General features: G+C 39.2%; 1 protein-coding gene across 1 annotated transcript; it reads right to left on the reverse strand.

The window, feature by feature from the left end:
* Window positions 1–1,127: 1,127 nt before the first annotated feature.
* KBTBD8 (kelch repeat and BTB domain containing 8) lies at window positions 1,128–10,788 on the reverse strand. The gene is made up of 4 exons (XM_021695122.1): window positions 10,709–10,788; window positions 9,913–10,123; window positions 4,663–5,777; window positions 1,128–2,052 (listed from the first exon to the last, which is right to left on the reverse strand). Exons 1-4 carry the CDS (start codon window positions 10,722–10,724, stop codon window positions 1,589–1,591), a joined length of 1,806 nt encoding a protein of 601 aa, XP_021550797.1. The 5' UTR covers window positions 10,725–10,788; the 3' UTR covers window positions 1,128–1,588.
* Window positions 10,789–72,089: the final 61,301 nt, after the last annotated feature.

The raw sequence follows: 72,089 nt of genomic DNA on the forward strand, positions 1-72,089 counted from the left end.
CGAGGTATGTGATGCAAAGAGGCAATGTTTTAAATTTGTTTCACAGTATCACATTACAATTTGTGCAAGAGTTTTTAATACAAACCATGCCAGTTTGTTTTCTTTAAGAGAATCAAAATGTTCTACTTGAGGACAGACTCTGGGCTATCCCTATATCCTTTATCAATTATTCTAGGCATAGTAAAAAACAAGTTACTGATCCAAATATCCACCTTAGATTATTACAAATGAGTTGGTTTGTCCTTTATAGTACTATTACCTTTATATTACTATTATTGATTGTTAGAAATTCATCCACTCAATATGAAAAGTGATTTAGTATCTACAATGCTATGGTTCTACTCACTCACCCTTTCCTTCTCAAACACCTTCAGCTAGAACAAGGTTTTCAATGTAAAAATATACATTACTATTAAGTGCAAAAACGAGAAAAAAAAAAAAAAAAAAGTGAGGTTTTAATGGTCATATGTAACTTAAAAGCCATTAAATTAGACCACTGCAGGAGTTTTAGGTTTTTAGAAAACAAAACTGTAAAAGCAGGTATAAAACTTCACATTATGCTCTGTGCAGAAGAGAAATAAGTTACCTTTCACTGTACCGATAATGAGGGGATGGGGGGGAAGATGGGAAAGGAGGTAGGGCAACAAAATGGCCCGTGTTAGTGCAAACTGAGTGTCATGTTCTCATTATTCTAAAACTGAGTCCAGTTAGAGATCTTGCTATCATGTAAGCAGAGAATCTTGTGAAATCACAGGAGTTCAACAGGTAAAGTACTATGCCACGAAACCAGCATACCAACTTGAAAGGTAAGCACAGGCTCAGACAATTTAAACCTATCTAGAAAGACACATGAATTCACTTATACTAGCACCAGCCACCTGTGAATGTAAGCCCTTTTCGGGATTTGTAAATAATGAGACAGTGTGAGCACTTGAAAAAGTTATCAACAACAACAACAAAAAACTGCTACCCTAAAACTTTAGCTTAACTTAAAGTTACATGGGAAATATGAAACAATCAGACTAAAAGCTCTTTCTCAGACATATTTGTTTTCCTTCAACCTACGCTAAAAACACATTTAAATCTCAGTACGCTTGAAAACAGTACACAAATATATATATAGAATGAGGATCTAAGTTAGTGCTTCTCTGTGTTGGAGAGGTCACAGCTAAAGGCCTAGTGATATTGCCTCAAATTTTTACCCGTATTTAAAATAAAAAGTCACATCAGACTAGTTTGGATGTCTCTAACCATAATACCCTAACTGCTCTTATAAGAGTGCATAGTTGTTGATTCATCTGGTATCTCAGTGATGAATTATCACAAAATTCTAGAATGAAAATGATTACTTTTATACCAGAAAAAAAAAAAAGGCTGATAATTGCACTTTGTTACCTTTTGCTTAATGAAATGAAAACATCACAAGGATGAAAAGAAATCACTCCCTACACCGTAATCTTTAAGAGCACCCATTGCCATGTACAAACTCTCTCAGCTTCTTAAATACTGACAGCACTTCTTGGATCATGAAAGACTTAAGTTTCCCCAAGCACAAGATGCCAGTGAGCTCACTAAGGCCTGCTACTCATTAAAGTACTTTCTGAAGACACTGAGGATAGAGTTTAGCAACAGCACATTCAAAATGCCGGCCAAGGTCCCAGAGCCTGTCTGGGGTCTCGTATACTTTCATCCATTGGTCAGTGATGTCATCATATTGGTAAAGGGAATTTTTCCTGCTGGTTCTGAAGACATGTTCTTCAACGGTCACTTGAGTAGCTCGAACAAATAAATGCAGTTTATTCTGGAAAAGTACCAGTTTAAGGTACGGATTTATGGACTCATCACATGGAAAGTCCTTCTTCCGAGTCCATTTATTTAGCTCAATATCATAGGCTTCTACAGTAAACATACGTTGATGATTTCCACAGGTTCCAGCTATGTAGTAGATAGAGTCCTTGTATACAGCTGCTAAGCCCTGGATTCTAGGCACAGTCATGGGGGTTAAAAAACCCCAGTAGTCTTTTTGAGGCTCATAGAAGAGGAAGAATTCTCCTAGGAAAAAAAAAAAAGAAAAAAGAAAGGAAAACAAGAATATGTACATTTACATGTTTCTTTTTGGTTATATGTTGAAAAGTGTAATTTTCCAAATATTTCACTTTCTAAAATATTTCTTGTATAATCTCCAGAGATACATTATATAGTATAAAATAGCCTAAAATTTCTTAATTCCATGGCAGAACATAACATAATAGTCAACCTGAATTAGAGGGTTCGTAATAGGGAGGTATAAGGAGTTACTTTGGCTTGAAGGCAGAATAATAGTTGAGCGCTTGGCTCCATTTATTCTATACACTTGTATATTTCAGAAAAATATATTTTAAGCCAGCTCTAAAAAAGCACTATCACTAATGGTTAGCTGGTAGGATCAAAGTATGCATACAGCTTCATCATGAATAGGCCACTACACATTTATGTGCTAATTATTTAGTTAGAAAATAGCACATGGAATTGTTCAGATTTATGTCTATGGGCCACTAATATGTTTACTTTAGTGCTGCTATAATGCAAAGATAAATACTTAAGAGGAGAAAGCATGGCTTTAATATGATAGAAAACACACAGTTCATGGAGTTGACTTTGGGTCACTTTCAATTCTATTTTGATGATAAAAGGGCGTGCTGAGTCAGACTGCCTATATAAAAATGTCCAAAATAATTAAATTAGTGAAGATTTACAAGAATTTCGTTAGTTGTAACATTTGTATAAAATCCTTGATTTAAAAATCTGGATCTTTTAGGAACAGATTAAATGATACTCCAATAGCCACACATAGTACAGCATAAGCCTCTAACTATTTATGTCAACTTTATTTATATAAAGAGGCTTTGTTTAGATTAGAAATACCTACTTCTAAATTGAGCTTCCCCTTCAAAACTGTTTTGAACTAGATTTACTCTTATCTACAAATTTAACTGCCTACTTAATAATAGTGACACTATAATTTGAATTTTTCTTAGAAGAGCTTGTTAAACCACCAGGTTTTGGTTGTGCATTACCTTCTCTCATTGACTTTTAACAGGATTCTTAAAAAGACAATAGAAAATAAAAGTTTCTAACATGTACTACCTCTCTACAAATTTCTTATAAAAAGATGACTCACAAAAAAAGCTAATTTTTAAAATCTAAAGTCCTCTTAATAACTTAAACCAGATAGGCAATTAAGAAAACTTTTAGAGCCTCAGATTCCTCTTATATAAAATATAACCTTGGATTAAGCAATGTTCATTCTAGCCCTGAAATTCTATTAATTTGTTGTTACTTTGCTTTATTATTTACATTAATACATAACCTTTACCTTCCAATTGGAAGTCTTTTAATTGATTCTCTCTATCAACTGGTTAGCCAGCAAGACCAAAATATATGTAGCAAAGCATCATCATACTGAATGATATAACCTATCCAACCATACTGGACAGATTATACATCCAGTCTTATATTCCATTATTCCGCAAGACCAACAAACCTAATCATGCCCGTGCTTCTATTTAACTAAAATAAAGTATCACTACCTAGTGATACTCCTTTTGGAGAATTAACTTGATATTGAAGTTTAAACAAATGCGTTCAGGCATTTCTAGTCAAATAAAAGATGAGAGCAAAGAACATATTCCTCTAAATGGTATTAGAGCTAAAAAAAAAATCATGTGTATTTACACAGGAATCGTCCCTTTTTTCTTGTTTTATTAAAGTAATAGTGTGAGGAAAACATATATAAGCAATTAAGAAACCCAAAAGAGGAATAAGGATGTTGGTATTATCATCACTGTTTTCAACATTCAAGCAATTAAAATGTTTAAGAAACCAAACACAGGGAAAACATTAGTTATCACTAATTAGAACCATGGATCAAGTATCTTATTTATACTTACTTGGTCCTTCTTTCTACTCCTACTACATGGTCTTTGCCAGAATACTAGCCTTCAACAGTTTAAACAAAAAACTTTTTAAAGCTAAGTATATTAGATAGTCCCTTTTATAATAGCAAATGTAAAGAAAAAGGTAACATCTCAAATCTTTTCAGTGAAAAAACTTGAAAACATATTATGGAAGGTATCATATGCTGCAGTGAAATTAAAATCTAAAGACTGTAATTTCAAACTCTTTATAATTAAGTTTCATAACCTTTGCAATCATAAGGCTTTTCACAAAATTCTTTGTCCTTTTTTCTCTTTTAAACTAATCCCGTAAGTTCCATAAAAAGTAGCTGCTACAACATCTCTTGATTATGTATTACTGAAGAGTAAAACAGTCTTGTATCAAGCTTAGAGTCTTAAAAATGGCTCTGAATGTCCTCCCAAAATGCTGAACTAGGATTCACTAAATTATGTTTTCAAAAATACTTATCCTCCATGATGTCAAAACACAGTAAGAACATAAAAAACTTACAGGATCATTTTAGTAACTTAAAGATGCCTGCCTTTTTTGATTCAAAAGTTTATTGCCTTTATACATCCTTTAAAGAACAGACTGTTGCAACAAACAGTTTATGATAAGAAAGCCAGAGGAGTCTCAATTAAGAACAAACATCTGTTTTAGTATAAGTAAGGAAACCACGTTTGACCTGCTCCCCTCTCCTGGAGAATAAACCAGTCAGGCACCTACCCTGTAAAACATAGATCTTCTCTTTGTACTCCACAGCGTTATGAAACTCCATTGCAACAGGCATTGCACAAACGCTGGTCCAGCAATTCTCTCTGCTGTCATAGCACTCCACGGATTTCAGTGAGTTTCTCCCATCACCTTCATAAACACGACCTCCAATTGCATACATCTTACCACAGCAATACACCAGTTTGCAGCCTATTCTGGCTCGCAGCAAGGGGGGTTTGGAAAGCCACCTATTGGTGGAATGGTCATACATCCAGAAATCATTTTCTGCCTTATGGTCGATGGAGACCTCGCTGCTGCTGGGCCGGTACCCTCCTGCAATGTAAATGTCATTATCTGGTGATACAAGAATCCCAACTTCTCTTAGATCATTTGGTGGTTTGCATAGCTTAAACACTCTTCCTGTGACTATATCTAGACAAGGCACTGTTTGCTTCTTTCCTGAGTGTTTGTGGGCAGCATCAAAACATATGATCATTTCAGATGCAGTCATTCCAAGTCTCTGTGTGCAGCCATTGGTATTGGATGGGCCCTTTTCTACATAGCTTTTGGCTATAGCCTGTGCAAACTGAGGTGGAATTTTCTCTATAAAGGCATCTTCCATCAGAGGAAAACGTATGCATTTGGCAAAAATTTCTGGAAGATGCGCTTCTCTTTCATTCTGTTCATGTTCAAACCACCTTACGATGCTTTCATAAACATGCTCTTCTCGGGCTACATTTAAATCATCACTGTCTAGGATACTTATCAGTTGATCTTTTGTCAACTGGAGAAACTCTTGTTCTTTGGTGACACACAGGAACTTTTTACGAATGTATTCTTTTGATCGATCTCCGAGTTCCTGATGACCATAATGATCAGCAAAGATGAAGACCCCAATAGAATTCTGTGGGTCTAAATGACTGATCATGTACTTAGCACATTGGTCTTGGATGGAAGGAATCTGGAAGATGCTAGCTGCAGTGAACAAGGCTTGAACATTGGCCTCTGTCAGAACCACTCTGGAGGTGTAGGCATAGTTCAACACTAAATCCATTGATTCAGCTTCAACACCAACTATTCGAACTTCTTTTTGAGTACTTTCTGTAAGGCCGCTAGTGAACATGGATCTAGGAAGGAAACAGTGGTTAATAGTATATGTGCACTCCAAATAAAAATTATTGTGACAAGTTTTTTAAAGTATACAGTTACCACAAAGATAACCTTGGAGACTGAAAAATCCTTCCTAATGTGTTTCCTGATATTCTGAATGGGGGTAAAAGCTGATCATCTAGCATAAGAATTCAATCTAGCTAATCTCAAAAATTCTATTCTCAGGGCCAGTCCGCTTTTTTTCTTTTTCATTTTTTTTAAATTTAAATTCAATTAGCCAACATATAGTATATCATTAGTTTCAGACATAGAGTTCAAAAATTCAACAGTTGCATATAACACCCAGTGCTCATCATATCACATCCGCTTTATGCCAACACTGTAAAAAAGAGAGTATACCTAATTAAAGCACACTGAAAGATGGCATGGAATATTCCAGGACACCTTATTTTCCTTGGAGCCCCTATCCAGGCTTCTGGTCAAGTTGCCTTATGGACTTGAGATCTTAACTCACCAGACTAATCAGAAAATTTAATACCTATAGGTGTCAATGTGACACATTAGCATATATAGACTGTCTGATTAAACTTTTCATGTCCCAGTGGAAATGTACAAGGCAACTTCTCCCTGAAATATATCTTTAAAAATTTGATCTCAGAAAGACAAGATGTTCTTCAGAAGTTCATATTCTCTACCTACTTCCTTTTAAAACTATGATCTTTTGAATGCTTCCTTAATCATTATAAGGAATATAAAGAACATCACTTCAGGGGTGCCTGGGTGGCTCAGTCGTTAAGTGTCTGCCCTCGGCTTAGGTCATGATCCTGGGGTCCTGAGATCGAGCCCCGTGTCAAGGGCTCCCTGCTCCGCAGGAAGCCTGCTTCTCCCTCCCACTCCCCCTGCTTATGTTCCCTCTCTCACTCTCTCTCTCTCTCTCAAATAAAATCTTTAAAAAAAAAAGAGCCACTTCACTTTCTCTTGGACATTTTGAAAACCTTTACGTAAAGAAATATACTCAATTTTCTCAAAGCTACCATATTTTACCTATGTATATCTGAATATAAATAAAGATTATAGTAGGGTTAATAGAATGCATACTTCTAAAGAGAGTTTAAGAATTAATTGTTGCTGGGCGCCTGGGTGGCTCAGATGGTTAAGCGTCTGCCTTCGGCTCAGGTCATGATCCCAGGGTCCTGGGATCGAGTCCCACATCGGGCTCCCGGCTCAGCGGGGAGCCTGCTTCTCCCTCTGACCCTCTCCCCTCTCATGCTGTTTCTCTCTCACTCGCTCTCTAAAAAAATAAATAAAATCTTTAAAAAAAAAAAAAAAAAGAATTAATTGTTGCTTTGGAGATAATGGTTTTGAAAATCCCAAGCTTTTGCCTTTGAAAGCAAATTTATTTATTTATACACTTACTTAATTCTAATTTAAAATACCTGTGCATTTATGGGACTTTCTTGGGCAAAACATTAAGTAGCCAAAAGCCTGGCTCTGTATTTTACTATTAGTCCTTTATATATATCATTTGCCTCCCCCCCCCCCTTTAAGGTTTCTTTCTAGGCTGTTCTTAAAATTAAATATAAAAATCAAATCAAAGTTCTTTTAAAAAGCCTTTTGGGAAAAGGGTTGTGTGCCCTAGGGTGCTTACTAAATGTCTGTTGAAGAAACTGACCTGACATTGGTGATAAAGTTCTTTATACAGATCCAGACCCCTCTCATTTTGAAGTGCTAGGTTATAAAAAAAAATATATCCTTAAACAGTTAATTTTAAAATACAATGAGAAACATGGGGATATACATGGGTACAAGGATCCAGCTTGCCACCTGGATGAACCATCTCTGAGTCCTACTTTGACTTCTACAACATAAATTTTAAGCTTAATATCACACAGGCTTTTTTTCATGATTGAAAACTAGATCTCCCAATGTATGAGCTGGTTTTGCATTTCAGGTGCTGAAAAACACAGCTATACATACATCTACCAATTAAAAAGAAAAATAAAGCCCTTCATTAGGCAAAGATTAACTCCCAAAGGAGAACATTACCACATACCCCTTTATCATAGGAACTCTACTGACTTGAATAGGCTGGCCTCACACACAGGAGCAGTGTGACACTTTATGAGCTCTCCTCTGTTCTAACAGGATCCTTCTGTAAATGCCACATAAAGATGGATCATTTCCTCGCACAAAATCCTGAGCAGTAGAAAGTTTCCAATAATCATGCAAATTTTAATTCTGACAAGTCACTGGGATCATGAAACAGCCATGCCAGATTTCAAGCTATTTTTATTTTTTTCCACCAGTGATGCAAGACTTAGAAACTATTAAGTACGTCTTCCTAGATCTCACATAAGGAGCAGCATCAGTGCCAACAAACTTCTGTACAAAAACCTCTAGCAAGAGATAAGAACCTAATCCTTGAGTTTTTTAGGCAAATACCTTCATCTGAATTCATGTATCTTATGCTTAGGAAGTTTTCTAACCATTTCCTTAATTTCTTGTAATTAAGAAAATCTACTGTAGCATACTTCTTTTAAAGTGATTTGTCTAAGTCTTCAAACTAATTTTAATTACAAGCCAGAGTATAAAATTTCAGTAAAATACAGGCATTTTTACTTTCAAGTTTCAATTTTTTTTAAACTATTCAAATCTAATATACAATAGAAACTTCTCAAAGGCAACTTTAAAGGGACCTACTCTTGTGCATTAAAAGTCCTAACAGTGACTAAGAAGCCTGACTTGGAATCAAATCCAGCCTCTGCCACTTAGTAGTTAGATGATTTAGGTAGGTCATTTAACTTGCCCAAACCTCAGTTTTTCACATGTAAAATGGGAATAACTGTGCAGAGACAGAATGGTAAAGATATATAAAGCAATATATGTAAAGTAAGCTTAGCCCAGAACTTGGTAAGTAGTAATTATGACATATATTTAAATGCACAGATGAACTAACCATATCTAATGAATAGTCTGGATAAGCGAATCCCACCAGTAGTTTCCATTACCAGGCCAAACTTCATACCTTCTGTGTATATGAGTTTCTTCTTTTTTTCCTTCCAGCTCACTCCCTTGTGATGGTTAATACTTAACAGTCCAATGACCTATCCCTAGGCAAGTCTAAATGGTTACATCATAAGCATCAGACTGAAGTGACTATATTTAACCCAGTATTCTGAGAAAGAGGAACCAGAAACTACTGTCTGGAACATTATACTGCTATATGCCCTATAAAGGTAAGCACCTTCAAAAGAAAAAACAAAAACAAAAAAACACCTTTAGAGTGTAGTTGAGATGATCTCACTGTCATTCAGGCACCATTTTTGAACACCGAAAGGCTTAAAAAAGTGAGCACTTGAAACAAAAGAAGTTAAATTCAAGCAGGAAATTGTCTTTATCAGTGATCTCTTCTCAAAGTATGAAATTCTTTGTTAAACCCCAGTTTTGAAATTTTACTGTTCCAACGTTTTGATACACAAAGAAGAATTTAATGAAAATGAAAGCTTAAAAACACTTCTGGAAATCATGGAAATAATCATTAATCTGAAGCCCAAGATACATTCATTCATTTTTATTTCATTGCTTTAACCCCCATGGCATTAAAACAATCTACTGAATGGTAATTTGTTTTCAAAAGAATGCACTATTATGTTTTAAATTCTAAGAGTTACAGTCACCAGAGAACTACGCCTCATGGATAAATTTTTGGAACAAATTCGATATCAGCACCGTCCACTAAAACTTTCAGTGATGGAAATGCTCTATAACTGGGCTGTACAACTGGCAGCTACTACCTACATGTGGCTACTGGGCACTTTAAATGTCGTTAGTTTGCCTGAGGAACTGAATTTTTAATTTTATTTAATTTAAAACAATGACTGAGCAGCACAAGTCTAGATTTTGTAGTTTTATACCTGAAACAAACAAAAATATACTCACTAACTTAAAAATCAACGACCTGAATTCTATAAGAATCTGTCAAGTCAAAAACCAGGGCTCAATAAATAGGGCCTGTTATTCATTTTCAGGAAACAAACTCATTGGTTTCATTTAATTGTCTCATTTCCGTTTTATAATCAAGTGGGCAACCCTGAGGGATAAAGAAAGGGAACTCGATGAAGATATCAACAGAAATTTCTACCATCACCATACCTGAAGTAAGGGCTGATTGCAGCAAGAACGTTTCTATGACAGGAAAATGTTTTCCCGTGATCCACTTCCACTACAATGTCTGTCAACTGTCCTTCATCGTACATTGTTTTGAGTTGCTTAAGAATACTGCACGCATGCAAGGGGTCCATGGCATCGTTGGCTGTGTCTGAAGATGGAATCCCATTCGGTGTTGGGGAAGACTTACTTAAATCTAGGAGAAAAATCGTACAACCACAAGAAGTTCGGAGCCAGTTACGGCGTTCACGCTTCCCCCTACCCGCCGTACTCCCCGCCTACAAAAATACATACATGTATATATACACCACCAAATGGGGCCGCGGGGTGAGAGCTGGGAGAGAGAAAGAGCTGCGATGCAAGTTCAAACCCCAGCTTGCTCCTCCGGAGCCCGGCGAGCCCGATGCCCCGTGCTCGCGGAGGGACTGTGCAGGCAGAACAGGCGCGGTGTCTGCGGCGACTCCGCCGAGAGCCAGAACGTCCCAGCCGAGAGCGGAGGGCAGAAGCCTCACGAGGGAAGTTCGATGGATGGCGGCCGCCAGTGCCCCCCTCAACCGCCTGCTGAACTGGTCAAAGTGGCGGCGGGTACCCGGCCTCCCCATCGCTGCCCGGCCGGACCGCCCACCGCCCTCCACGCCATCCATCCTCCCTCCCCTCATCCCTCTCCACCTCCCCATCCTTCTCTCCGGCTCTTCATCGCCACCTCCTCAGCTCGCAACCTGAGCCTGGACCCCGGCCCACCTCCCCCGCAACACACCTCCCTAGCCACCACTAGACCCACCTGCCGACGCGGCCATTTCTCCACGGGGCCCCGGCTCCAGCTATTTAAAGAGGAAATGTCATTTCGCTTCTCTCGCTCCCGGGTTCCGGCTCTTCTAAGCTTCACCTGGCCAATGGGGTGGCCTATGCATCCGGCTCCGCCCCTAGCCTCCGAGTTCCGTGTTCCTATTGGCCATGGTGTGCGCAAGGCCTTTCGGGAAGTGTAGTTTTATTGCCCCCGCTCCCGCGTGGTCCGAGTAGGGCGGAGGCCTACGCAGGTGATTCTTATTGGCTGGTTGTGGCGGAGGTGGAGAGCTGGGAACTCGCCAGCCTGTGTCTGTGGGGCGCGCAGTGCCTGCCGGGAGAGGTAGTCTTCTGGCTGAGGAGAGCTGTCATTCTGAGGGGCTAGGGTAGGGAAAGCTCTTGAAGTGCAAATTTCCCCATTTTCGGCCTCTCTCCAGGGCGCCGGCTCTTTATTTATTTTTTTTTTTTTTACCTTGTTCTTCATTCTCTAACCCTCTCGCCAGTGACTAGTTTCTGGTATGAAAACGGACTCTGCGTGAGGGCTGTGAAACCAGAAAAATTTGGAAATGGACAAGAGGGCTGTTGTCCAAAAATGCGAAGGAAATCTGACACTCCACCCTGAAGTAAAATATGAGGAGGCCCAAAAGCAAGCCATCTCTGATGAGTCACCTGTGACACCCAAATGAAATAGCATCGCCTTGGCCGAGAGCTCTGGTTTCTACAGATTAATTTGGTCTGGTTACAACGGCTGCTCAGGATCTTTAACTCCCACTCATGCCTTGCTTTTCTCCAACACCCAGAGAACACCTGTTCCACTTTTAAGAGCGCGTGAACAGTATAGAAGGATTCAAGATGCTTTCCTTTTTTGCTCCTGGGAACTGGATACTAAATAGTCTGAGATTTCCTTTGAAGAAATATTGGAGGGTGCCCTGAGCCTGAACCAGGCATCCTTACTGAAGCCCTGGTTCTTTCCTTACTAAATATGTGAACTTAGATAAGACCTTTTAATTCTTGAGCACTTAGGTCCTTCACCTGTACCGTGTGAATAATGATTACTATTCCATCTGCCTCATAGGCTGCAAGCTTTTTGAAAGAAAGCAGAAATTTTACTGTTGGCATGTTTTGATTTACTTGTGTTGTATTTCTAGCATGTAACAGGGTGCCTGGCACATTATAGATACTTAATATTTTATAATAAATGTAAGGCACAGATGAGCTAACATTGGAAATGCTGTTTGTAGACCACTGAAATGTAAGTATCAGTGAATTGGAAGGAATTTTTAGTAAAGATATAGTCTGTGTGCATAGCTTTTCTAACTCTGAAAAGATCAAACAGTTGAGCTTCTTGATAAAGGATTTGGAATTTAAGTTGTGATTGAAAAAGACAGAGAATGATGAAAAACAATCCAGCTCTCCTAGCTCCGCTGAAAACTTTAGCACTCAGAATACTGTAATTCCAGTCAAGTTAACAAGAATTGGTGTTTCCTTGGGGCTGGGATATACGAACACCGATATACACTGTGTCTACACCCGGACTGTACCCTGTAAACCCTGTCTGCACAGCTCTGCATGGATAAAATTGATTTAACTTCTGTTACTCAGAACTTTAGATTTCCATTTTTTATGATCTCAATGCTATTGCTTTCTAAGTTATGAAAACGGTGGAGGTTTCTTCACTCACCATGTTGAAGATATTAAGACAAAAAGGGCATCAATCCTTAGAGATTTAGCAAATAAAAATACAGGACATGCAATATTTAGGACATAAGTGAAGTAAAATATTTGTTATCCAAAATTCAAATTCATTTGGGTGTTCTGTATTTTATCTGGCAACCTTTTCAAACCTGTTAAAATATAGATTTTGTTTGCAATTTGTTTTTGTCCTCATCATGTATCTAAGCCTTAAGAAATTTGGCCAGTTTTCTTTTTCATTTAATTCTCATCTAATGAACAAACAGACTTGACAATATTGCTTAATTGATTAAAAGGAAGTTTTCTGATTCTTTGACCCACAAAAATTTCTGAATTTGGGGGTGGCAGAATACAAAGAACAAAGGCCAATCTAAATATAAATAGGGGGAAAAGTGAACATTTATAATTACAAGGTTGCCATTTATATGACACTGTAAATAGACTCCATTCTACTGGGCAGATGGTATTACAGAGTAAAGATTTCATCATCATTAGAAATGCATTAAAAAAAAGGATAAGGAGGAGGATGTAAAAATTGAGCCAATAGTCCCACACTATTCATTCTCAATGATCTTTAAGAATACAAAGGAGATTTTGTTTCAGGGTTGATACTAAATAGCCAAAGGCTACAGCTTTGTTTTCAAATAGCTCTAATTTGTAATTTTATAAGAACCTACTGCCAATCTAGAAAGGCAGCAGCAAAAGTACACCAGTTTTCTTAATGCATTAAGTACTATATTGTCCTATGGAGCAATTTCTCATATATTTACAATTTAAAGTAAAATTTAGTAAGGATGAAAATTGAAAAAGCAAACCAGATATTTGAGTGACCTGTATTTAGTTCAAATTAGATACTTAGAGCTTTATTATTTTAATATTTATTACCTAGGAACTAAAAGGAAAGATGTTTGTTGAGAGTAGAAAAGTCTTTACATTAAAATTCTAGCAGAAATGAAGGATTGTGAAAACAGCAAATTTGGAAAATGAAAAAATCGCATAGTCACCTTGCTTCATTTTGGGGTTTTTTTATGCTTCTACTTTAAGAGAATGACTTTTAGCAATTATCAGCTATGCCTAGGCTACTGTTGATATTAATACCACACAACACAAAAACAATAGCAACCCTGATGAAGAAGGTATAAAGGAAAGAGGACATCACTCTGCAAATCGATTCTGCCGTTTTCCAATTTCCCTGTTCAGTACCGGCTGAGGTTGTGAAATTGACCAGAGCAATATAAAATGAAAGTAAAGAGAAAAATACCTATGACTGTTACCTTTTAACAAATGACATCCTTCTATATATATCTTTCTCAGGCTATAGCTACAGCAAAATGTGATGTTTTTCCCTGCTAAAGACTTTTATGTTGGCTGACTTAATGCTTTAAATGAAGCAACAGAAGTTATTATTTGATTATAAATTTCATATAATATCACATACTGAAAAAGTGGGTTTTTTGTAATGTCTAGAACCTTATATATTTCATAAGATTTTGTTTCTTTTAAATACAAAACTCTAAATAGATAGTAACATCAGGTTTCTTGATTGTACATTACTGGCCTCTGTTTTATTTTAATTTTTGAAAATTTATTTTTAAGTAATCTCTACACCCAATGTGGGGCTCAGACTTATGACTCCAAGATCAAAAAGATCAAAAGTCACATGCTCTTCCACCTGAGACAGCCAGGTGCCCCCGTATGTTAATTTTAATTCCCTTGAGGTGATGTGAGGCTTCAACATGGTAGGAACTAGAAGACTGCCTTTTGTGAGTCACTGAATTTGATCCTACTGAGGGTTATTAAAACACATTAATTTGCTTCTTAAGTGTTTGAAATTTAGCATATATATGAAAAACAAGAGACTGTCAAACTAGTGGCAGGGATATTCAATTCTTCAAAAATATTTATTATCACCTCCTAGTCTGCATTCTGGGCAGGCAGTGTATAAACTAATGTTCCTGAAATCAAAAACAATAGTTACCAATTATATGGAGAGATAGAGATAGGATAAAGACTGAATGTTTATGTTCCTTCAAAATTCATGTTGAACCCTGATCCCCAGTGGGATGGTATTTGATGGGAGAGCCCTTGGGAGGTGATTAGGTTATGAGGGTGGAGCCTTTATGAATGGGATTAGTGCCCTTATAAAAGACACCCAGAGAGTTTCCACCATATGAGGACACAGAGAGAAGACAGCCATTCGTGAAACAGGATAGGAACCTCACTAGAAACAAAATCGGCCAGAGCCTTGATCTTAGATTTCCCAGACTCCAGAACTGTGAGAAATTTCTATTGCTTGTAAACCAACTAATCTATGGATTCTATATAGCAGCCTGACTAGACTAAGGTGTGTGTGTGTGATATAAGGTATATAGGAATCATATGTGTGTGATTCCTAAGCTCAAAGACCTTATGATTTATCCATTGAGATAAAACATGAAAATTCACATTTTCACATGAAAATCAATATTCACATGAAAAATCAACCAAAAAGTGAGGACAGAGGGTATCCCGTAGTTAGAATAAAGTAAGTATTTCACAAAATTAAAATTAAGGATTTCAGAAGAGATACGAGAATTTGTCCAGCTGGTGTGGGATTTCAGCTGGGCATCAATGGAGGATACACCACAGAAATATTCACAAAAGGAATAGTGTATGTTCTTACCCATTTGCTGTATCTTGGCTTGACCTACAAGATAAAGCATTAATTCGTTCCTACTTTAAGACTGATAGGGCTTAATTCAGGGCTTGAACAAAGAAAAGGTAACACTTGGCTATGGCTATGTGTTACCTAGATTATTTCACTTAATATCATGTTTTAATTAAATTTTATAAGAACAGTGTTAGAAATGAAGAGACTTAATCCTAAAGAATTTAAATAACGTGTCCACAGTCATATAGAGATCTTTGGCTCCAAAGGCAACTCTCTGTTGATTACAGTATATAAAGGTCCCTAGGTATAAGACATAGCATTGAAAATAAGATGTTGTAGAATTTTTTTCTCCATTAAACAATCTAGTTCTGTATCAAACTATGGTCAATTAGTATTAGTTTGAGATACTTTTATGCCCCAAGAAATGGGAAAACAAAATCTAAGTCAGAGGGGAAATAGTTACACTGTTAAAGTAATTTGACTTTGTCAGACTAAACTGATAGATTTGGAGGTATAGTAATGTAGTATTTTTATCTTTCCACTACATAATTAAAGTGTTTAAATATGCATATATATGATTAATCATTAATATTTATTAAGCTGACTATGCTTCCCTATTTTACTGCAAGACTGAATTATTGTACAAGACTAGAGACTGAATGGAATTACCCTATTGGACCCTTAAGTTATTTGACAATATTTAAGCTTACAATCACTGTGAGAGCCAAGGCCACTGTCAAATGTGAGACATCAACACCCTTCCCTGTTTGAAGATTAGCTTATAATCCAAATGGAATGAAATGCATTAAACAATGATTGTTGATTCTTTCTAACCTCAATCATGATCTGAATTTTTTTTTAAGCTCATGAAATCACTAAAAAACCAAATGGGAAAGAATATCAGTGGGCAGCAGTCTTCAGCGTATAGACACAGGAAATGAAATTCTTGTGGAATAGGCATCAGAATAGGAAAGGAGTACATTAAACATAGCAGAGAAAACACAGAGGATAAGGAGTTAATTGTACTTTAATCCCCCAAATAATCAAATATTTATAAAGCAAATTTGTTGGTGTACCACAATAATTGCAGGGTATTTAATTTTTATTTCTGGTTGTTTTACCATAGGGCTTCTGAATCTCAGCACTACTGACAATTGCTGCCAGATTACTCTTTGTGCTGGGGGGGAGGGGGGGGGGGGAGTGGCTGTCCTGTACATTATTATGTACTTAGCAGCATCCCTGGTCTCTACCCACCAGATGTCAGTAGCACCTCCCACAAAGATGTGACAACTAAAAATGTCCCCAAAGATTCTCAAATATCCCCTATGGGGAAAATTGTCCCAAGTTGAGAACCACTAAATCATTAAATAAAATGGTTAAATATATATATATATATATATATATTTAATGATTGCAAATAATAACTGCAATTAATTTTTTTTAATTTTTCATGACATATTAACCTATTTGCAGCTTATTCATAGTTAAACCTGAGCAGGAACGTGTGATACAGCTATTTTCCCACTTCAATACTGTGGCATAGACTCATCATCAGTGATCTCTAGCCTTGCTAACAGTAAGAGAAGAAGAATCAAACCACCCTCATAGGTGTTGTGAATGCAAATGTCTGTGACATTAAAACCCTCATGTATATGTAAGGACAGACTAAAGTATGGGATTGATAACGAACAACCCCATACTTCTAGTAGCTTAAATCACCAAAATTTCATTTTTCACTCTTGCTAATGCTCAACATAGGCAAGCAGGGATTCTGTTCACTGCACTCACTCAGAGACCCAGACTGATGGAGCAGCCACCATGCAAATGTTCTTGGTCACTACACCAGAAAGAAAATAAAGGTGCCAAGAGCAGGCTGCCCCAAGATGGGCCACTCTTGCATGGACGTTATTTTGAGTTAAAAGAAATCAAAACCCAGCAGATTCAGGAAAAGCTCTTTACCTCCCATTCAATTGCCTGCTATTGACAAAGAACTTTTAACAAAGATTCCTCTTTACCGAAGAAATTTAGCTACATAACAGGGAAAACTTTGTTTTCTGAACATCTCCTCCCACCTTACTGCTAATGGTCTTTGTCTCCTTTGTATTCTCAAACATCTACCCCTCTCTTAGCTCATATAAGTATCCTGTTGCCTCACTGTCTTTGGAATTTCATATTTGTGTGGATTCTCCATACTTATGCTATTAAATTTGATGTTCTCCTGTTTATCTATTTCACATCAATTTGATTCTTACTCCAGCTGAAAGGACATTGAAGGGCAGAGGAAATTCTCCCTCTTTAACAAGAGCCTATGGTAAACCGTGCCCTGGGTTTTAAAGTTTTCATCTGAAAAGACATGCATCATTTCCCTTCCCATTTCATTTGCCAAGAAAGTCATGTGGCCACACTTAACTGCTCCTACAAATAGGATAGGAAGTCCAATTCTACCGTTCTCAGAAGGAGGAAAGCCAGAAACCAGCATCAATGAGGAACATACCATGCAAGGACTGTGCTAGACACTTTTAGTGACACAAGAATAGATAATGCCTAGTACCCACTCTCAGGAACCTGGCAGTTAAGAAGGGAATCTGCAGCGTACACACATAGGACTTTAAAGCAAGCCAGCAGCGGCTAAGATCACTTTCCCCCATCACATGGAACCAAAGCCATCTATCACAGGGGTTCTCCACCAGGGTGAATTTGTCCCCCAGAGGATATTTTTGGTTGGCACATTTTGGAGTGTTGCATGGGAGCCAGGGAGTTTGCTAAATATCCTACAATTCACAGCACAACTCCCCCAAAAAAGAATTATCTGGTCCCAAATATCTATAGTGCTGATGTTGAAAAACTCTGGGTTACGGTAATTTCCAAACTTTCTCACACACACTCCTAAATCCACTGAAATGAAAATCATGCCTTTCAAATGTCTGTAGTTGAGATTATATACACCAGTGCCCAGAAGCCCAAGTGTCCTCTCCCATCATACATTTCATGTTCAAGCATGGTACTTTTATTCAAAAGTGCCCATCTTGTACATCTGTTTTGCGATCCACATGAGAGAGTTGACTGTATTTTCAATTCTTTTTTCAAAAAGGCTTTGAAATTCAAATTTAAAGCATTGCTTTTCAAAACAGTACCATAAATATATCTGCCAACTTAATGGAGCAAGGTTTAGTCCCAATGGAAAAAAAAAAAAGTGGCATGAGATAATTAGATGCTGACCATGGATAGTAAGCTTTATATCAGGGCTATGGCAAGACCTTGACAGGGTCACCTTTTTCTAAGAACAGTCCACCACGATAGGAGTAGTCAGGAAATGATGGACCACCAGTGACCAAGGAAAGGGGGTGTCTTGAAGCTCTGGGATACTAAAGGAGTTTGTCAGACAACTTTTTACAGACACAAATGAATGCAGAAGCAAGAGAGGCATGTGAAATGAATTCTTTATACTTGAAGATTGAGAGCTGTAAGTAAACTACACTGAGGGAATTTTGACCTTCCAACCTCAACTTGTGTTTGAATTTGGGTTTAAAGTTAGTTCCCAGACAGCAAGTTTTGTTTCCTGGTCTGAGCTGGAGGCTTGCAAAATGACTGACTCCAGAAGGATGATGTGATGCCTGGCAAAAGGATATTTGTGAGTTGTTAATCTGTGAATCAAAAGGCAAACCCTGGCCCAGCAGTATGTTAATCCTGATGGCTGAGAGGGAGCCAGTACAATCATTTACAAGAATGTACCCAGTTTGGGGTCTCCAAACTATGTTTGGAATGTACCAAATCAATAAATTGCTAATTTTTCCACCTGTGTTAGCTCACCGGCTCCTCAGGGGGTTGAAGCTTGTAGTGTAAATACAATCCAAACAGTTTCTTAATTACTCAGACTACAACAGGTCAGAGGAGCATGCCTAAACCCAGTTTGGAATTCTTTTATTTACTAGGTTGCTGCAGTCACAAGGGAAATTTAATTGCTATGCAAATTCTTCATTAAAAAAATGGCCCCTTTCACACCTGTCCTTGGTGAATACCAACGATTTTTTTTTTCTTTTATTCTCTGGGTTCTGTTTACTAAGTAATTATCTTTGTTCAAAGAGAATGTAGGCTCAAGTCTTTAGGAGTGATGGGTCATAATTCCTGCAACTTATTTTCAGAGTTTGGCACAGATAATAAGTATAAAAGTATACACAGACACAGGAATATAGCAAAAGTGGCAAAATGTTATCCTTTAGGTTTAAAATTTCCAAATAAAAAAAGTAAAAATAAATGACCAAACAACCCAGATTCGTGAGGTAGTAGAAAGAAGGAAGTTCTATGATCTAAGCTTGAAATCTTAAAATGAGACAGTATTAAAATTGTCTTAGTTTTTTTTTCTTAGAGAAAATGTGGTAGAAATAAAAGCATTTGGATATGATGGAACACAGAATTCAAATCTTTGTTAAATGATACTGATGATGCCTCTCTTCCCAGGGTGTGTTTTCAGCAGTGATAGGGGATGATTCCAGACTTAGCCACACAATGTCAACTGGTTCCTTTCCTTACCAACAAAAAGGCATATTCAGAAGGATAAAAATAAAGGTATGCTTTTTTTTTTTTTTAAGGATGACTCAGTCTGAGTTCACTTCGATTCACAGCACTGGGCTCTGAGCTGCTTGGCTAACTAGCCACAGATTGTGTTGAGAGAAAAAGTGCTTAATTAGCACTCAGTGCTTGCAAGACCTAACAATTTATTGTAGTGGTTTGTACCCCATCAACCTCCTTGTTGAATGATGCTGTGGACCGAATTGTGTCCCTCCAAAATTCATATGTTAAAGTCCTAACCCCTGTTAAATAACAAAAATTCAACTGAGTAAATTTTAAATCTAATTGGCTTTAATGAATGATTCATGTAATCAGCATCCCATCTAGCAAAAAGAAAGGAGCTCCAAAGAGCTACAGAAGAGAGACGGTTTTTAAAGGCAAAAAGTGTTTAAGACAGGAACTCATAGGGGCACCTGGGTGGCTCAGTCGGTTAAGCATCTGGTCATGATCCCAGAGTCCTGGGATCGAGCCCTGCGTCAGGCTCCCTGCTCAGTAGAGAGCTTGCTTTTCCCTCTCCCTCTGCCTGCTACTCTGCCACTTGTGCTCTCTTTCTCTGTCAAATAAATAAATAAATAAAATCTTAAAAAAAAGAAAAGACAAGGAACTCATAAACAACAACAAAAAGATTATTTCGGGCAAGGTCTCCTTTCTTTTCTTCTGGGGGACAAAAGGAGTCTATCAGAAGATGACCTCCCTCCTGCTAACCAGGAAATTCCAGACTGACCAGCTAAGATTATATTCCTGGATAGGGTTGAAAGTGCAATCTGGTTATGTGTAGTTTCAGTCTGCAGACATGGGCATGGCATAAGTGATTCCATTTTGGTCCTGTCGTCTCTTTTTTTTTTAAGTAAACTCTACCCCCAGCGTGAGGCTCAAACTCCTGACGCAGAGATCAAGAGTCACATGCTCTATTGACTGAGCCATTTGGGTGCCACCCTGTTGTCTGTCTCTGTCTCTCTTTTTTTTAAGATTTAATTAATCAATTAATTTATTTCTTTTACAGAGAGAGAGTGTGAGCAAGGAGACAGACACAGCAGGAGGGAGAAAGACAAGCAGACTCCACGCTGAGTGTGGAGCCTGACATAGGGCTCCATCACATGACCCGGAGATCATGACCTGAGCTGAAATCAATAGTCAGATACTCAATGGACAGAGCCACCCAGGTGCCCCCTATCTCCTTTTTAACACCCCCAACTGTGAAGGTATTTGGAGACAGGGCTTTTGGAAGATAATTAGTTTTAGGTGAGGTCATGGGTGGGTGGGGCCATGATGGGCTTGAAACCCTCTAAGCAGAGACACAGAGAGTTTGTGCTCTCTCTCTCTCCCTGCCATGGGAAGACACAGTGAAAAACCAAATAAATTTTTGTTAAAGTATAAGGGATAACATAAAGCTATAATTATTCAAAACATAACATGTTGTCAATGTGAATTAATGTTCTACAGGCTTCAATAATTAAAACTATCATATTAATTGGAGTGAGGTACTTGCATTGACTATTACACATATACACATATGTTTGTACATTACTACAAGAAGGTGAAACAGCTTTAGTTTTTAAGTCTTTTGCTATATTACTGAGATGACTGGTGATTAATGAAATTACAATATAAACTAATATCAAACCATAGTATGTTTTAACATTTTTACTCTAGAAAAACAACAGTCTGATCATATAGAAAGAATAATATTATATGCCAATCTCATAATCTCAGTATCTTCAGGTTATTTTAAGAGTTGCCAAGTCTAGGGCGCCTGGGTGGCTCAGTTGGTTGGGCGACTGCCTTTGGCTCGGGTGGTGATCCTGGAGTCCCGGGATCGAGTCCTGCATCGGGCTCCCTGCTCAGCGGGAGTCTGCTTCTCCCTCTGACCCTCCTCCCTCTCATGCTCTCTACCATTCTCTCTCTCAATAAATAAATAAAAATTAAAAAAAAAAAGAGTTGCCAAGTCTATGCCTATTTCTTATTCTGAGGCAAAAATCTTAAAGCTCCTATTTTGGCATACTTTGTCACCAAATAGTCTCCATGTTTTGCCCTGTAGAAATATATACATTAGTTATATGGAGAAATGGTGGGCATATATTATGTATATGAAAGCTTGAATAGATTTATGACTTAAATACATTTAAATAAATTTGATATGTCTTTTGGCCATATTTTGGGGTACATACTAATTAAGAATTATTTTCTCTTTCTAGAAAATTCAACCTTTTTCATTACAAAGTGACACTCCTAAGTAATGCCTTTCATCTTAAAGTCTATTTTTTCTGATATTAATACAGCCACACAGTTTTTTTTAATTGGTATATACATGGTCTAACTTTTTTCTCCTTTTACTTTCAACCTTACTGTATCCTTGCATTTAAGTTGGCATGTACTTTTAATATGAATAGCACATATTTTATAGTCAAATCTGAAAATTTTGAAATAGAATGGTTAGTTCTAGATTCAGTGTAAATGCTGTGCATTTAATTTAAATATTAACATCACCGTATGTGCATCAGATTTTTTCCCCACCCTATTTGTTCTGTTCCTTTTTTTAATTGATAAAGTATTTTTTTATCATTCCATTTTCTTTCCTTTGTTAGGAAGTTATAAGTACTTTTCCTTTTCTTTAGTAAATAATCTTAGTCATTATAATGCATATAAGATACATTGTTGATTTATAAAGGTCTACTGTTAATCTCTACTTGTTTCCTTTTTCCAGAAAATGTAAGGTCCTTAAAAACATTTTAATTCCATGTATCTCCCTATTGATATAAATGGCATGATTGCAGGAATTTTATCTGGCATAATTTAAACCCTACGTTACCATTATTGCTTTATATGATCAATGTTTGCTTACATTTCTACATATTTATCATATTCTTTGATGCTTTTTTCCTTCATACAGCTGTTTTCCCATTCTAGATTTTTTCCTTACGTCTAAGACAGGAAGAAAGCTCTCACAAAAAAAAAAAAAAAAAACCATCCATACTTTCCTCTTGGTCTTGGACTTACCAGCCTCCAGAACTGAGAGAAAATAAATTTCTGTTGTTCAAGCCACCCAGTTATGGCCTCTTACTATGGCAGTCCATGCTGACAATTGCAAATATTTTGTTATGAAAGCTGATAGGAATTTCAGAAAAGAGAGGATGCTGTAAGCTATATAGTTAGTACTTTGTAAACACTAAAGCTAGTCTGTGTAAGCTTTTCACATGGTGAATGGCTCTATTTTAACTTAAGGTATATTATACTAGGTAGACACATTCATGTGAATGATGACTAGATTGTTTTTTTAAATGTTCTTTAGCCTATTCTTATTCCTGGCCCATGTTCATTTGTATTAAATAAACTATACTAACTGTTCTTTTTGTACACCTTTGTATAGCAAACATTTAGAGATTCTAATATTTCTGCATGTAGAACATTGCCACAATTGTATTATCATAAATTCCTGGGAAAGCTGATATCTAAGCCAAGACCCAGAACAGAGGATTCAGTATTGTGGTACTGTCCTATTTCTTTTAAGGCTTTCCTGACATCTCCTCTCAGTTGGTTTTCACACAAAAGAGAGTTAAAATAGAAGCCTTCTTACTTGAATAAAAAGTCTATTAAAAGAGAGTCATACCAACATGATACAGAGTTTAAACTTCTAATTTGAATTCAAAGCATAAACATTCTCTTCACCAGTCTTTTAGTGTAAAACCAGAGTCTCATCTTGGACTAACTCTGTCATTTGGAGTCTGCTCTATTTTTCTTCCTTATACAGTATCTGTATTGCAAAGTCTATGGTTTCCATTTTCAGTTTCTTTAAAGTAGAATGAGAATTTAAAGAGATCTGAAACAACTACATGCAGAATCATTCTAGGCTTTTATGGTCCCCTGTAATATTTTACAGTTGTTTTAGCCATACCTAATTTGACAGGATTTTTTTTTTAAGTGTCTTTATAGAAAGAAGTACTGCACCATTACGTCCTAAGGCAGGGGTTGACAAATTACTGCCCGTAAGCCAAATCCAGCTCCTGGTTTGTTTTGTATTGTCTATAAGCTAAGAACAGTTTCTACATTTTTAAAGGATTGGGTTTTGTTTTGTTTTTGTTTTTGTTTTTAGAAAAAGAAAAAAATATATGAATCTGAAAATGTTTACAATCTGGCCTTTTACAGAAAAAGTTTGCCAGCCTCCACCTTAGGACATCAGAGACCTCTTCTGGATTCTTTGCAGGTACAAGTGAGAGCAAGGGGAGTTTTAAGTGCCAGACAAAGAAATGGTGTTCATGTTTTTTGCCAACGTTCTACTTACCCAAACTTAATCATATTGATTCCCCCTAACTGTGGGGGAGGCTGGGAATTGTTGCTTTTTTGTTTATCCTGGAGACAGGAGATGTGGTAAAGAAATATCATTTGTTTCCGTCATATGGAGTCTTTTCTAATCATCAACTTAGAATAGAAATAAAAGTTCTCTTATTTTGCTCTCATATCTCATTGAATTATGTGTTATTTATGTGACATACAAATCACAAGAGTGCAGCCGACATAAAATATTTGAAATATATAAATGACACTTGATAAGTCTACAGCTCAACTAATGGGATAAGGAGGACATGGGCATCTTGGAGGGGAATCTTCTAACCTGGAGGTTTCCGCGGGCCCAGATTATCAAGCATTCTGTGTAGTTGATGGTTTAGAGCAGTGCTTCTTGACAAGAGGTGATTTTGCCCTTCAGGAGACATTTGGCAATGTCGGGAAATATGTTTGGCTATCCCAACGAAGAGAGTGGTACTAGCATCTAATTGGTGGAGGCCAGGAATGCTGTTTAACAACCTACCATGCTCAGGACAGCCTTTTGCAACAAAGAGTTATCTGGCTCCAAATGTTAGTAGTACTGAGGTTGAGCAACCCTGGATTACAGAGCATTAGTTGATCTGGCAAGCTCCTAAGTGGAGGTTTGTTAAGAGAGCCTCTATTATATGTATGTAAGAATTAAGTTGGTCAAAATATATAGGAAGTAAATATTTGGAAATTGTTAAAGTTCCTAAGGAAGCCAGTTAATTCATACCTTTACCTCCCTCTGGATCCTAAACACATTGAGATTTGGTATAGAAAGCTCAGGGATAAGTGTACTAGCTTTCTATCTGGCCAAGCCTGAGCGGAGAACATAATATGGACAAATGGCAAAAGGAGAATTCTGAATGCTTCCCTTCAAATCTGGAGGAAGAGAGATCTGTATCTTATCAGCACAGGGAGTCCAGGGAGATGGAGAGAGTGAAACCACAGAAACAGAACAATGTTGAACTCATCAGTGTCTCTTAGCAGAAAAATACAGACCATGGATGGCAGAGTTTTCATCATCTCATTAATTCATTTCTCTTTTCATGAGAAGTGTTGAAAAGGTGATAGTTTCAACCTTTCCAATTTTGTGGAATTTCTATTTTATTGTCTAGAAAGGACTGTAGAAAGAGGAAAAGGTTGGTTCCCCTCAATTATGGTGGAGAAAGCCCCTTACCTGTAGGGAGCCCACTTTTTTCCTCTCTCTTCTACCTTGACTGAATATAGGATCTTGAGCAAGTCACAACCTTCCAGACCTCAGTTTCCTCTTGTGGGTAATAATCCAGATTCGTTGGCAGAATGAGGGCTGGCTTAGATAATCCATAGAGATCTCTTAAAATTGTAAGAACATCCCGAAGGACACACGGATGATTTCAAGACAGCACAAAGCGTATGCAATTATGAAATCTTGGCTGTAGATCAAGAGTATAATCTCAGTCTTCTAAATGATTAGAAATTGGGCATGGGGAGAAACTGTTTGAATGGAAAAGGTATAGGCATTGTAAGGCATGATCGTTCTGAGCACAGTGTCTTCTTGGGCCTCAGTGATAGCTACCCCTGTGAATTGGAAGTTGGTTATTCTGTTCCCCCAGTTCTCTGTTACCTTGGGCTCTGTGAATGTTCTGACCCCAAATTCAATTATTTCTTTGCATCTTCCATCAATTATAATTCTCATGTTCTGAGGTTTTCTTTAAAACAGCTCCAGGATTTTTAAAAGTCACCTAATACATTTCTATGATTGGTACTTTGTGGTGATGGGGGCAGTATACATACAGGATTGAGACTCAGAGGCAGGAATTTTAGTCATGATTCAGCCTTTTCCCGGCCTAGTGATGGAAGGAAAGTCACTGATGCTTTCGAGCCTTCACTGTTTCATCTGTAGAATGGGGAGAATAAAAGCACTAAACTCTCAAGGCTCTTGTGAAGGTTAATTGTGTGAAAACACTTGTAAAACTATGAAGCATGCACGAATGTTAGAAGTGTTATACATTCTTCATCTACTTGTAGTCACCCTCTGGGACATCATAAAGTCTTCTTTGCCTTGAGGAATAAACATGAGGGAAAGAAAGTGCCTATTTACTCAATCATTAGGTGTGTAGTTGAAGAATAGTTGGGGGTCCCTTTCTACTGATTCAGACATCTAGATGTGTTTCTAAGGGTCCTACCTCAGGCTGACCACTTGAGGGCAAAGAACAAACCCTCTGTCTCACCGCTATATGCACTTAATGGTAAACAGAGGCCCCTGAGAACCCTACCTGACTAGGGGCCTCTGCCTAAGCCACAGTGGCTCCCGACCATGTGATTGAATGGGTTCAGAAATGTTCAGAGCCATAATACTCCATCTCTTTAAATCTCAGCTTTGGAACCTGCTTAACCTCATTAGAAGGAATGACATGAAAATGTGTTATCTAAAAAGCCTTTTTTTCTTGTTTGCTTATTAGATAATTGTCACAGATTAAAAACAGGACTAAGAAAAGTCAATACTGCAATATAGTTCAGCTAGAATTTCAAATGCAGATTTCTAAGAAATGACTATCTCATCCACCACAGTTCTGATGAGTCTCCATAGGCTGGCTGAAAAGGTGGACCTTGCTCAAAACAACCCTCTCTGTTCACACTATTGGATTCAATTGGTTGCCTGGCAACACTGATCACAGGAAACCCCCATTGCTGCCCCCTTACCTAACTTAATTAAACTCAGAATTACATCCCTTCACCCAGGAATTTGGCAATATGTGTTTTTAACAGCCATAAAAATGTCCATTCTCTTTGACTCAGTAATTCTACTTTGGGAACTTTCCTAAGGAAACAATCCAAAACATGGAAAAAGCTATGTGACCCAAAATACTCATCCCTACTTGATTTATAATATCAAATGATTAGAGAAAGCATTTAGGTCCACCTTTAGGGAAACAGTTAAATCAGTTGTGAAGAGGCCAAGGGCAGGTCGCCCCCAAGATGAGCCACTTTGGCATGAACATTATTTTGAAAGGAAAGCAATCAAAACCCAGCAGATTTAGGAAAAGCTCTTCACCTCCCACTTAACTGCCAGCTTGTACCAAGAAGAGAGCTATTAAGAGATTCTTCTTTACCTAATAAACTTATCTGTGTAAGAGGGCAACCTTTGTTTTACAAACACCTCCTCTCACCTTCCTGCTAATGTTCTTTCTCTCTTTTGCATCTCTGACTCATAACCCTTTCTTAGCTCATACAAGCCTTATGTTGCCTTACTGTTTAGAATTTCCTTGTCGGTGTGTATTTCCCATACATACACTATTAAATTTTATTTTCTCCTGTTAATCTTTCTCATGTGAATGTGATTCTAAGTCCAGCTAGAAGGACCTTGAGGGATAAAGGAAATTCTTCCTCCCCAACAATTGTGATGTATGCATTCAAGGGAACATTGTACAATCAATGAAAATTGTAGTCATGAAGGTTATATTAAAATATGGAAATACCAATGATATAATGTTGAGTGAAAAAGTAGAATTTACAGTTATCAGCACACTCTGATTATGTGAAAATATGGCTAAGAAATTCACCAGAATGCTATTATCATTTTTGTTAGAGTTGTGAGATCATGGATGATTTTCGAAAAATATTTTTCTCTTTTGATGAGTATATAGTTATTTATAATACATTTGTTAAAGATTTACACCTCTGAAACCTGCTTCCATCCTCATTTCTGACCTATTCTGAATTTGTGGAATTAGATAAAAAGAACCTCAGAGTTATGGGGATTGATTAAAGAAGGCATTTGACACTTCCTACAAATAAAAGGAAATTTCACAAAGATATGAAAGAAAAAAAGTGTGAGGGTACCTAGGACATGTTAATATTACTTGATGGGCTGTAAATGAGGAAAGCATGCTCTGTTTTATTTCTAGCTTTGGAGAAGAAAATATCTCAAGAAATGAATGCCTGGATAGGAATGGCTGCCAAGCAATGATCTGAGCAGATTTACAAGGGTTTTTAGAGCACAGAAGGCCGAAAGTGTTTTGTGGTGGTAAGAACCTTGCTTGGGGGTTGCTGAGCCCTAGGTCCTTGCTCTAACTCAGACAGCCTCTGTCTATCTGAACATTATTCTAAAATGAGGACTGTATTATTTCTAATGTCATTTCCAACTCTGAAATTCATTCATTCATTCAACGATTTTTTTTAAGTAGGCTTTACACCCAACATGGGGCCTGAACTCAGGACCCTGAGATCAAGAGTCACATGTTCCATTGACTGAGCCGGCCAGGTGTCTGTCATTCAACAAATTTTTATTGAGCACCCACTGTATTCCACTAGGTATTTGTGGGGCTAAAAACAAAACAACAAAACAAGATAAAATGAGAATAGTACATGATTCCTAATCCCCAAATAAGCATTTGAATCTTATTTTAGGGACAGGGAAAGGAGCAGTTCAACAGTAGGAAGACTTTGTTTTGAATCTATCTTTATAAATAGGTACATGAATTACACTTTATTTTTTAATTTTTTTTAAAGATTTTATTTATTCATTTGAGACACAGAGATATATATATAGAGAGAGAGCATGAGCGGGGGAGAGGCAGAGGGAGAGGGAGAAGCAGACTCCCTGCTGAGCCAGGAGCCCAATGTGGGGCTTGATCCCAGGACCCCGGGATCATGACCTGAGCCGAAGGCAGATGCTTAACCATCGAGCCACCCAGGCACCCCAAATTACACTTTAAAAAAATTACCATTCCCCTTACTAAGACAGTCAAAAGGAACATTCTCATCTGTCCATTAGTGTTGATACTATGTTCAGTAAGTTAAAAAGCAATTACAGAAATTTAATCTCTGCCTAAGAGAACTCATGTTCTAAGGATTCAAGCAAGATTATAAATACTACAAAATAGCTTGGTATGACAACCTAGTTGGGAGATACATACCCTATATTTTGAACTTAGATCCTTTATTGTATCTTGGTTCTATCCCTCTCTTGTCATCATTGTTTACATGTTCATTTCCCAAATGGACAGAGTGTAATTCTAACATTCTCAAATTACCTTCTCATAAGAAGGACAGAAGAACGTTAACAGTCTAGCTGAGACTTCCCACTAGGTGCCAAAACCCAAACCTTTATTTAATGTTGACATAAAACTAGACTGAGACACCCACTAGTCAAATACCATAATGTAAACTTTGCCTGTGACAGACTCAGTGCTTTAAGTCAGTCTGTAAGTTTTAGAATTCTGACATAGTTTCCTTTTTTTCACTTATTACTGAGTCCTTCTGTATTCCTAGACCTTCTCTTAATAAAAACAGCTAACACATACCAGACATTTGCTGTGTGCCAGGAAGTTTGCAGAGTACCTTACATACACTATATGATTTTTAATCTTTACCAAAATGCTATAAGATAGGTACCATTAAGTAGATGAGAAATTAAGCATTAGCTAAAGGTGACAAAATGGTAGTAATAGGGAACCTACACAGTAAGGTTAATGATGTCTATAATTTTGAAACTGTCACTTAAAAATATAAACTTTCACTTTATGTACAACATCTGCAATCTTGACAATCCCTCATGTAGTGAATGGGGTGCTACACTGCTGAGATCCCCCCTATCTGGGAGTTATTCACCCATTTGCTAGCCCTGAAATGGGCTGATAGGCCTCAGGTCAGTGTCTCAGGAGATTGCCTCATCTGAAGAGAGCTGCCTTTGCTCAAGGCCAGAGGACTTCCCTCCAAGGACTGGTTAAAACAGGGATAGGAAAGCCCTAACATTGGATATCCTAAAATAGCATCCTGTGGGATTGACTGGGGCCTGTGCTAGGCCTGCTCCTTTCCCCTCTCCCGTACGTACTGATCTCAATATCATTCCTTAATAAACTTCTCTACTCAGAGTCTGCCTCCCAGGAACCCAACCCAACACAGGAACCCCAAATTTGTCAAGAATCACACAATTTGGGGTGCCTGGGTGGCTGAGTTGGTTGGACGTCTGCCTTCGGCTCAGGTCATGATCCCAGAGTCTTAGGATCAAGCCCCACGTTGAGCTCCCCCTGCTCAGTGGGGAGCCTGCTTCTCCCTCTCCCACCCCTGGCCCCTGCTTGTGCTCTCTCTCGCTTGCTCTCTCAAATGGATAAGTAAAATCTTTAAAAAAAAAAAAGAATCACATAATGTCAAAGCTTGGTCAGCAAATGATTATAAATTGTGTGATTGAATAAATGAATAAATGAATGAATGAACTGGTTACAAAGAAGTCCCTGTTTATCCAGTAAACATACTCCATCGTTTGCCTGGGTCAGTCTTACATTATTTGAGAGTTTCAGGAACATATTCCTTGCATAAAATGTGTTCATGATGCTAAGTGCCTCACACACATTATCTCGTTTATTCTTATAACAACCCTGTGAGATAGATACTGTTTTATTCCCATTTTGACTATAAAGAAACTGAGAACAAGAGTGGTTAATATTTTGTCCAGGTAAGTAAGTGAGATGCACAGCTGAGATTTGAACCCATGTCTTTCTGACCCTAGATTCCCCACCATGCTATATTTTCACACTGGCTAATATCTTGGTTTTCTCCAAAGTCACTTATGTATAGAAATAAATAAATGCTTTTTACTTGATTTGTTGATTTGATAGTACTTAAAACATACCTTTTGATGGGGATAGTTAAGCATTTGAAAATGACCTAGATCTAACTTGAAATTTGCATGGAAACTCTACCCTGGTGCTCTGCCTTACAGGAATTTGGCCACCAAATAAGTTGAAGGACTTCAGTTTTTTTACCTGTGTCTTGGGTTCCAGGACAGGAACAAACACATTGTACTATTAAAGCTACATTTGGTGGTTGAGGGAATGAATGAATGAATGAATGAATAAGAAAAATGTCTTCAATTTAAAATTTTACTGGGGGGGTGGGGTGGAGAGAATACTCCCTTACATGTTACAGAAAATTATTTTGTGTGTATATTTACCAAACAGTATTTTAATAGATTGACTTTTTGTGTCCCCTGAAGAATAATGACTAGGCAACAGAAAACTGATGTTTGAGTTTGAACTGAGATGAACAGTAAACATCAATTAATATTGTATTGCAAAGAATCATAGGTTTTAATCAACTTAATTAGATACTGATTGAACTTATATTATGTGTAAGATAACATGAAGAGAAAATAGTAAAGACCCAATCCTGACAGCAAAGAAGTTACAGTGTAAGATTATGAGGACACACACAAATCTGTAACACAGATACCATGTGATAAATACCAGAGGACAGACCAATAAAGGCCTGTGAGAAGAGTAGGAAGGAGCAAACTGATTTGGCGGGAAAGAGAGGTAAAATCTTCCTTCTGTAGACTCCTGAAATAGACTTCTTTTTTTATTATTATTATGTTGTGTTAATCACCATACATTACATCATTAGTTTTTGATGTAGTGTTCCATGATTCATTGTTTGTGCATAACACCCATTGCTCCGTGCAGAACGTGCCCTCTTTAATACCCATCACCAGGCTAACCCATCCCCCCACCCCCTTCCCTCTAGAACCCTCAGTTTGTTTTTCAGAGTCCATATTCTCTCATGGTTTGTCTCCCCCTCCGATTTCCCCCCCTTCATTCTTCCCCTCCTGCTATTTTCTTCTTCTTCTTCTTCTTTTTTTTAACATATAATGTATTATTTGTTTCAGGGGTACTGATCTGAGATTCAACAGTCTTACACAATTCACAGTGCTCACCATAGCACATACCCTCCCCAATGTCTATCCCCCAGCCACCCCATCCCTCCCACCCCCCACCACTCCAGCAACCCTCAGTTTGTTTCCTGAGATTAAAAATTCCTGTATCAGTGAGGTCATATGATACCTGTCTTTCTCTGATTGACTTACTGAAATAGACTTCTGATCAGTTACTCCCTTACTCAAGAACTTTCAAGAGCTCCCTATTTCTTACAAACACAGCCTAACCCCCTTAAAATGGCCTTCAAGACCCATGTTTGCTGGGCTACAGTCCTCTAAGTGTAGGGTGATAAACTCACCCTGATTTTCCCAGAACTTACCCAGTTTTAGTACTGAAAGTACTGCTTTCCTGGAGAGCCCATCAGCCCCAGGCAAACCAGGACAGATGGTTACCCTAAGCACACATTTAGTGCTTCATGAGGCCAAACTGAACCACTCTCTGGTTCTTCCAACCTTCCCCTTCTTCCTCAGTTCTGACTTTTTCTTCTTGCCTCAGCGCCTTTTCCCCAACCTTATACTCAAACCCTACTCTGAATTCAAGAACTACATTTAGTATCCCCATCACCAAGGCTTGATGATAGTGTTACCTATGTTGTTACCAGGAGTGCTAATATGAACTAACCTTTATTGAAACTTCTAACATTTTAAGTGGATTTCCATGTATAACCTTCATTTACCCTCGATTATATAGATTCTACAATTATCCGCATTTTACAGAAGAATAAACTGAGACTCAGTGACAATATTATAACTTATCCAAAGTTACCTAGCTAACAAACGGCAAAGCTGAGACTGAACTCCAGATCACTGTCACACAAAACTCCAGGTTTCTAATCATGGCGGTACACTTAGTCTCATGTGGATGAATGGAGGAGATTTTAAAACCGAGCAGTAAAGAAATTAAGTTTTAGATGGGGAGACTATGCCAAGCCAAGTGAATAGTAATACTAATACTACTAAAAGGAGCTAACATCTGGTGAATACTCACTCTGCACCAGACAGCATGGCGTCTCATTCTCATAGATAACCTATGGAGGAAAGTCCTATTACTATCCTTGTTTTTCTGGTGGGGAAACAGACTCAGAAAGATGAGACCCGTTGCCCAAAGTTACATGGCTGGTTAATGGCAGAAGCAGATTTCAGACTCACCTTTATATAATTCCAGAGCAAAGGCTGTGAAGATTATGTTCTAGATACCAGAGAGGAGAGAAATTATGGGGTGTCCCTGCAGTAATACCAAGTCACCTGGTTTGGATGAAGCATAGAGGGCATAAGGAGAACTGTAACGATGATGATGATGATGATGACGGCTGTTCTTGGACTTATAAACCCTTCCCATTGCCTGTCTTGTTTGATGGTGGTAACACAGATAGGCAACATTTACTGAGGACTTTATTGACTAAGCACTATACACAGCACTTTTCATGGACACCTATCTCATTGACTCCTCTCAACAACCCTTAAATAGGTACTGTTATTATCCTCCTTTTGAAACAAAGAGAATGATGGTTGGGTCGTTACCAACGCATGATTCCTAGAAGAACCTCTTTTTCCAGTTTCGTGAATACCATCAAAAGATGCTCAGAGCAACTGCGTGCAAACACACACCTGTTCTGCCTGCAACCCCTCCTCCCCCCCACGTGGACCTTCCAATCAAGCCGGTTTCCAATCAAGGCGGTTTCAGCCGAAACTAATTTCAGTCCACAGCACGCCAGAAAGCAGGCACCATCTCAGAACTTGCTCCCCACAGTCAAGATTCGGCATTTGAAAGTAATTCAGCTTTTTTTTTTCTCCTGCGGGGCAGAGGGGTCCCCAACAGCTCCCCACCCCCGACCCCCCGTCGTGTTTCTCTTATTGATGTGGGACTGCATCGTGATGTGTCATCTGCTAGCCTGGAGAACACGGCTGTCCAGGTAGGTCCCTTCAGTGTGGGCTTCATCCCACCAGTCACATAAGCTGCAGTGAACGTTCCAAAGAGTTGTATTTAGCTCACAGCAGTTTTCCCATAACGAAGAAGCCGCTGTTGGAAGTCGCGTTGGCCAAAAGGCTTCTCTTTGAAAGCAAAGAGAAGGCGAGGGTGAGAGCAGCACCAGCTAGAGCTGCCTGGAGAGCCTGGACGCCTAGCCGACTCTCTTCTGCCACCTAGCGCTGCTCGGAATTAAAGGTCACGCTCTGTTGGAAGGTTGAAGACAGTCTCTTCTGCCCACTAGGAATCTAGTTGTCTTTTGCAAGGTGTGTTCTTTGTGTGAGAGTAAACGCTCGTCATCTCTAGGCATTTTTCACGACTTTTGAAATGTGGCCACGTCTTGATCTTTTGGAAAATGGGTTTTGATACTCCAGTGCATCGAGAAATAAAGCTAAACCGAGGTGGATTTCAGATGTATTTGATGAATATGAGCTTGTTGGAATCCATTTCAGTTTCGGAGTCAGGCGTTTGACAATAATACAATGCAGGCTCCTTTAGTAGAATTTTACCTGTGGTTTCTGTCATCTGGCTTTTCAGAAATCGGTCCTTTTATGCAATATGAGGTTGGACAAAAATGAAGTCAGAAAGCTCCAGGGCAGTTTTTGAACTTCGGCCTTCAGTCTTAGATACCCAATTTTAGGGAGCATTTTGAGGGAAAAGATGATGTTCTGTACTTCAGTACTTGCTTGGGGGAAATAATGAGAATACAGCCATTGTTCCCTTTTAGAGATACAGAAAAGCCCCTAAATTTTCCACTTACTGGAGTCTCCTGGTCTCCTGAGGGTGTGTACACGTGTGAGAGAGAGAGAGAGAGATTCAAGTCTCTGGAGGTTTGTTTCCTTGACCTCTGAGCTTTGCAAAGGAAAGGGTTTATGTCTATATAATTGCTGTGATGATTATTGTTATATATTTAGATTTAGGAAGCGTGCCTTAAAAACCACAATATAAATCCTTATCTTTTGAAGGCATTTTTCGATCATTTTTAAGTGGCACAATTAACTTACTGTTATAATTAACCATTCTACACACAAGCTTACATTTATAATAGATTTTTTTAAAAGTCATCTTTGGAACATTCAACTCATTTTCCTATGTTGACTTCATGTAAACTCCTTGAGATACCGTAGTGGCTGTTCTGATTACCCCACAGCACAATGGACTTGGCCTGGCTATAACTAGCTGGTCGAAACAGAAAACTCTCATGGGGTTATGGAGCTTCTCATGTTAACAAATGTTACTTCTTACAAATGGGAAAATTTTTATTGAACAACTTTGTTGAAACAGGTGGTTATCTGTAGTTTGGTGGAGGAAGAAAGGCTTCCCAAATTATTAAGATTTGATATTGAAGAAAATTTAAAAATCATGTGCAAATGTCTCCACAAAAGATCTAAAAACGATAGCCCTTAGAGATTCCAATAGGACCAGCACCAGTTGCAGGTTCTAGAATTCAGCCAGGTGATGCTTACTGCTACATAAATGACAACAGCTGGAAATCTTCTAAGTCAGGGTGGATCTCATCCTATAATTTTTCTTCCTGTAGATATATTGTCATTTTATCTTAGGTGCATATTGTACAATTATAAAAACAATAGTTTTCCACTTTTAAGTACATTGAAAAGATTAAATTGTTTTATAAAACCATTCAATACACTTGTATTGAATAACAAAGAGATCCATGAATTTATTTAGGATTTTTGTTTTATTTTGTTTTGTTTTTCACATAGAATGGGTTCATCTGTTTGCTATGTGGGGTTATAGAGCATTGATTCAATTCAGTATGGCTCGAAAGAAGCAGTCTCAAAATGATGATGATGGTAATAATAGAGGTTTATTGGATGTACGGCACTGTGCATTATCTTATTTAATTGGCATTCAATCACATGAGGTAGGATTGTTACTCTCTGCTTGACATATGCAGATTGAATTCTCCGACTTAAGTACTGCAAATAGTCAAGCGACTCCTAGATGATGAAGCTGTATTCAGGCCTAGAGCTTTCTGGCTCCTAATGCTCTGCTATTCTATTCCTCTGTCATTTGACTTGCCTTTTTCACCTTGGGGTTAGGAACTGAGTTAATTAGAGCAGGTGATAATGAAGCCAGTCACTGGTTGAATCCTTAATTTTTCCTATTTTCTTATTTCATAAAGATAAAGAGTGCTTTCATTTACTTGAAAGGACTAAGGTGTGTCAATATTGGCTGTTTATTTTCTCAGATACTACTGAGCTAACTGAATTAGATGGGGCTGCACGCTCCAGTTCCTCATTGTCCTCACTGGCTGCAGGTCCTCACATGACCTCCTTGCTCCTTGATGTCCTTTACTTTGTGATCCCGGCTTTGGTCTCAGGCCTGCAGAAAAGCGAGTTAATTTGGCAGCAAAGAGTTATGTATTAGAGATTTCTAATGTGTTAAAATTTGGTTGAATTTTGAGTGAGTTTTTCATGGGATCTGTTCCTTTAATTATTTTAAAATAGTTCTAAAAAGTGGTGATAGAATGTGGGCGGCACGTGTGTGAACCCTAAAACTTGGATTCAAAACTATTTCGAGATCGATAGTAAAATTCTTTCTCTCACATTTCAATAAAGCAGACATTTTGAAGTGCTTAGTCTGCACTCAGGACACAGAAGAAATAGGTAAACACAAGACTGTACACTCACAGGTGTGGTCCCTCGGAGCCACCCCCCGCATCTGAACCATAGAGGGGGCTCCAGTCTTGGCTCAGATACTGCTTGAAACAGGACGTTAAGCCTCCCGAGTTTTCTCAGGTGAATATAATAAGGTAATTGGTCTAAGTTATTGCTTTAAAGTCCCCCTCCTACATCAGGGTGCTCTGATTGTGGAGTTATGACATCTGTTTTCTTTCATTATGTCTCAAGAAGAAAAGGCAGCGGGATTCTTTTCATCAGAATTTTAGATGATAAGCAAAAATGCTAAACGTTCTTCCAAGGAAGGTCATATTAAAATGAACTGTAATGAATTCGGATGCTCGGAGTTAAGTCTAAAGGGGTTAGGAAAGCACCATCAGTACCTGAAGAGGTGTAAGAATGAGTGTGGTTGTCATTCTTCATAATTGCACATGCAAGATTAAGTCTTCTACTTCATGTCTTAAAAATAGGATTAAAAGACAACCCTAGAGAAATTTTAATATGCACGAAAACTTCCAATGAAGATTAATATTTTATTTTACCCACACAAATTTAATTTTATTTTACTGGTAAGCAGAAAAATTTTGTTATTCTTATAAACTACTGATAATTGCCTTAACTGCATTAGCTTTGTTCAAATTTATATTGATTGCAGAGACCTAGATAATTTTAATTCCATAAGCTTGGTTTTCTTATACCAAGAGGAAATAGCAGAGTGTATGTACTTTATTCTTTGCTTTCTGTGAGCTTTATTGTTTTGAATATAAAAATCTAGTTTTCCCTAAGGCAATGAAAATGTTTTTGGGTATGTGTGTGTGTGTGTGTTTGTGTGTGTGTGTGCTTTCATTTGTAAGGAAATTGGATGAAACCTGAAAATAGGCTAGGAACTTGATAACAAATGTGAGTATACACTTATTCTCAATATCGGTAACTTTTTCATTAACCAGGAAAATTAATTTAGCCTTTGTTTTGAAGTGAATATTTTTATTAAATTCTTAAATATGATGGAGGAAAAGTGCTTTTCACTGTCAAATTTTTGTTACCAGTATTAAGTGAATGGAAAATTAAGGGGAATGCAAATAAGGGAGGAAAGAGGAATGATTTGAATACCTACTAACGGTCAGGCCTTTCCCAGACATTATCCCAGTTAGTCTTAGGAAGAATTCTCTATGGTAGATGTCACGATCCCTATTTTGCTAAAAATGAGGCTAAAATATGGTCACAAGCTCACCACTAGCAGGATCTGATTTCAGGTGGCTTGAGAGCTTTCCATTTCACCATCCTGCATGGAAGAAGTCAGTTTTTGTGCAAATACTATTTCTTATCTGTCTTCGCTATTAGACTGTAAGTTGTTTGAGACCAGAGATGGAATTTGCTTTCTTCTGTTCTCCATCCCAGCACACTTCCTAAATCCTGAGGAAGTGCTCGGAAGAGCACTGTGAACACAAGAGCACTAAGAGAAATAGGAATTGAGTGAACAAACCGGTGAAACAATGAACTTCACTTTCTATCTTTCAAAACGATGATTTTTTAGGCTACTGATTTCTCCTTACTAAAGAGGATGGCTGTAGAAGTTTAGGGTTAAGTCCATGACTCATTTTAGTGACTATATGGAAAGGAATATGTGAGTAGCATTTAAAATAATTATCTTCCTTTTGGATCTTGGATTTTAGGGCCCAAATAGCTAAATGTGTTACAACGTCATTTATTAAAAAGGTTTAGAAATAAGACCTGTTGAACCACAGTCTGTTCTGATTGAATCTCATCAAGTTCATTCCTAATAACCTCATGTGCAACAGAATGTCTTCCCAAATGGAGCATTAAGTATGTGGTACCAGTTTCCCAGCATCACCTCTAAAACCAAGTGTCTTGTGTAGTCTTAGTGAGCAAAATTGGTAACCAGAGAAGGTTACTCACCATCCTGAATGTACTTATTTTATAATCATTGCACATATGGCCAGTGCCTTGGAGTCAGAAGCTGTGTTCCTAATACAGAGGTTCTTGAACTGTCTTTGGATAAAACACTTTCACATCTTTCATATATTCCAAGCTCACTCATTTTATGGTAAGTAGCTCAGGGACTTAGTGTCTCAGTAAAAAAATATGCCTGTTTCGTACTTGGTTACTTTTAAGAAGAAGATTCTTGAAATTAATTGATGAAGTATATGCAGGATTAAAATAATCCTCCTGGCTTCTCTTACTCTTAAATTCCGTGCAAAATAACTTTACAAATTATCATCTTAAACCGACCTTGTGTTGTGGTCAACAGCATTCCCTTTTTCTAACTACTGGGGCCACTGTTCATAAGCTTTAAAACTGACAAGTGTGCTTTTTCTGAGAATTGTTTCTATTCGGTGCTTAATGCAATCAGTGGAAAGGCAGAGTACTGAATTGTGAATATTATAGCCTTATAATGATTACCATTGTAGTGTTTTGACTTGACATTAATTAGCTTCTCAGTGCTGCGATATTTCATACAAATGTACACAGACAAAACTGAAGGAATTTTGTTAAAACCATGACTCATGTGTGTTGAGGAGGATAAATGTATTTTACTCCACACCCGAGAAAGAAATCGTCTTATTCCACATCTCTTTTGTGAGAATTTACTAATACTGTACACTTTGTATTTCTAATACATAGGTGTTTAAGTATTTTGTTGCATTTTTCCTTCTAATTCTATATTAGAACACTGAACATAACAATTTTAGACCCTAATTGTGTTAAATTCTGCTAATTGTTATTAATCCATCACGGTAAAGATAATATAGAACCACCATAATCACTTTTTAAAATCCTATTTGAACTTTAGAGTCTTAGAGAAGTCACCTTTGATCTTAAGTGGTTAATCTTTTCCTCTTCTGTTTGACAAGTTTGGTGTCTTTAATCATTTCCCTTATGTAAAAATAATTCATCTTTGCTGTTAAGCCTTTTTTACCTTACATCAGGGAACTCTATGTTCTGGGTCAATTTTGGAAAATTGAGTTTATATCTCAGAACCGTTTGGCATGATGTACTTTTTGTTACTGTTTTTAGTAGTATTTTCATTAAATGTTATTTTTCATGGACATTTTAGCACAACGTTTATTCCCAGTATCATGTACATGTGGCACATCTCATTACTCAGCATGATTAAACAACATGGTTAGAAACTTTCCTGCTAGGCAAAGTATGTTTCTCCATTCCATGCATATCCACGGATGGTGGTGGGACACAACCTTCTTCTTTCCTTTCTTCCTTTATCAAATATCGATAAAGCATCTTATACTTATCAAGTCCTGTGTAAGAGCTGAGGAGCATAGATGAATAACATACCAGCAGCCCTGGTTCCCCAAATCTCCCCAAATAGTAATTTCAGATTGAGATAAATGCAGGTAGCATGGATGGCATGAGATAAGAACAGTGATAGGGAGGTGATGAATGTGCTCTAGAGTCTGAGGGAGAGAAGGGACCAACCTTGTTTACTGTAGCCATGGAAGAATTCAGAGCAGATGAAAACTGAGGCTTGACTTGAAAGAAGCAGAGGCTTCTACCAGGTGGAGAGGGCGAGAAAGAACATTCCAGTCAGGAGAACTTTGCCAGTGGTAGCTCTGAACATTAGAGGTCACACCATGTCAGAAAGTCTGGAGTCCAATAAACAACCTCTTCAGCACTTACTGGCTCTCAACCCTTGGGTAAGCTATTTAATATACTTGAGCCTAAGTCTCCTCGTTGGTTGTGGGATTAAATCAGATACATACCAAACTGTCCACACAGTGGGTGACACATAATAGACGCTCATTAAATTTACTTTATTCTGTTACCTGGGTGTTCAGGGATGATCAGTTGGAATATCATCAGATTATTGATAAGGGCAGTGAGTGACCAAAGATAGAATGGAAAAGAGAGGCTGGATGCAGGATTGTGAAGAGTCTTCTATCTCATACTTCTGTTTTATCTTGAAGTCAGTGAAAGTTGATGAAGTACCAGAGGATGCTGTGATCAGATCTATTGTTAGAATTGTATTTCTTGGGGCAATCTGGAAGACGGACTGGAGGAAGATAAAGCATGTTCTTCCCATCCATCAGGAATCCACTGAGCATCCATTCTGGTTGTCTTGGCCAGAGATAGTGAGAAGTGGATTTCAGCTACCAGGAAGGGGCGGGGGGGAAGACTTTGGGGTCTGCATGTGCAGGTGCTTGAGACACGGTGATTCCTGGGGGCGCAGGGCTCAGGAAGAGTAACTGTGGGGTAGTTTCTGAGGCCTTGGGAGCCTCATCAAAATTTCCCATTGGTTGAGCTAAAACAGTAGAGTGCTTACCTCCAAAGGAGCTATATAATGCTCTAGGGAGGGAACACCTGCCTTAGTAATGTCCAGGAACAGAAACTCAGGGTTTACCCTCCTCTTTTGGACCTTTCAAGCCTTTCAGGCTAGAGAGCCAGTCTTACTCTTGACAAGTAATGCTAGAGCCACATGTCCTGGTAGGAATTTTTTAAAATACAGTTTTATCTTCTCACCCTCTGCCCCTCCAGCAACCCTCAGTTTGTTTCCCATGGTTAAGAGTCTATTTTGGTTTGTTTTCCTCCCTGATGTAATGAGCACTGGGTGTTATATACAACTGATGAATCCCTGAACTCTAGCTCTGAAACTAATAATACACTATACATTAATTCATTGAATGTAACTAAAATAACAATCTTTTTTTAAAACTACAATGAGATACCACCTCACACCAGTCAAAATGACTAAAATTAATAACTCCGGAAACAACAGGTGTTGGCAAGGACTTGGAGAAAGGGGAACCCTTTGCACCATTGGTGGGAATGCAAACTGGTGCAGCCACTCCAGAAAACAGTATGGAGGTTCCTAAAAAAGTTAAAAATAGAACTACCTTATGCCCCAGCAACTGCACTACTAGGTATTTATCCAAAGGATACAAAAATGCTGATTCGAATGGGCACATGCACCCCAACATTTATAGCAGCACTAGCAACAATAGCCAGGTTATGGAAAGAGCCCAGATGTCCATGGACTGATGAATGGAAAAAGAAGATGTGGCATATGAGGGTTGCTGGAGGGGAGGTGTGTGGGTGGGTGAGGTAATTAGGTGATGGGCATTAAGAACGGTATTTGATGTAATGGGCACTGGGTGTTATATGCAACTGATGAATCATTAAATTCTACCCCTGAAATTAATAATACGCTATATGTTAACTAAATTGAATTTAAATAAAAAATTTTTAAAAATAGTTTTACGTTTTTGTACTCTGAGTAACATGATATGATGCACACATGCTCTAACAGATTGAAAGAATGAAGAAATGACTTCACCCTGTTGCTTCCACTCCTCATACCTACCACCGCCTTTCCCTTTACAGCCAAGCTTCCTGTAAGAACATTCCACATTCACATTCTGTATCAGCAAGGGTTGCAGGAGGAAACAGATGGCACATTGGAATTGGGGTACTTGAAGGTCTAATAAAGGAATTATTTATGAATGTGTGGGCAGGGGAGAAAGAAACCACAAGGAACAGTGCAGTCCCCTGAGGTTTTTTCCACCTTAGGAATCATCAGAAACTTGAGTTGGTATATTGTGGAGTTATAAAAAAAAAAAAAAAAATTAGGGGCGCCTGAGTGGCTCAGTCGTTAAGCGTCTGCCTTCAGCTCAGGTCATGATCCTGGGGTCCTGGGATCGAGCCCCGCATCGGACTCCCTGCTCTGCGGGAAGCCTGCTTCTCCCTCTCCCACTCCCCTTGCTTGTGTTCCCTCTCTCGCTGTTTCTCTGTCAAATAAATAAATAAAATCTTTAAAAAAAAAATTAAAAATTCCTATAGGTTGCTTTTTCTTGACATAAAGGAAGAACTTCAGATGTGTATTAAAAACTTTTAGAAAATTGATGTATCTCCTTTTTCATAAGTTGAAAGACCATGGTAATTTAATTTACAAGTCATTGTTTTACTGCAATCAGTGTTTTTCCTTGTACGGATATACTTTGTGTTTTACTCCTGTTTTATTTCTTCTGTATTTAGTTGAGACAAGCATGTGATGACAAATAATTTAAAATAATGTTTTAATAGTTAATATTGCTAATAGTTGATAGCATGATTTACAATAATGATTAATTGATGCAATTCAAATATAACTGCTCAGTTTGAGATTTAAGAAGATTTAGTGGGAAATAACCTGACACATAAGTAAAATATTTAAGGTCAAGGAGCAGAACAAGCCAAAGCTTTTACTTTTTCCTTTTTCCTGGTGTTTCCAAGTTTTTCTTATTCTCACTCTTAGCTGAGAAATTTATGTACCTCCATAAGCCCCCAACTTAACTGTTGTATCTTCTGTACCCTTGTGGCCTTTTCTCTCAGGTCTTAAAAGGTAATTTGCCCTTTTGAACTACTTCTACCTTGTTTTCTTTTGCTTCCCTGGGTGACTTCATCTTTAAGGTCCTGTTTTCAGTTTTATCTTTATTGATCTTCCTCTTCCTTATTGATCTTGTCTTTCATTACATGTGATGTATTTAGGTATGATAAAGATAATTAAATGTTGAAAACAAAGTCATTGATTTAATGCTGGAAGACAAATAGAACAGGAGCACAAAGTTTAACTAGATTTCAACTCCAGGGACCCACTTATGTCCAGGAGCAAACTGTACATCTGGGCATTTAAAGGGCTCCGTGAATGTAAGCAGTGCAGTACCAGCTAGAACTGCAGGTGACACTAAAAAAGATAGTGACAGTGTCACCTGTAGTTTGGGATTTCCCCCTATGGTGTTTACTCTTGGGTGGAACCCTGTTTGGACTCCTCGATGCTACTCTTAGCTTTGTCAATAAATTGCTTTGACTTTCCCCACCAAGCTTCCTTCATCTGCTCTAAAGAGGGTTTTAGGTAGAATCTTTTGTTTTTGTTTTTAAAGATTTTATTTGTTTATTTGACAGAGCATGAGCAGGAGGAGCAGCAGAGGGAGAGGGAGAAGCAGACTCCTTGTTGAGCAGGGAGCCCAATGCGGGGCTTGATTCCAGGACCCCAAGATCATGACCTGAGCCAAAGGCACACGCTTAACTGACTGAGCCACCCCAGGTGTCCCTAGAATCTAGTGTTTGGACAAAATGGTTTTAACCATTTTTTAAAACCTTTTAACCTTACATTCTATGGCACAAATACTGATTCATAGTTAAGATAGGATATAAGGACTTTTAAACAGCCTGCATTTCACGTTCTTGTTTATTCAAACTATTTGATTTTAGGACTAAACTTAAAAATTGAAAATGTGAATAGACACATACCCAAAGATATTCCCACATGGATGTACATTGCAGCATTGTTCACAAGAAGAAAAGATCATAAACAGCCTAACTTTCCATCAATAAAACACTGATGTCCATTTTTACTTTTTAATATTCTTTTTTTTTCAATATTTTATGTTAGAGAAACAGTGCGCCCAAGCGGCGGGGTGGGGGGGCAGAGGGGGAGGGAGAGGGACAAGTGGACTCTGATGCCAGATGTGGGGCCCTGGGGCTTATCTCATGACTCTGAGCTCATGACCTGAGCCAAAATCGAGAGTCGGGCGCTTAACTGACTGAGCACCCAGGCGCCCCTGACTGGTATCCATTCTTAATTCAAACAAAAAATGTTATGTGAGTACTAAAATAAATGTGTTATGCTGCCATATAAATATCTCCAAAATATATTCAATAGGAAAAGAAAAAAAGGTATAGCAGTTAATATAGTATAATCCCATTTGTGTGTAAAAAAGAGAAGGCTTGTGTTTACATATTTGTACAGGCAAAAAAGTGGAACTGGTGGGGGAACACTGAGGCCCCCCAGAATTGCCCATATTTTCATTACTTGTATGTGTTACTTTGTTTACATACTTTGTTTACATACTTTGTTTACAAGTATGTAATGAAGGCTTTCTTGCTATTTCCTTGCTTATAACTGAAATTTGGATGGCATCCATAAAGTTGGAAGGCCTGGCACAGGGTATGAAGCCCAAGTGGAGTGAGAACAGACCCTTGCAAAGAATCAGTCTGGTGTCAGAACCAATATAGAAGAGATGATGGCTCCCAATGGGGACCAAGCGCCTATGTGGGGTGAGGAAGGTATCCACATGTGTGTGGTCTGGCATGGGGTATTAGAGCCCAAGCTGGGTGGAAGGGGCTTCCTGGAAAGAGGGTGGCCCAACAAAGAGTCAGAGCCCAAGTGGTTTGAGGAGGGCATCAGTGTAGGGTTGGGAAGTGATGGTGATGGAAAACTGGTTACACAGAGGGAGATTGACCAAATGTGTGTTATGGGAGCCTGGTTTCTCACTCTCTCACAAGGAAAACACAAATATGGAAAGGGAGAAGACTAGATGTTGGAATGAAATTAAATGTCTTGGTTGAATTCATAGATTTTAGGTATAAAAATCGAAATATAGATCCATCTATATAGATGTAAATATACATATTTTTATAGAATGATGGTTGTAAATATGTGCATATATATTATATGTATACACATTTATATTGACACATATGAACTTGAGTGTGTATAGGTGTGTATGTGCGTTTGTGCTCCCTAGCTCTGTCCACTGGGAATACTGACCAGTGACAACACCCCAATAGCAGTGAGGACAGCTGGCCCCCAAATCTTGGCTTCTAAATATCATCCTCCACTAAAAAGAATCAGGGCTTCTTATAGAGATGGCTGATTCCAAGCCTCAGGCAGACAAAGTAGATTACCTGGTATATCTGATTGTGCCAGAAAGCAAGAAAGTGTTAAAAGAATGATGGGGGCATGTCAGCTCAAAGGTATTCTTATTGGCCAAATTGGGGACAAAGTGAATGTCAAAAACAGATTATAACCCACTGAGTAAAACAGGAAACCTAACATCAAACTGATAAAAGTAAATGAATGGATAAATTGAAACTATGATGAAGAATCACGTATCTGTATGGTTTAAAGTACCTCTGCTAAATACTTATAAATTACCAAGAAAAAAAAAAAGCAACTTGACTGTGGAGAAATCTGGTAGAGACCACCGTATCCAAGTGACCAAAGTGAATATCCTCAGTAATGGGACAAATGGAATTCATGTGACATCTGAAAGGATGCAGTGGAATCAACATAATCTCCATCTTGCCAAAGAAGCATCACCTGAGTCTAAGCTTGAGGGAACATGAGATGAACACAAACTGAGGGAAGGTCACCAAGAGAATTGCTCTGTAATCTTTAAAAATGTCCAAAGAAGACATATAAATGGCCACCAGACACGTGGAAAAAATGCTCAACATCACTTATCATCAGGGAAATACAAATCAAAACCACAATGAGATACCAACTCACACTAGTAAGAATGGCTAAAATTAACAAGTCAGGAAATGACAGATGTCAGTGAGGATGCAGAGAAAAGGGAAAAAGTGAGCCCTCTTACGGTGAATGCAAGCTGGTGCAGCCACTCTGGAAAACAGTATGGAGGTTCCTCAGAAAGTTAAAAATAGAGCTACCCTATGACCCAGCAACTGCACTACTAGGTATTTACCCCCAAAGGATACAAACATAGTGATCTGAAGGGGCACCTGCACCCAAATGTTTATAGCAGCAATTTCAACAATAGCCAAACTGTGGAAAGAGCCCAGATGTCCATCAACAGGTGAATGGATAAAGAAGATGTGGTATATATATATAATGGAATATTACTCAGCCATCAAAAGAAATGAAATCTTACAATTCACAATGACATGGATGGAACCAGAGGGTATTATACTAAGCAAAATGGGTCAATCAGAGAAAGACAGTTATCAAATGATTTCACTCACATGTGGAATTTAAGAAACAAAACTGAGGATCATGGGGGAAGGGAGGGAAGATAAAATAAGATGAAATCAGAGAGGGAGACAAAGACTCTTGACTATAGGGAACAAATGGAGTGTTGCTGGAGGGGAGTGTGGTGGGGGATGGGGTAACTGGGTGATGGACATTAAGGAGGCCACACGATGTAATGAGCACTGGGTGTTATATGCAACTGATGAATCACTAAACTCTACCTCTGAAACTAATAATATGCAATGTTAATTGAATTTAAGGAAAAAAAAGTGTCAAAGTCAAGAAAGTATTAAAAAATGCAGAGGAAGTGTTCTAGACTAAAAGAAATCAAAGAAATACTATGACTAGATGCAACATTTCATTCTTCCTGGATTGCTTTTACTAGGATGGACAATATTGGGATAACTGGAGGAACTTGAATAGGGTTTGAAGATTAGATGATAGTAATAATATGAATTCCCCAATTTTGTGTATGTATTATCATATAGGAGAATGTCCTTGTTTGTGGGAAATACACTCTGGTGCTTAGGGTATCAGGCCGGCAATTTATTCTCAAATGGCTCAAGAAAAAACAAAACCTCCTAACGCTATACTTGGAACTTTTGTACATTTGAGATAGTTTCAAGATAAAAATTAAAAACAAGTCTGATGTATAATATGGATCAAAATGGATTTGTTAAACAAATGCTGTATTGTAACACTGATATGTGAAATCTAAAAAAGCCAAATTCGTAGAAACAGAGACCAAAATGGTGATTACCAGGGGTTGGGGTGGAGAAAGGGGGAAGATGTTGCTCAGACCATACCAACTTCCATTATAAGATGAGTAAGTTCTAGGGATCTAATGTACAGCATAGTGATTATGATTAATAATATGTAGGATATACTTGAAAGTTGCTCAGAGAGTACTTCACACATGTTCTTATCACAAACAAGAAAATGGTAGTTACCTGACATGTTAGCTAAGGCTATGTTGGTAATCATTTTGCAATATAGAAGTCTATCAAATCAGGGGCACCTGGGTGGCTCAGTCGGTTAAGCATCTGACTCAGGATCATGGGATTGAGCCCTGGGTGGGGGTCCACACTGGGTGTGGAGCCTGCTTAAGATTCTCTCTCTCCCTCTCCCGCTGCCCCTCCCTGCTTTTGTATGCCGCCCCCCCCCCACCCAAGTGTGCACGCGCACACTCACACTCTCTCTCTCAAAAAATAAAAGAAGTGTATCAAATCAACACATTTAAACTTATGCAGTATTATATGTCAACTGTATCTCAAAGTTGGAAAGAATGTGTTTCTTATTTTTGTAAGCTCTGCAGTGTTTCATTAAATTGGACCTTGTGTAAGTCTTGAGTGAAAACAAGCAAAACGAAATGCTTCTACTAATTAAGTGCCTTTTGTTTTAATTATAGTAATGAATGAAGTCTGGACAAATACATGTTAAATTTTGACTTGACATACAAAAATGGCCAAAAATGATTAGTATTAAAACAAGACTGTAATACATACTTAGTCATTTTGGAAAAGTGCTCTTGATGATATAGTTTACCTTTATGCACAGTACTGCATTCTTTTATAGCAATTTTTTTTAAGATTTTATTTTTATTTATTTGACAGACAGCAAGAGAGGGAACACAAGCAGGGGGAATGGGAGAGGGAGAAGTAGGCTTCCCACCGAGCAGGGGGCTCAATCCCAGGACCCTGGCATCATGACCTAAGCCGAAGGCAGACGCTTAACGACTGAGCCACCCAGGTGCCTTATAAAGCAAGTTCTTATATAACTAAACCATCTTGGGCTCAAATACATCTCCAGACATGAGGTTTGAATTTTGATAAAATTTCAAAATAGCTTCTTTCTTGATTCCATCTGCCAACGCTCCTGCTTAGTTTTTCCTCATTTCTGCCTAATTTGCTCTACCTTGTGCCCCAGTCCCCAGTCAGATTAAGTAGAGATCAGATGAATGATGACAGAGCCGTCTCTGCCACATGTGAGAACAAGCAGAATATTTTCCTTGTATTGAACTTAACTACATTATTGAGTAGCTTGAGAATAAAAATAAATAGGACACAATCTCTGCTTTAAAAGTGTGACTAGTCTTTGCCAACAATGTCAGCTAGAGGTTTGCCTTGATTAGGCAATAAATAAAAATATCTTCCATTACCCAGAGTCAAATGAAGGCCATCTGAAATCTTCAGGTGCTGAACCCTGTATTCAATCTAGGGGTCTTTTTAAATTAAAAGTAATTATCCCAGAGTGGAAACTGAAGTAGAAGAACAATGCATTCCATTGCAGAATGTTTTTCCTGGCTTGCCTCTGAACAATTTTTAATTCCTATTCACATTTTATGGGGCCTCTTATCAGTGCAGTTTTTGATGTAGCCAAAGGCAAAGTTTGTGGAAATCCTCTGTATAAAATCACCAGTTAATTACTTCTAGCCTTATCATTTTAGCTAGTAATTTCACAGGTATCTGAGTGAAATTGAGAGGTAAATCAGAAGAAAGAAAAATGAATCACTGTATTGATCTCGCTGAACTCTTTAAAAATATCTTATCCGATAATACTCTTAAATTTTTGCATTATAGAAATTAGGCCCTCAACACAAAACATCCTCTAGACCAAGAGAGGGCTGTAAAATTCGCTCCATTCCTGAGATCAGTGCAGAGCCCACCTTACATGTATGCTACATTGCAGCCCTTTAACCAAAGGGTCTGAACCCCAAGTGTGGAACAGGGCAGGGAGAGCAGAGTGTGGGATAGCCTTAGTGCTCGTTTCAGCTGCAGGTCAAGGCAGAGCCCAGGTTCACATGGGGCTGTCTGTGCTCATGAAAATTATCTGCAGCATCAGTAAGGAGGATCTTTATTTTAAGTACATGGAAGAATGCAAATCACATGGAGAATATACAGCTCAAATATTTAAATGTAAATTTCATACCTTTTGTTTAAATGGAAAGCAAAATTTTACTTCGAGCGTGTGCATCTGTCTGTGTCTATTTACAAAATACACAATTAGAGGATGGTCTCATACATACGCATCTATCGAACTGATGCACGGGATCTCATCATTATTCTCCGTTGTTTTCAATGTTTTTAACAGCTTGACACCCTACACAGATTTTTAGAACTTGAAATAGTCATTTAAGATCCTTACTTTAGACATCACATCTATCATCATGCATTTCTATACCTTAACATTTTATTTTTTTTTAATGTGGTAGCTTTATTTTTTAATTAACTTTATTAATCTTTGCTTCTATTAGGGAGAAGAAATGTGATGACACAGGAATGTGCCTTTTTTGTGTGGCAATCTATAAAATGATTATTTCCTGTCAGCAGTAGGAATTGGAGATTCTCTTTGGCAAATACATTTCTGCAGGCTCTCCCTTCAGCAATGTTTATCAGCTGCATGATAATGAGTCAATTTCTATGTAAATATAATCAGTATTTGATGGTGGTGAGGAAACCTTCTAGATTAAATGATTTTTGTGGTTCCTTGATTAACATACTTTATGAAACCATTACCATATACACTACCATTGCACATTTGGAAATAGCTCAGCTTCATCTTAGGTCTTACTAAAGATACGTGACCCTCTTTGTAGAGGAAAAAGTATGCATGTGCTCTTATGCCAAGAAACTCAAGACAGCACACTTTGATGCACATGTATTTGTCCATTTAACCTTGAACAATTCTTATCTACTCCATGCCAAGCATTGGTCTAGGCATGTATATGCCACCCCATCAGTCATCCAGAAAGAAAAGGTCCCCTGATCTCATGGAATATCTATCCTAATGGGGAGAGAGAGAGAGCTGTGAAAACAAATGCTCTTGTTTTCTATAGTGATAGGAGAGGGAAAAAGGTATGGAGCTTCTTTCCCTTGGGTGATCTGGAAGGTCTTTCTGAACGAACTAACATGTGCTGAAACCTGGTTGATCGGGAGTCTGTGTACATAAGAAGGTAAGCGATACAGGAAGGTCACAGGGCAGATGCAGGGTCCAGAGGAGGGAGTGAGTGCAGATGTTCAAGGCATACAAGGACCAGTGTGGCTGGGGCACAGAGGAGAAGGAGCAGTGACAACAGAGTAGTAGAAAGGGGCATAACCCTCAGGGCCCCTGCTTGGGCCCAATAGGGGTGTCAGTTTTATCAAATAAAAATAGAAGAAACTGTTAAACTTGAATTTCAGATAAAGGATGAAAAAATTTTAGTGTAAGTATGTCTCACGCAATATTTGGTATTTTTTTTTTTTTTTTTTTTTTTTTTTAAGATTTTATTTATTTGAGAGAGAGAATGAGAGACAGCACAAGAGGGAAGAGGGTCAGAGGGAGAAGCAGACCCCCTGCTGGGCAGGGAGCCCGATGAGGGACTCGATCCCGGGACTCCAGGATCATGACCTGAGCCGAAGGCAGTCGCTTAACCAACTGAGCCACCCAGGCACCCAATATTTGGTATTTTTATATTTAATCTGGCAGCAGCCTTATCCTTATCCTTCCTGTCCATACAAGAACACTTTTGACTGAAGGGGTTGTTGTTGACAGCTGATGCGAGACAACAGGCTAAAACCCAGTCTGACCCAAGCAAACCACACAGTGTGTGGTCATTGTACTTACAGAGTTTGGATTTTTTTCTTTTCTTCGAATTTCTGTAGGAAGCCATTGGAGAGTTTTAATTGGGGATACATCTGATTTAATCTGCTGTGGCTTTGTGGGGAGAGTAGATTCTACACGAAACAAAGTATAACCAACACCATTAGGTGGGAGATGGGGTGAGTGGACGGCAGCGGGATGAAGGCAACACAGGACTCTTCTTTTGTCATTGATGAATGTTTGGTTGGGATTGGCGCATAAATATTATTAGCAAAAAACCCAGTTTCCTTACTTCGAGAGGCTCCTCTCTGCACATAGCAAATACAGTTCAATGCACACACATCTTTAAATAAGTCTATAGATAATTAAGAGTTGACTTTCGATTGATTGATAGGCTCAATGCTTTTTGTTTTGTTTTTAGACGCTTAAGTAATAATTTCTATCTTGCAGTTTGTTCTATGTATTTCTCTAGTCCTTTTCTTCTCAAAGCATTTTTAGAGCGCCTTGAGGAGTTTGTAGGACCAGGACATTAGGCCCACAGAGCGCCTACTGTCAGAGCTGGAATTCCATTGAGGGTGGCCAATTGCTCATCCTGTGCTCTGAATCACTATTTCACTAAAATGGCTTTTTGCATTACTGAGGCTTAACAGTATATGAGAATTATGGCTTATACTTGGCAGTTCTTTTCTCAGGGGTCCTCAGAGTGTGGTCCTTGGACCAGCTTCACCTGAGTATTTGTTAGAAATGCAAGTTCTCAGCTTTTACCCCAGACCTACTTAATCCAAAACCGGGGATGGGGCCCAGCAATGTGTGACTCTGATGCATGCTCAAGTATGAGAATCTGCTTTATATTTGCTTTTTAATAGCTATGTAATGTTATATCATGTTAACACACCACGGTTTTCTAAATATGTCCATTGTTATTTTGATTTTTACGTTATTGTAATATGATGTTGGCAACAGTCTTATTCATATATATGGCTTTCCTCCATTTTTCAATTATTCATAAGAATGGAATTATTAGGGCAAAGAGTAGGGCCATGTTTATATCACTTTTTTTTTTTTACCAAATTATTTTCCAAAACCATGTTTATACTGCCACTTTAGAACTTTGGGCGAACAAGTTTTCCTATAATTGAACAAACCTGAGGTATTATCTTTTAAAGTAGATCATTTAACTGACAATCTTCTAACTTTAAAGTGATACCTTATTTCAGTTTGCATATTTCTTACTAGTAAAGGAGACTATTTTGTTTGGAAATAATACTTTAATTGTGAATTATATTTTTATAATATAAAAATTATCCAATTATCCAATTACTTACTTTGTAGTTCTTAAAAATTGAGAGCTTTACATATATGTATGTGTGTCGGTGAATGTATCTGTACCCAGCACTTCTCATTTCGTTCTTACTTTTTTTAACTTACCTTTATGTGAATTTGACAAGGTCAACAGGATTTTTTAAAATGATAATACAGTAATTTCATTAGAAGATGTGTTTGTGGGGAACCCTCCTACACTGTTGGTGGGAATGCAAGCTGGTGCAGCCACTCTGGAAAACTGTATGGAGGTTCCTCAAAAAGTTGAAAATAGAGCTACCATATGATCCAGCAATTGCACTACTGGGTATTTACCCCAAAGATACAAAAGTAGGGATCCGAAAGGGTACGTGCACCCCAATGTTTATAGCAGCAATGTCCACAATAGCCAAACTGTGGAAAGAGCCAAGATGTCTATCGACAGATGAATGGATAAAGAAGATGTGGTATATATACACAATGGAATATTATGCAGCCATCAAAAGGAATGAGATCTTGCCATTTGCAACGACGTGGATGGAACTGGAGGGTATTATGTTGAGTGAAATAAGTCAAACAGAGAAAGACATGTATCATATGATCTCACTGATAAGAGGAATTCTTAATTGTAGGAAACAAACTGAGGGTTGCTGGAGTGGGGGGTGGGGTGGGAGGGATGGGGTGACTGGGTGATAGACACTGGGGAGGGTATGTGCTCTGGTAAGCGCTGTGAATTGTGCAAGACTGTTGAATCTCAGATCTGTACCTCTGAAACAAATAATGCAATATATGTTAAAAAAAAAAAAAAGAAGAAGGTAGCGGGAGGGGAAGAATGAAGCGGGGGAAATCGGAGGGGTAGACGAACCATGAGAGACGATGGACTCTGAAAAACAAACGGGGTTCTAGAGGTGAAGGGGGTGGGAGGATGGGTTAGCCTGGTGGTGGGTATTGAGGAGGGCACATTCTGCATGGAGCACTGGGTGTTATGCACAAACAATGAATCATGGAACACTACATCTAAAACTAATGATGTAATGTATGGGGATTAACATAAGAATAAAAAAAAAAAAGATGTGTTTGTGGTTTTGAAATTAGGGAATAGGCTCTATTATACCTTAAAAAATAGGTCTTATACCTGTGAAATAGTCAGGCTAGGCTTGGGTCAGCTGCAGTAACAAATTTAACTAGAATCTCGGTCATTTTCACACAACAAAGGTTTACTCCTTGGTCAGGTTACATGTTCAGTATAGCTCAACAAGACAGCTCTGCATTCAGAGACCTGGGCTCCTGGGAGTGCTACCATTATGTAGCCATGCCATCATAATGTGGGAGCTCTGTGGAAGGGTAATTGAGTGTCCAGGTAGCACAAGAAACTCTTGAATGCCTTGGCCTTGAAATAATCCATACTCTCTGTTTGCAGATAAGCCTCATGGCCGGGATTAGTCACATGGTCTCAACCAACTACAAGGGAGACTGAGAAATATGTGAATTGCAAGTATTTGGTCAGCAGGAAATGTTTGTGTTTTAATTGCTATCATAGTGTGATCAACTATCCATAATACATATTCTAGGCATTCATTTCATTTATTCATGTGCTTATTATATCAGGAAGGGTTCAGACAGGGACAGAGGTACCACCCTCTGTTTCAGCTGTGATGAATTTAAGATAGGAGTTGGGAGCTTATTCAAATGTCAGAACTTCTGGTGAAGTAAAGATTGGGGACAGCATATACAGATCTCAGCCAAGAGCTTTGAAGCAGGTGGTCCCATAGAGCTCCTAGACTCTCTTGGAATTCTCACATCTCTGGGAATTTCCTACCGGCTCCCTGTGCAGGAATGAAGTGTGGTTTTTGTATGAGCTCACTGGGAAGCTGCTGCAAAACATCTCTGACCACATGTCTGGCTACAGCTGCCTCGTGGAATCAAGTCTTCTCCATTTCTTTCATCTTCCAGATCTTATACATGTGCTTCTTGAGGGTCTACTCTGATCCAGAATGATACGAGGATGGGGATTCAGGGTGTAGCCCCTGACATCTCCTCTACAAAATAGGGGAGATCTTTGAAGGCTGGTAGCGTGGCCACGTTGACAGTTGACAAACTGGTGTACTCCTTCATTAGCAGGGGGCAAATAGAAGAAGCTCATAGCACTGAAGGTAATATGTACGTCTGTCTCTGTTTCACCCCTCCTTGAGTGAAGTTGACATCTGATATTATTCACTTGAATAATAAAATATCTTCTAGCACTAGTTTGAAATGAGTTGTAGTCTTCTCTCAATTGGCTTTTCGTACATTCCAAAAACCACAAAGTCAGAATGAAGATAGGGATACTGTCTAGCCCTTGTCTCACCTGTCAAAGAACTAGAAACCTTTTTATGAGGACAAGATTTAACGGAAGTGAAGTGACTAATATTTCACATAAGATTATATATAACTGTCATGAAATGTCATGCTTAAAGTCACAGTTGGAGAAATAAACACGTGGATGAGGAGCTATCAGACTTAGAGATCAACAGAATAGAAAAACAACTGCTTTTTTTTTTTTTAAGAGCATAAAAGAGTAAAATGTAGTATCTCTTGTTTGCCTGCAGTTCACACAGGGAAATAGAAATTACTCTTTTCATTTTCAGATAGAAAAATTTGAGATAGAAATTAGGTGTTAAAATTTGGAAGTCCTGGGGAGTAAAGGTCAAGGACATCCCTGCCAAAAATCAGGAGAGCCAATACAGAGATCTTGGCCAAAAGCTTCGAAGCAGATAGGAGCCTGTTGTTAATGAGGTAAAATAGCTATTAATCAAGTAAACCAGTCGACAATGTGGAAAACTAGCTAGTAATGAGATAAAAATACTGGCACTAAGCTGTCATGAAAAACTCGCAGTAGCAGGAGCTCAGGCATACTACTGATGCTGAAATAATGATCTAGACCTCCCCACACACACACACACACACCCCACCGCTACAACCATCTTGTTAGGTTATTGTCATACAGTATTTAATAAGGAATATCTCTAAGGCAGCCTATTGGATTGGCCTATAACTGACCCTGCATTTGGACAGAACTTACCTAAGAGAACAGGAATGGCTATAATTTTCCTCTGGCATGGCAGCTCAGAATCAGCAGTGGCTTCCTGCCGGACTGTGTTGAGAAGGATTCAGAGCTACATCTGAACTCAGCATGAAGTACTTGATTTGAGTGCAGTGGTTATTGTCGTGAAGAAGGGGCTACTGTGACTGCCTTCCATGTATTTGCTCTCTGTGACTTCCTACTTTAATCTTCCTACCTTCTGAGGAGAAATGATTCTTTTTTGCTAGGCTCCATGTGACATATTAATTTAACATCTTTGTTCCCCTGCCTTTGAAACACTGTACACTAATATGCCTACTGTGCCTGTAAAATATAGAATATAATATGATTTTCAAGACAAATAATAGATTGCTTTGTTTCTCAGATCTTTGAAATCTTTTCTTCTCTTGCCACATGGCAAATCCTAGAGACACCAACAAGGACCCCAGGGATCTTATCAAGATGGCCGAATAAAGGCCTTGCCCCCTTTGAGACTCAGTGTGATGAAAGTGAAGCCAATTTCAAACAAACAATATTATTAAATTTGAGACTCGGATCTCTTACCCTCCCCTTACTGACATTTATTATCTGTAGAATCACAGCAAGCTACAATACCCAAGCAGTTGATTGGAGTTACTCAGTAAATAACATTTGATGAAAAGAAAATGAGGTGGTAAAGAGACCCTTGAGAAATTAGAAAATAGCCTTCTAGGCTTTGAACCTATTCATCATTTACGAAGGCGTTGAATAATATAGCAGGCCTAAGAACCAGCAGCAACCTGCTTCCAAGTCCCAAAAATACTAAATCAAATAGTTGAATAGTCCAGCCTGAGGAATTGTTCAAAGTCGAATCGAAATAAGCTTTGATTAAGGAAGAAAAAAACGGAAAAGTTAATCTTCAAGTTTAACAGAAAGGCTTAAAAGAGCCATTACAAACACCATGAATTATTCAGGGTAGGGATATTGTGACTTGCCTTTTATACACGTAAGGCTCAAATGTCTGGTCTCAAACCCAGTGCAAATAAATTGATTTATATCAGTTGAGCAATGTCTGGATGAGAAGAAAAGCTGAGCCTATCTTCCTTAGTATCCTAGCTTTGTTTTCTGTAACAATAGGTAGTGAACTTTCAGCCCCAAGCATTTTTGTTATTGCATTAGAATAGGAGAGAAAAGCCCTCATGCGTCAGACTTCTGTTGGGGGCAAATGAATTCTTCTGGAAATGTCACCCCTAAATCACTTCTACACCCAACCTTGGATACCCAAATGAAGCAAAACAGTAAAATTGCACCTCTGGGCTCCTTTGAGCACATAGTGGGTTTGGTGAAAAATACTCTGTCACTAGATTTTGATATTAAAATGTTTTTCATTGGAGGAAATAACAGATAACAGCCATCCTGTTGCTGTTCTATGCCATCTTTTCCAGGAAGACTGCCCTGAGTCTCTCCTAGCTAGCCCCACTGCTAAGTTCTCATAACAGTTTGGACATGTTTCTATTGAGTATTTCTTAAGGGCACTGTGGAGTAAGCAGAGCATGAGCTTTGGAATGAACACCAAACCCAACTGGGCAAGTTATCGATCTTCTGTGAGTCATTTCTTTGTATAAAGGCTTTATGAGAGCATCCTCGGGATGATGGCCGTGGATCACTAAATGAATTTACTATTAATTAGACTAAGAATCCTTGGGAATGGGGGTTCTGACTTAGTGTGCGTCCCACACAGGATACCTACAGCTAGGTGGCAGGCACATAAAAGATCTTTTTGCGGGCGCCTGGGTGGCCCAGATGGTTAAGCGTCTGCCTTCGGCTCAGGTCATGATCCCAGGGTCCTGGGATCAAGTCCCACATCGGGCTCCCGGCTCAGCGGGGAGCCTGCTTCTCCCTCTGACCCTCTCCCCTCTCATGCTGTTTCTCTCTCGCTCACTCTCTAAAAAAAAATAAATAAAATCTTTAAAAAAAAAATCTTTTTGGAATAAATGGTCTCTGGCTCAGGTGTTGGGCCAGGTAGCTAGTTGTTCTTTGCACTGTGTTTCCATATAATTCAAGGCCTTTTTTTTTTTAAGATTTTATTTATTTATTTGAGAGAGAGAGAATGAGAGAGAGCACATGAGAGCGGAGAGGGTCAGAGGGAGAAGCAGACTCCCTGCCGAGTAGGGAGCCCGATGCGGGACTCGATCCAGGGACTCCAGGATCATGACCTGAGCCGAAGGCAGTCGCCCAACCAACTGAGCCACCCAGGCGCCCAAGGCCTTCTTCTCTTAAAACTCTTTGCAATGTATTTCGGAGCTGGTGTACATGTCCTTCTGATTCCCACAAGGGGGTTTGTGAGGCCTTACTCTTTTACATGTGTCATATCTGACAGACTACACATAAACAGGACGAGTTAGCCCACGGAGAAGGGGGGGGTGGATAGGTAAGAGAGGGGGCAGACAGTTGGAGGGGAAGCCTCAAAGTTTAAGAAGTTCAAGTGCTAAACTGAACCTTTATTTTTGTAGTAATTTGTCTGTAGTCACTGTACCTTCATCCTTGCACTATCTTAGTAATCCATTTACCAAACATTTACTGGGTTATAATGTCCTAGGTAACATGCTGGGGGATACAGGAAAGAATCAGAGAGAGAGAGAGAGATCGCCAACACGTGCCCAGGGATTAAAAGTTTCCCAGGGAAGGTAAAACACAAATTACAATAAAAAAGACTTTATCTAACTCTAAGTTCACATGATGCTATTCTTACTAGGAAATCTTTTTTGGGTTCTCAGACTTCTCATTTCAATCCAACTTCTCATTGTCATGATTTCTATTTTAAATTCCTCTTCCCCTCTGCAATCTGTTCTAGCCAGTTCAGCTAAGTCTCCTCTTGAAACATGGCCTCTTTGCATCTTCCATCCTCTGTCTGAAGACTCCCTTACCCTTCATCTCTAACTGACCTCATTTTCTCTACATTCCTGAAAGGCCAGCTCAAAAGCCACTTCTTCCTTGGCATCCTCCCTGAGTGCCTGAAGCCCAATCTTTCCTTCGGGTGCTTGAAGTACTATCTACTTATTGTTCACAGTGGAAATGAAAGTAGAGAAGGTATTTACATTTTGCAAACTGAGTGTAGTAGGATGCTTAAGTCACAAAGCAAAAAGGAGGTATGGCAGGGAGGACTGGGTTTAGGGAGATGTGGTTGGACAAGATGCCTGGGGAGTCCGGTCTGCAAGTCAGGAAAGGCTAGGTCAGTGGTGTGGATTTGGATCTTGTGCACAGAGGTGGAAATGGCTACTTGAAATGAATGGGGCGCACAAGAAAGAGAATAAGCAGGAGACTGAGCAAAGAGACTTGAGGAGTACCGATGTTTAAAGGCTAAAGAGGAGAGGAACTCGTGAAAGAGATTGAGCAGGTAGAATGGAAAGCTGCAGCATGTGGAGAAACCAAAGGAGGAATTGAGGCAGAAGTTAGTAAAAACAGGGGCGCCTGGGAGGCTCAGATGGTTAGGCGTCTGCCTTCGGCTCAGGTCATGATCCCAGGGTCCTGGGATCGAGTCCCACATCGGGCTCCCTGCTCCTTGGGAGCCTGCTTCTCCCTCTGCCTCTCTCTCTCATGAATAAATAAATAAAATATTTAAAAAAAAAAGAAGTTAGTAAAAACAGGAAGACAGTAAAGAAAGGAAAGTTTACTATACCATCTACTTTCTGGGCAGTCAATTCCCTGGTGTCCTTGAAGCTCAGGAGATGTGCGAATTTATATTGCCAGGGGACTGTATAATCCCCCTCTGGTCACTGTTGCAAGACAGGCCATAGTGAAGAAAGAGCAAATGTTGACTGGAATGAGCTCCCAAAGGCAGATAAGTCCAGAATTCTACCTGTACAAATCAATATTTTTTGGAAGAGACATTTTGGAGTTCTTTAGAGGAAAGTCATCAGTGCTAAGTGGAAAAAGAAATTAACGTGAGGATATGAGACTCCTTTATTCTTTACCTATGCTTGGTGTCTAGTGAGCACACATAAACATGCTCCAGGTTTTAGTGAAGAGAACTTGACTAATTAATATGGATAATATGTACAAGATATACTTAACGTAAGTCAGTGACTGCAAATAACTCTTTAAGATGAGATGTCTCAAGGTCAAAAAGGAAAAATGGAAAGAGGGGAAAGAAAGCCTGTTCTCAGATTAAACATCTGACTGACAAGTGTTCTGTTGAGATTGTAGAAATGAGTCAGCTGAGTGAGTCATCCACTCAGAGAGCTTCCAAAAGTCTCACCAATGAACCTCCTAATTTGAACATGTAATTGTTTACTCTTATAACTTTGCTGTGAGGTAATTGCCTGTAGAAGCAATTGTAAAATTGCTGTCCGTGAGAGAAGGACAAAAAAGGACTCGACTTCACAGGTTTCTAGTGTGTTCTCAAGTGAGAAAGGGTGGGCTCCTTCCTCACTAACTAGCAAACCCTGCTGAAAAAAGACTAAGTCAGAGATGAAAGGCACAAGGCGCGGAGGGTAGAGCAGGCAACAGGTGAAAGAGATGGAGGTTTACATGACCCTGGGTAAGCCAAGGAGCAGGGCCTAGATGTTAAAAACAGTGGTGATATGGGGCGCCTGGGTGGCTCAGTCGTTAAGTGTCTGCCTTAGGCTCAGGTCATGGTCCCAGGGTCCTGGGATCGAGCCCCGCATCAGGCTCCCTGCTCTGCGGGAAGCCTGCTTCTCCCTCTCCCACTTCCCCTGCTTGTGTTCCCTCTCTCGCTATGTCTCTCTCTGTCAAATAAATAAAATCTTTAAAAAAAAAAAAAGCAGTGGTGATACACATTAAAGATGCTCGACATTACTAATCATTGGAGAAATGCTAATCACACTCACAGCAAGATACTAGCTTACACCCAGGAGGATGACTGCTGTCAAAAAAAAAAAAAAAAAAAAACCAAAACCCGGGGGGGGGGTGGCGAAAAAAAAAAAAAAAAAAAAAAAGCCAAGTGTTGGTGAGGGTGTGGCAAATTAGAACTCCTACACACTGTTGATAGGAATGTAAAATGGTGCAGCCATGTGGACAATAATGTGGCTGTCCCTCAAAAGATTAAAAATAGAATTACCATGGGATCCAGGAATTCACTTCTGTCCACTAGCAGATGAATGGATTTTTTTTTAATGTGATATATACATAGAGTAGAATATTATTCAGCCTTGGAATGAAATTCTGACACATAGCTGAACCTTGGGGGAAGTTATGTTAGGTGAAATAAGCCAGTTACAAAAAGAAAAATACTATTTGACTCCACTTATAATGAGGTAGCTAGAGTGATCAAATTTCATGAAGAAAATAGAATGTCTAGGAGCTGAGAAGAGAAGGGAATGGCACGTTGTGGAGTTGTTGATAATGGGGACAGAGTTCCAGTTTTGCAAAATCAAGGGTTCTGGAGATTGGTTGCACAACATTGTGAATGCACTTAATACTACTGTACTGTATACTTAAAAATGCCTAACATGGTAAATTTTATGTTGCCTGTTTTACCACAATTAAAAATTTTTTTACATGATGATAATAAGTATATTCATTCATTTGACAAATATTTGAATGGTCCCTATGAGCCAGGCACTCTTCTGCTGTTGGGGAACACAACCAGTAACTCAATATGCAAAAAATCTTACCCTGATGGAGTTGATGGTACGGTGAAGAAAGACCAGCAAAAGGAATAAAATATGCTACATTAGATGGAGAAAAGTGCTCTGGAGAAAAATAAAGCAGAGATTAGGGGGATAGGATGTGTCAGAGTTGCCGGACATAGGGGTGGATTGGGAAGCCTTGACCCCCCAGGTAATGTACGAGCAGAGTCCCGACGGTGAGAGCATACAGCGTGACGTCACAGGAAGAAGAGGGGTCCCCAGGGAAGGAAGCCACTACAAAGATAGGAAGCTTTCCTGCCGCATGTAAGGGGGCAGCAGGGAGGCCAGTGTGGCTGGGACAGAGCGAGGGTGGGGATGGGGGCTGGGGGATGAGGAGACCAGCCGGAAACTGAGGTGGTAATGCCCAGAAGAGATGTCAGTGGCGTGGATCAAGGCAGTAACGATGGACAGAGCAAGGAAAGTTCATTTTCCAAGTAAAGCTAACAGGGTTTATTGATAAATTAGGTGGAAGAGTGTGGAAAAAAGAGAGGAGTCAAGAATGACTCTAACACTAGTGGTTCTTTTGTCCCCCAGGGTACATGTGTCAATGTCTGGAGAGAGTTTTAGTTGTCACTGTAGGGGAGAGGGGTGTGGTTTGCTACTGGTGTCTAGTGGGTAGAGGCCAGGAATGTTGCTAAAGATACTACAAGGCACATGATAGCCCACACACAACAAAGAATTATCTGGTACCAAATGTTAATAGTGCCAAGATTGAGAAATCCTGTCCTCAGATGTTAGGGCTAAACAATTAGGATAAATGACAAAGAAAGCCAGACTAAGGTGATTGAGGGCAGGCTCAAGACTCCCAACCTGGAAAATGAGAGAATAGTCAAAATAGCTTACTTTTATTAATACGCACACTGCCTCAGGGACAATAAGCAACACATTGAATGACCCATCTGATCATCACAGTCATGCTATGAGGGAAGCTTTGACATCCCCCAGTATTGAGATGGGAACAGAGATGGTTTAACCATTGGTACACAGAGGAACTTGGATTAAACCAAGATGTGTTGGAATCTGAAGTTTACGGTCTGAACAGTGTGCCACACAGGCTTCCTGAATTCATCATGTTCTCAACTAAAGCCACACAACAAAGGCAGTACAAGCAAAAGATACATATGCATACATACATACATATATATATTTATATTTATCTTTGAGAGTTTTCTAAAACATGAATCCAGCAACATGAAAAAACATTCTGGGCTGAATCACTGCAACCAAGACACTAAACGACACTGTTAGGTCCCTAGAACAATAAGAATGGTGAGAGATTCCTACCATCAAAGACCTGGCACCTTGCATCTGACTTCCCACTTGGGGAGCTGGTGGTAGAGAGGTTTCAGACTTCTTCTCAGTGTCTCTGTTTTCCTAGCCTCCTAGTTAGCTCCTTACTCACCAAAGCTCACAGTCACCTGGGAACTTTTTAGGTTTACAAGGGAAATGAACAGACAGAAGTCAATTTTCCAGGAATTCAGATAGGCAGCTCACCTGTGTGTGGGGGGTGGGGGTGGGGGTTCTACATTGACTTCGGGGTGACGGCTGGGAATGGGTTGGGAGAACAGGGAGTGTGGTGAGACTCGACATGAACCAGACAGCAGAGAGCAGACCACGGTGCCTAATGCCTAACACCTAATGCGCAGCCAGCCTCCAGGCTGGACAACAAAGGTGAAGGTATCACTTCCACGTGCGGTGACAATGCAGGAGCATTTCTGTCCCTCTGAATTTCTACTCCTTCCCACAACTTTTGAATCGGGTTTGGAAAAGAAATGGCAGACAAGAAAGGGACTTTGTCCACTCTCCTTTTCTGTCGCTACGCCATCTGTTTTCAGACTAGTGACTGTTGCTTAATTATTTCACCTTGAGTTTTGTGTTTCCATACATGTTTTGAATTATAGGAAATATTCAGGTAGACTTTTAGACCGAGTTCAGTTCTCAGGATCATCCTAGATCAGTGAAGGATTTGCTTTTTTGCACGGCCCTCTCCCCAGTACCAGGCACATAGGAGACAATGAATAAATAAGATACCACATTTAATAAGCCCACCTAAACTCTATGTACTGGGTTTGAAAGGCCCCTCCTCCATGGTGCCGTTGAGGGCCTCTCTATTCTGAATCCTGTCAGGTCTCTTCCCCTGAAGCCCCTCATGCCCTATTGCCTGTGCTGCTCATTCATTCAGAAAAAAATTTTATGGGTACTAAATAAGAGCTTGCTACTGTTCTAGAAACTGAGGATAGAGCAGTGACAAAATGCCCTGCCCTCCTAGAGCTGACAGTCCAGTTCTATGGTATTTACTGAATATGCCCCAAGTACTCGTTAAATTTTTGTAGATATCTTTTGTCTCTGCAAGTAGGTTGTAAAGGTTTTTAAAGTAGATTTATACATGTATAAATATATAGAGATTTATATACATATACGTATATATAAATTTTTTGTACGCTGTGCTTTGAATACTCTATCTTCAGAGCGGTAGATGCTCATTAAATGTTTGTTTCAGAATTCAGAAACAAAAGAATTCTCAAATCCTGCCAGTAAACACTTATAGGAGATCATTGTCAGTGATGCCCACTCTGGTTGGGTGATGGTTTACACTGTAGTTAGCAACATGAAGTACCTACAAAGGGTGAGTTCACGAAATAAACATTATCTTCCCAGCTGTATAAAACACGATGCCCAGAGGGGGAAAAAGAGTGAAATGAGGCCAGTATCACTAGTTAATGGGGGATCTAAGTGTGTGCTTATCATTCTTGTTTTTCATTTCTTGTAACTTTGATAAGCTGGTTCTCCATCTGAAGAGTGGAGATTTACCAAGTTGGCCATGATGTTACTCATGCCCCAGGAGATGCTATCTGGTGACAAAACAAGGTGCTCTGATCCTCATGGGCAGTTACCAGTGGCTTTAAGCAATATGCAGCCAGTGGCGAGTACATGACGGTTTGGGCAGCTCCTTGCATGGAAAGCTCTTGGCCTAAGAGTTGCTCTTCTGGAAGAACAAAGAATCATTTGAAAATCCCAAATCTCAGTTGGTCCTGATTGGAATTTATCAATGAGTTGTCTTTTGGGAGAAGGGCTCCTCGGGAGAATCACCCCAAATAAATTCCTTATCTGCTGGCTGATGCTTCACACAGGGTATTTTTTACCCTAATTAAACAAAGCTAAAAAATGCAATTATGAAAATTCATACATTCACTACAAGGGAAAAAACAATTGATTAGTAAAATCTTTAAAGTCTTCATTCATACCTAAGACCAGGCCATCCTAGATAAATCCATGCTTTATAGTCTAGTCACTATTTATATAAAGAAGAAAATATCTTGAACAAATACCAAATTCATCACTTATATCAGAGTTATCTGATATATATTTTATGCCAAAAATACAATAAATCTATTTCAAATAACGGAAGTTGTAAGGTCACCTTTTTAGTCCTAAATAGTGTTTTTAATGTAGAGTTTTGGCAGATGACCATATAAAGGGGATATATACAGTTTTCCTTTTTCTTAGTTCCTTATCCAGTTTTGCTTCGAATATTACCAATGAGTAACTTCTCTTTTTCTACTTCATCTCCCCTATAACACAGGCAAATTGAACTTAGCTCCAAAATTTCTATTGACTGCTGGTCCAATGTTTGGTGCTGTGGAGGAACCCAAAAATAAGTAAAATGAGACCCATGTTTTCTGAGAGAGAATCATACAGTGATGTAATCAAACTGGAATCCCAAGTAGCCACAAAAACTAAATTATTGGGACTGTCATCGTAAAGAAATACTCGTACTTGGAACTAATCTAAAATTTACAAAGCAAGTCGCCTGACCTTTGTGTTTGTGTGTTGACATGATTTATTTTCGGATCAAATTGTTTTGAATAGATACGTATGTAAGATTTTTTTCAGAAAAATTTTTTTCAGAAATTTTTCAGAAATTCATGTTTGTACCTGTTCCAACAGCGGTTTGCCCATACTTTGGCTGTGGCACCTGTGATGTTGTACTGTGATTATTTGTTAAATAAATGCATTAAATTATTCTGTCTCCTCAACCAGACACTAGACTCCGCCAGGCCAAAGACTATCTTCTCCTTCATGCTCATTTTTGCATCCACAGTATTCAGTGTCACACCTGCTACAAAGGAAGTTTCCTTGCATTCTTTATACTTCCAGTGTCCTGAGTTCATAACCATCAGTAAGAGTTTTGGTCGTAATTCAGTTCTTTCTCACTACAAGGACAGATTCAGAAGGCAGAAATCTTTTTCCCACTTCTTAAACAAGGATTAGGTTTTTGAATAAGAGTTGGTTGGTTTATGTGTGTTGCATAGAATTATTATAAGTAAAAATAGAATTTTCCCCTGACAGTATCTTCTTCTACTTAAAACAGAATGTCTATCCCCCATCCATTTTATTTTTTCCTTGTAGTTTTTTCTCATCTCTTTCTCAGTATCTCATATGTATAATAATAGAAATCTTTTCTTATTCTCCTTCGTATGGATGCCTTAAGCTTCACTGCCTTTAGGAGTACATTTATATTCAGAGGCTCCAATGGTAAATAATTTCAACAGGATGAAGCTCTTTAATCCTATTTTATATCTAAAAGGCATGCTCAACACTATCTTCTGCCATCTCTTGAGAATCCAATTTCCTAAGGTTATATTCCTGAGACTGAGTGGAAATTTTCAAAACCCAGAGTTCAAAGTTAAGTATCAAATTCAAACAAAGCCCAAACAATCCACCCTGAGACTGATTTGTGTGGCCATAAACAGCAACATCTTCCAGTGGCTATTGGTATAATAACTGTGATTATAGCTTAGCAAAGGCAAGTCTCTCTCCTCTAGCCCTAAGCATCTGGGGGCTGTTTTTCCTAAACAGAATTTTTAGAGAGCATAACATTCGCAAGAAAAGCAACCAGAACATGACAGCAGATATCTATGTAAGTACTATGTATCAAAACAGTGGGACACAATTTGAGAATAAATTCAGATACGAATCAAAATTCTGTTAGTGCAACACAGCAAACTAGCATCTAGGTGGAATCCTACTGAGTACAGCTAATCGAGGAAGCTTCTTGTCACTAGCTGCTAACTTTCTTGACAGACATGCCAAGGGCAAGTGGTCTTTTCTAAACCTTTTTTTTTTTTGGTCCATGAAATGCAGAGATGAAGAAATAATTGTGATTTTTTTTTTTTTTTTGGTAAATGTAACAAAAGTGAAAAAATAGAAATAAAAATAGAGCAGGTAAACCATACATAAGCTGCTGGTTTACTGAAGTTTGTAGCCAAGAGTTAATTCTGAAGTCACTAATTGCCCAAGACACTTTGCAATTTCTTACAAGCATCCCCACTATTGATGAGATTTTTTTTAAAAATATTTTATTTATTTATTTGACAGAGAGGACACAGCAGGAGAGGGAACACAAGCAGGGAGAGTGGGAGAGGGAGAAGCAGGCTCCCCGCCGAGCAGGGAGCCCGATGCGGGGCTCGATCCCAGGACCCTGGGATCATGACCTGAGCCGAAGGCAGACGCTTAACGACTGAGCCACCCAGGCGCCCCATTGATGAGATTTTTTTAAAATACCTTTTGAGAAATTGGATCTTCTTACCTTCTTAGGAAGCAAATCTGCGTCACCGGCTAGCATACTGAAAGATTTTGCAGGCATTTTATCTGCCTCTTTGCTGGGGGTTATTAATCACCTGCGCTATACACCTGCTTTTTACTGAAAGTTCTCAGTGCTATAATGATAATAGGTTAGTGAAGACGCTCATTTCTGAGTCATGAGAAAAGTTAGAGTTCAGATTCTCTGCTCTTCAGAGTTATTACCATAGGTAAATACAAGAAGAAGCCAGCCTTCATTCTGGAAAGTCCAGGATGAGAGGTAGACCAAATAAATGTGAATCCACCGATATCTGCTTACTCTAGTCCTAAAGCCCCTCAGTCAACCCTTAAGCTGTAAATAAGATGTAAAGAAGGAAATAAAAACCCAGATAAAAGAATTAGTTAATAAAGAGGGCGGGAACCATAAAATAGATAAGATTACAGTCTTTTTTCAGACGAGGTTGCTATAATACTCTAACTTCCAAATATGCAAATTCCATATCTTCAGAAGTTTAAATCATCTATATAATTAGAGGTGGAAGAAAATATGCCATTGCTCTAAGTCCCATCTTAGACATAATAGGACTCATTAGCTGTTTTTCTCTGAAAGGGGCTTGACTTTAACTGTGCACAGCCCAGTCCGTCTTTGCTCAAAATGCTCTGGTGGAAAGGACTCTGCTGCCCTCTACTGTCACTAAAAGCAGAGGATGCAGATGCAGAGACACGATTTCAGCACTTCTCAATGGGACTGGATGGGAATTCCTTATCCCTGATCCCTTCCTTCAGTGGAAGGCCAGACAAGGCCACATCCCTCCCAAGGTAAAAGACCTCATAAAGTCCTTTAAGCTACAAGCCTCTTTAAGCTTCAGCTGAACTGAAAAATGTGGTACAAATATGGATGGAGCTAAGGCAGGTTAGAAATGTCAAGGCCGGGTGCCTGGGTGGCTCAGTTGGTTGGGCAACTGCCTTCGGCTCAGGTCATGATCCTGGAGTCCCGCGATGAGTCCCGCATCAGGCTCCCTGCTCGGCAGGGAGCCTGCTTCTCCCTCTGACCCTCCCCCCTCTCATGTGCTCTCTCTCTCATTCTCTCTCTCAAATAAATAAATAAAATCTTTAAAAAAAAAAGAAATGTCAAGGCCAAGAGAAGTAACCGTCCATTGAGGTGGGCAAACTTTTTTTTTTAATCGGACATTATCCAAAACTTTGGTTATAAGAAAACATAAGCACTCATTCTACCCATCCATTCATCTGTGCATTTATCTCCACTATAATATAAACAGAGCAATGACAGAGGATAAAATCCCAGTTTAACTATTATAAAGAAAAATAAAGCAGGGTTACTGTCTACATAGAGGGTTTAGGGAATGTTCCTCTGAAGAAGTCCAGAATGAAAGAAGAAATAAGCTGTGGGGAAAGAACATCCCAGGCTGAAAAAAACAGCAACTGCAAAGGCCCTGTGGTAGGGACATGTTGGGTGTTTTAAGAAGAACAAGTGTATTGACAGGGAAAGTGAGAATATGAGTATGGGAAAGAGAACACGTGGGCAGAGGACAGATTATCTAGAATGGCACTGTCCGATAAACCTATAACATGGGCCACGTATGCAATTTTAACTTTTCTAATAGCCCCATTTTTAAAAAAGGAAAATGCATAGAAGAAATTAATTTTAATAATATTTTTTATTTAACCCAATATTTAAATAGTATTATTTGGGGCTGCCTGGGTGGCTCAATTGGTTAAGTGTCCAACTCTTGACTTCAGTTCAGGTCATGATCTTAGGGTTGTGAGATCGAGCCCTGCTTAAGCTTCTATCTACCCCTCTCCCTTCCCTCCCTCCATCTCTCTCTCTCTTTCTCTCCCTCTCCAATAAATACATAAATAGTATTATTTGAACATGTAATCAACATAAGAAATACTAATGAGATACTTTACTATTTTTACTGTACTAAATCCCTCAAATTCCATGTGTATCTTATACTAACAGCATACTTCCGTTTGAACTAGCTACATGTCAGGGGCTCAGTAGTCAAATGTAGCTATGGCTACCTTAAAAATTTTTGTTGTTGTTGTTCTAGGTGTATTTGGATGTTTAAATTCTTCTTTATTTTTTTTACACACACTTTGGAAGGGACTCTTGGTGGTGATGACCAAAGGATTTCAGTAGAACTCAGTGAAAAAGTGAGCAGGAAAACTTCCAACTCACAAGGACTCAAGTTAATCTTGAGTCAGCAAGCTAGGTCTCTTTTGAGTTTTGTTTTATACTTTGCGGAACAAGGTTGAGGGGAATTTAGTCAACACAATCCTGGAATGTCTAGATAGGAATAAATTAAACCTAGAGGTCAATAGAGGTCATTTACAGACTGTTGACCAGAAAGGGCAAGGGAAATGTGAACGAGTGGGATTCCTACCTCCGTGTACAAATACACTCTCCTGCCCCAGCTTCGACCAGCCTGGTTCTATCCCAGGACAGGCATTGCTGTGGTTAGGAGTTTATATGCTGACTCCTGACCCCTGGTTTTGGTACTTAATAGCTATGTGACCTTGAGTGGGGTATTCAAGTTTGGTGCCTTAATTTTCTCATTTGCAATGTAAGGTAGTTGCGAGGATTATGAGCTAATATCAAATGCTTCGAACAGTGCCTGGTGTATAATAAATGTTCAGTAATGATAGCCCCCAGTATGGGGCATCTCCTGCCTACCACTATAATATCCTCTCAGCCCGGGCTCTCCACCCCGCCACTGCTTGGTGACAGTTCCAGGCAGGTTTCGACAGGCTTTCCCCAGACACAGTGGCACAGTGCTGCACTTGGGCCAGAGACCTGTACCTTTTGCTTTTAGCCCTGAAGGCTCTCAGATGCCACAGCGTGGGACACCCTTGGGAACCTGCTTGGCGTTCAGTTTCTCAGCCCAGAAATGTAGAGGAGATAATCCAGTGAACCATCTTTGACCTGAGAAAGGGAGATGAAAGATAAATGTTTCCCTTTTTGCCCATAGGTAGGCAGTTCAGAGATGTGTTTTATGAGATCCTCAGAAGGTTTGGTGGAATTAAGCATCACAGAGGAGGCCCACCCCTTGTATAAAGTTTCGTTCCTTCTTGCTTCCCTCGTGCTGTCCTCTGCTCCTGCTCACTGGGGCCCCACTCCCAGATCAACTACACGCCCTCAAGCCTCCATGTTGACTCAAGCTCTGCTTTCAGAGAAACCCAGGATAAGACACCACTGTTTTTAATTTTCTGGGCTGTGACTTTGAAAAATGTGTATCCAGTCATCCCTGCGTTATGTCCATTTCCAGGATGGCCTTGTCTCTTGACTTATCCCAATGACCTTGACCCTCATTCCCTGGCACTGCCAATCTCACTCCTTTTATCAGTTCCTTAGGGTCTACTGCCTCCTGCAAACCCTCACTATCCCACAGAGAACTCTCCGCTCAAGCTGCGGCCCAGTCTCTCAAGAGAGGCGTCTGCTTTTGCTGCCTGCATGCCCTCGGCTCTCCTTCTGTCCCCAGCCCGCCGTGGTGTGGTATCTGTCTCCACTGCTCTGAAGCCGTTCTCACAGGGGACCTCTCAAGTGACAACTCCAGTCACGTCAGAAGTAATGTGGAACTGTTAAGCTGTGGCAGTTGTTACATAAACTGGAATCCATTCTGCAGAGAGCTTTGTCACTAATAAGAATAAATATGATGATGTGAATTAACAGGTAATGAGCCCGTGCACGGTTCTAAGAATGATGGAAGCTCTCCAAGCGAAGTGCTTTCTATGAATTCTCATTTCATATTCAGAACAGGCCCACGAAATGGGAGTCGTTATCATTCCCATTGTGTAGTTGAGAAAACAGATTCAGAGAGGTTAACTCATTTGAAGACACACAGCACATACAGAGCCAGGAGTTACATCCACGTCGGTCTTCCTAGAGGCTGAGCTCTTCCTCAGTTCACTAAGGCTCTCTAGCTCTGACCCTCATCCTGACACTGTCCAGACTCCTCAGCAATGAGATAGAGATTTTCTTTCATTGGTTTAAAAAGCAAGGACTCAAAGAATGCTGTTACATAGCGACAGAAAGTAGATGAGAGGTTGCTGAGGGCTGGGGCTTAGGGAGGAATGGAGAGTGAATGGGTACAGGATTTCAATTTGGGTGATGAAAATGTCCTAGAATTGATTCTGGTGATTTTTGCACAACTCTGTGAATATTCTTTAAAAAACAAAATGAAACAAAAAACCTTTGAATTCTGTACTTTAAATAGATGAATTGAATGATATGTGGATTATATCTCAATAAACCCATGGATGGAAGAAGAAGAACCCCATTAGAGGTACTTCGCTTACCTGTCTGACAACCTAACACAAGATGGGTAGGAAGTGGCAGATGAACGCTGTTGCTCTTTATCAAATTCACAGCCACTAATTGTTCATAAAGTAGTGCTTAGTTTCCACTCGTGTGCACTTGTGGGGTGCAGGACTTGGAGTTCCAAGAGGTGTTGCCTTTCAGGTTATTGCTGAGCAGGCATTAGCTAGGATGCTTGCAAGTAGCTCTGGGTGCAACCAGACTCTTCTGTCACTTGCAAAAAATAAATAAATAAATAATGAAGATAATCACCTCCCTGAAAGAAAGCAGCATGGTTCATTTGAATGCCTGCCAGTGATGGTAATGGCCTTGATTAGAGGACCATATCCAGATGTCTCCAGGCAGTTTCGGTGACCACATGGCCTCTAGTACATGCTCATGGTTCTAATTCTCAAAAACGAATGGGAAAAGAGGGCAGAGTAATTCAGTCCCACCACCAGAGTGCGGCTCATTGCCTTCTAGTAGGTGTTGATTGTGGGGAAGCCACATGATAGAGAAGATAGCTTTCAACTTTGAAAAAAATTGGGCTCAAAAGGAGCCTTGGCTCACCAGAGGGAGGGGCAGCAAGCACAAGAAAGATGACTAGGTGGGCAAGACCATTAACTATCAGCTTCTGCTGGCCCTATTACTTCAATATCTTGATTAATTTCTCCCTAAACATCTGAGCAGAGGCAAATGTCTGACTTCTCTCCACCTGTGACCTTCCCAACTCACGATGTCTCAGGGGTGCCGTCCCATCCTAAACAGCCTCTCTCCCCAGCAGTTTTCCTTCTTACAAAATCAGATCAGATACCTATAGCAGCACAAAAGGGCAATATCAATCGTGTGTGAAGGGACTTTTTTTCTCAGCCTTCCCCCACACCCCTGGCTCATGAGGAAGAGAATCCCAGAATTATAGGTAGTGTTCTCCCTACTTCCTTCTCCTCTAGATAGGAAAGAAAGCCTTGTAAATCTACATAATAAAGGATGGAGAAAGGGCTGAAGGGAATATTGTTGGAGGGGCAAGCTAGATACTCAAGGTGGTGGGGGGATGAGGGTATGCAGGGAGTGGTATGGCCCCGTGGCGAGGCCCGCAGAGAACAAAGGAAGGGATGTTGTGCTATACTACAGCAGTCCCCCTATATTCCTGAGCTTTGGAAGATAAAAATAAGGGATCTGAGCTCTCAATATTTGCTGGGATGTGGGTCCGTCAGGTCTTTGCCTGACACACTGCCCTGAGACTGACTGGATGTGCCCACTTAGAGCACCCTTTTGATCTATTTCTTGGGGAATTTTTTTTTTAAAGATTTTAATTTATTTGGGCGCCTGAGAGGCTCAGTCATTAAGCGTCTGCCTTTGGCTGGGGTTGTGGTCACAGGGTCCTGGGATTGAGCCTCACATCAGGCTCCCTGCTCGGCGGGGAGCCTGCTTCTCCCTCTCCCACTCCCCCTCTTTGCTCTCTCTCTCTCTCTCTCTCACTGTGTCTCTCTCTCTCACTGAGCATGGGGGTGGGAGGGAGAAACAGGCTCCCCGCTGAGCAGGGAGCCCAATATGGGGTTCAATCCCAAGGACCCTGAGATAATGACCTGAGCTGAAGTCAGACGCTTGA

This window comes from Neomonachus schauinslandi, chromosome 1, assembly GCF_002201575.2.
Source record: "Neomonachus schauinslandi chromosome 1, ASM220157v2, whole genome shotgun sequence".
Taxonomy (NCBI): domain Eukaryota; kingdom Metazoa; phylum Chordata; class Mammalia; order Carnivora; family Phocidae; genus Neomonachus; species Neomonachus schauinslandi.

Coding starts and splice junctions, on each gene's coding strand:
- KBTBD8 (XM_021695122.1), bottom strand. Junction 5,778..9,912: donor GCAATCAGCCCTTACTTCAG/GTATGGTGATGG, acceptor TTTCCTTCCTAG/ATCCATGTTCACTAGCGGCC. Junction 2,053..4,662: donor GAAGATCTATGTTTTACAGG/GTAGGTGCCTGA, acceptor TTTTTTTCCTAG/GAGAATTCTTCCTCTTCTAT.